General features: G+C 34.7%; 5 protein-coding genes across 5 annotated transcripts in view; all 5 read right to left on the reverse strand.

The window, feature by feature from the left end:
* The window catches only part of LOC136801875 (probable tubulin polyglutamylase TTLL9), a 3,749-nt gene extending 2,908 nt beyond the window's left edge, over positions 1-841 (reverse strand). The window contains exon 1 of the mRNA XM_067058538.1: positions 272-841. Within this exon, the coding sequence (XP_066914639.1) occupies positions 272-465 (194 nt within the window). The 5' untranslated portion in view covers positions 466-841. The remainder of the gene's footprint in view (positions 1-271) is intronic.
* Positions 842-13,256: 12,415 nt separating this feature from the next.
* On the reverse strand, positions 13,257-14,080 carry LOC136801963 (protein dj-1beta-like). The gene has a single exon (XM_067058661.1). It carries the CDS (start codon positions 13,918-13,920, stop codon positions 13,369-13,371), a length of 552 nt encoding a protein of 183 aa, XP_066914762.1. The 5' UTR covers positions 13,921-14,080; the 3' UTR covers positions 13,257-13,368.
* Positions 14,081-20,395: 6,315 nt separating this feature from the next.
* Positions 20,396-47,618, reverse strand: LOC136801876 (U3 small nucleolar RNA-associated protein 6 homolog). The gene is made up of 23 exons (XM_067058539.1): positions 47,474-47,618; positions 41,542-41,626; positions 40,298-40,339; positions 40,036-40,104; positions 39,827-39,847; positions 39,536-39,583; positions 39,188-39,251; positions 35,148-35,208; positions 34,911-34,968; positions 33,254-33,286; positions 32,924-32,971; positions 32,328-32,421; positions 31,742-31,826; positions 31,307-31,395; positions 30,999-31,073; positions 30,650-30,726; positions 30,009-30,207; positions 29,581-29,636; positions 28,121-28,198; positions 27,011-27,120; positions 25,643-25,706; positions 24,699-24,771; positions 20,396-21,075 (listed from the first exon to the last, which is right to left on the reverse strand). The coding sequence occupies exons 1-23, from the start codon at positions 47,563-47,565 to the stop codon at positions 20,912-20,914; spliced, it is 1,785 nt and encodes a 594-aa protein (XP_066914640.1). The 5' UTR covers positions 47,566-47,618; the 3' UTR covers positions 20,396-20,911.
* A 6,269-nt stretch (positions 47,619-53,887) lies between these two features.
* Positions 53,888-55,801, reverse strand: LOC136801877 (receptor-interacting serine/threonine-protein kinase 1-like). The gene is made up of 3 exons (XM_067058540.1): positions 55,532-55,801; positions 55,040-55,291; positions 53,888-54,048 (listed from the first exon to the last, which is right to left on the reverse strand). The coding sequence occupies exons 1-3, from the start codon at positions 55,785-55,787 to the stop codon at positions 53,996-53,998; spliced, it is 561 nt and encodes a 186-aa protein (XP_066914641.1). The 5' UTR covers positions 55,788-55,801; the 3' UTR covers positions 53,888-53,995.
* A 1,136-nt stretch (positions 55,802-56,937) lies between these two features.
* Positions 56,938-59,139, reverse strand: LOC136801857 (uncharacterized). Its single transcript, XM_067058520.1, has 4 exons — positions 58,861-59,139; positions 58,396-58,614; positions 57,455-57,869; positions 56,938-57,241 (listed from the first exon to the last, which is right to left on the reverse strand). The coding sequence occupies exons 1-4, from the start codon at positions 59,072-59,074 to the stop codon at positions 56,938-56,940; spliced, it is 1,152 nt and encodes a 383-aa protein (XP_066914621.1). The 5' UTR covers positions 59,075-59,139.
* Between the last annotated feature and the right edge of the window lie 1,809 nt (positions 59,140-60,948).

A 60,948-nucleotide genomic window follows, 5' to 3' on the forward strand; every position in this document is an offset into this window, starting at 1 on the left:
ATTTTTGTTTTATTTCTTAAACCTTAATATCTGCACAAAATGTTTTTTATGATAGAACAAACTATACAAGAACATAAGGTTTCAATGGTCAAAAACTTTTAAGGCTTAACAAACTCTAAAACACCCGATTTCTTAGGACATTGCACAAGAATACTCACAAAACGGTACAATAAAAACATTTAAAGAACATTTTTTAGCTTGAAACTCAAAAATTTGAGAACATCTGAATGCTTCAGAAATTTCGCATGCTCTAATGTAAAAAAATGTGTACCTGTCACTCCATATGAAGTCCCAGTCCCCATCTACTGATGCTTCCACCCATCCTGTTCGATTCTTCAGCACATCCAAGATAGTGTTCTGCAATCCACACCGAAACCTTATGGGTCGTCCATCAATGATCTTACCAAATCTCTGTGTAGATTTCAATGGCGGAATGGGTGGTTTGGTTACTTCTCTTCGTGCCATTTAGTCAATATTCTGTATATTGCCTGATTTAATCCTAAGGGAACTGATTTTGACAATTTAGTGTGTTTTACCAAAACTTAGGAAATTCAGCTCTTGCCAAAATTCAATCTTTTCAAATTAAAAACTTGGAGGAAATCATCGAGATATTAGGGTTAGCCTTTAATGGTAGGAGAAATTTTTTGATTTATTTCTTAATCTTTGGATGTCAACATTGCTAAAATTTGACCATTTTTGCATCATAAATTAGTTGGCAGCGCTGAAGCTATGGTAAATGTAGTCTCATAACAGATCATCCATTCTGTGCATACCACGCTCTGCTCTAATGGGATATGATGGTGAATGTGACGATCTGACCTGTTTGTTCAACAAACAAAAAACATTCTTTTACTTTAGCGAATCAACCTGCTCAATTCATCCCAAATCTGGATAAAAAAGTTCAAAGTGGCTATTTTGAAAAATCTTAAATTTTAATTTTCAACCCTATTACAAAGACTCTTTTTCCTTTGCGTAGCTAATGTGAATTAAATCAACTGCTTTGTGGCACAATAGATTCACTAGAAAACTGCTAAAAAATCTGCTAAAAATCAAAAAGATTTCCCTATGTCAAAAAATAACCAGAATCTCTACAGATCTCTGCTATATCAGCAGCAAACCTTAATCCCCAACTGGTAAATCTTGCAGCTGGTTCACTTCTACACTAGTATCCTTTCATTGCACTTTACGCTGACCTGTTTTTTCCAGTAATTTTCCGGAAACAAAATTGTTTTTTTACTTTGTGTTCCTATTCACTGTAGGATTTGATCTAGTTTGACCAATAATCTCAAGTTAAGCCGAATAGATATAGATTATTCAAGATTTTTAAAATTTGAAGACATTAGAAATAATTCCTTTCAAGAAGTCAGTCTAACAAAAGGAACATAATTTACAAAAAGCTGTGTTTTGGTCAAGAGAAATAACTCGCTTTACTGAAAACCAGTATGACTGCAATCTTCTCCCAATTTATATATGAGACACTTCACAGTTCTCTGCCCTTGGACTCAACACTGATAGTGGAGTCTGGGGTACAGATTTTTATCTTGCAAAATATTTAGAATTCTACTGTCTCAAGATATTTGTTGGGGTATTGTAGTTTAACAAAAGGGGGTTTATATTATGTTAATATTTCGTCATTTATTTCATTGGTGGTCTACCAGTATCATGTTATCTTTTTAAGTAAAGTTAGTTTATTATTTTTAGTAAAGTTATTTATTTTATTTTCAGCTTAAAATATTGAAAATGACAAACAGGCCTTGCATAACCGGTTTATCTTCGTTTGGCTGCATAGGTATCTTATTACTTCTAGTTGCAGGGACTAGCTATCGTCCCAATTCTGAGTCAATCTTCTAGATATAATTACCAATACTCTACTTCTTCTTACCAAATGCTAGCGTAGCCGGTCAGAGCATCTCACTAGTATACATAATAATTTTATAAATATAATATTTTTCTAGACTTTGCACATATATAATATATAATATTTTTTAGCCGAAGAGCTAAATGTAAATTTTAGAGAATGAAATATACCATAACATACCATTTACAGATGAAAATCGCATTCATAATGGTATAACAGATTAACAATAGAAGATTGGAAGTTAAGCAAAAATTTTGCTCCTATATATAGAAAAATAGTGGAGAAGTTTCTTTGATGAGAATAGTTTTTGATTAAAAACCATCTGGCTATAACCAAATGACCTTGATTTTAAAAGGCAAAAAAAGAGAGAGAGCGCACAAGTTATTTGCAGTACCAATTTCTCAGGGATTGCTATCTATTGTAGAAGGGAAGCTAGGGAAATATTATGCAGGAGATGTGCAAGGAGTCTTTTTTTCTTGCCTGAAAACTTGGTGTTGCTCAAAAACCAAATAGGTATTTTTTTCATAACACAGAAATTCAGGAGATGTATACAGTACATGAGAAAATTCTGGATGAATGTGGGAAATTCATGAGAGATCATTTTGCTTTGATATGGGGGAAATGTATATCATGCATATACCATGAGAGCTTCGGGTGTTCCCCTCAGGCAAGATTGTTGATTCTATAGAGGTCACGAAAATACTGAGTGCAGACGTTGGAAAAAAAATCAAAATTCAAAATAATCTAGAAGGGCAAAAACACGCTGCACTATGGACTATGTGATCCATAATCATGGTTGGAGTGATTAGAAGCGTGGTCATACTTCATATGATTTTTTCTTGTGTTTTGATTTTGCAAAGTGTAATAAATTTGACCACATTTCAATGGTTTGATTTTTTCAAAGCGGGGATTTCTGTAGAACTATAAAAAATGACTTGGCTGGAATCGACACCAGAACACCAGTGAGAAGTGTGACACAAAAAGCAATAATTATAGTCTGGCACATACTTACAATTGTATGTGAGGCTGTGCAAAAAGACAATCAAATCAGTAACTTCATTTCTTCTGTAAAATAATCTTAAAACATTTGAGAAAAATTAACCTAGACCAGCGCCCCAGATTCAGAAAAGGCCTTAAAACAGGTCTTTGTAGAGCACCCCTTTTTAGATTCAGGGGCAAATTTTTAATATTACGCTCTTAATACCGTAAATCACCGATTAAGCGCCCGGGCGCTTATTTAATTTTTCAGGCTCTGAGAGGGGCGCTTATTCAAGCGGGGCGCTTATTTTTTTATTTCAGAAATTCGTATATCAACAAATTCGGAATCTGCTTAAACTTCAAAAAAGGATAAATAAAAGAAAAATCCAATAAGAAAAAAAGAAAGCTAAAAGACCTTGATTTATTTTTATTTTTGTTCCAATTTTTTTCGACTGTTAATCATCTGAAGAGAAATTCTTATCCCGGAAATTAGCCTAGGCCACCAATTCGAATAAGCGCCCCTCCCTGGAGGGGGGTGCTTATTCAAAGGGGGGCGCTTATTTGAGCGGGGCGCTTATAAAATTATTTTAACTAAATGGGGGGCGCTTATTCGAGCGGGCGCTTAATCGGTGATTTACGGTACGTGACAAACAAAATTTGCTTCTAGAATATCAGTTTTAGAAATCACAATCACAATCAGTTTTAGAAATCAATAGAAACGAATATGGGTTTTTTATTAAGTTTCGACCACCTGGTCCAGACGAATGACATTTTTAAGACAAAAAATCATTTTGGGCATTTTCCGATGAAAACATAAAGATTTTCTTGGAAACATTTTCTGAAAAAATATTCTCCAGCTAGATAGCCCTGAGTTAGTAGTATCCAAAAAATGATATGGTTTCGAAAGTTTCAGTGCCTAGATGATCACAAAATAATTTTTTAAGGTGGATAAATATGCTGAAAGACTGCTGACTCAGCAAAAAATATCGATAATTTTTAATATTTAAATCTAATATCTTGAGATTTAACATTGTTTGTGATTTTCCATGTTCTCATTTCCCTGCCAGTCTAGACTTAAACTCCTATACAGTATGTGGCCCCCAAAACGGCGATCAAATTTGAAATTTCTCTCAAATCTAGAGGAAAAGAGATTTTACAAAGATTTTTGCTGCATGAAAACCTTTAACATCTCTACTTTATTTCCTGGAAGTTCTTTTTCAAAATTTTCAATTTCAACAATATTTTTCAATCGCTTAAAGATAGGTAGCTTTTTTCTAATGGCCCCCAAAACGGAGGTTTGAAATTTTAGCGATTTCTCGAGATATCTTTAAGATATGAATACACAATTTTGACCATAGTTTTGAAATATGATTTAGAGGGTTTTGGGCATAAATTTATTTGATAAAATTTTTACAGTATACCCCTGGTTGTCAAAATGCAGGTTTGGGGCCCCCAAAACGGAGGTGTAGTTAAAATCAAATTATTAAGCCCAGTGGTAATAGGGGGGGAAACTATAAACATATTTGTGTTTTCCCTTAAATTTACCACCCGATGGATTTAAAATTTATGATTTTTATGAAATATTTCAAGATTTTCGATATTGCAAAGTCCAAACTGAAAAATTAGAAATTTTCAAAATGACAATTTTGATTTAACAACGTCTTAATTAAGTTTTTGAAAACAAATCTCTTTTCAAAATAGTTCCATTCATGTATGGAATAAGCTGTGAAAATTTTAGAAAAAAAGCTTAACTGAAACTGAAAATATTAAGCTTTAAAGATATTTTTCTCCTATATTTTGCAAAAAAGACAGACAGAAGAATTTGCCGTTTTTGCTGATTCAGCGAAAAACTTTATATATAATGTTAATTTTTTGTTATAAACTATTAACTCAAGGTGATAGGAATAGAATTCCAAGATTTTTTGCTTTTTCTCATATTTAGAATTTTCGGTTTTGTCAATGCTGATTCTGGCTCCAAAATACTGGTTGACCTTCAAGATGCTATATCTTTTACCCAGCCTCTAAAGTCACAGATGTATTTGCATTTTCTGAATGGCATTAGGTGTAGAAAGTTTCCTATACCCCGTTTTCATAACTTATTTTCAATATCCAAGGTGCTAGAGTGAGTTATATGCAATTTTTATCTAATTTTGGTGTTAAAATATTTCCTTTAGACGCAAATATGTTATTTTGAATCTGTCTCAAACCATCAAAAACATGCTCATTTTTTAGTATAACCATCATTCTTTCTAAATAAATAAAAATCGTTTAATTCTGATAAATCTACAAGTCAGAATCTTCATTTTAATGAAAACCTCCGTTTTGGGGGCCGTCTCCGTTTTGGGGGCCATATACTGTATCAGGATAAGAAGCTAGGCTAGTCTTACCTCTTTTATCTTTCCCTTTGCAACAATACAATGCTGACAAGTTACACATTGACAAGTTATCCATGTGAGAAATTTATATCCAAATCTGCAACAAAAATGAAAGTGGTCTCTTCTACTGATTGCTTCGAAGAGCTCCTTTGCGGACTGTTTGTTAAATTTCCACCAGATTACCATATTTCATGCGGCCATTCTTTTTGGCACCTGCTGTGACCTCTCACTGCCTTGCATGACGGACAGCTTTAAAATCTCACCCTTCATCACATCAGTGCGTCACAAAGAGCCCCCAATGGATAAGAGACATTTGGCTGACTGAAAAAAATTCATCATCATCAATTTTGTCAATTGTCAGAATCGTTTACTCAATGGAAGTACGCAACTTTCGGAAGTTTAATTTTTTGCGGTTGTGCTTCACTTTGAAAATAACGAAGATGAAAAGTTACCATTGATCCCGCGAGTAAAAAGAGGTATTTCGGCTAGTCTATGAAAATGTGCTCGCACGCAGCAAATAGAATATCTCGCAAATTAATATGTGCATAAAACTGACAAATTCCTTTCTTTTTTATTCTTAGGTGACGTCATTATCGATCCTGACTTGACAGTAACAACCAAATTTGGCAATGCATTATTATTACGAACAGCCGAGAAAATTTGTGTGACGCAAAAATTGTGCGATAAATGAAGCGCTAGGAAAACGCCCACTGAAAATTGAAACTAGGAATTATTGAATATTTCACTAATGAAGCATCAAACGTTTTGTTTTTTCTAGGTAAATTCATAGTTTGTGAATACTATTTTTTGAAAGTCAAAGGACAACTAAAGTGAATTAAGATAATTGGGTGGATATTGGGCGGACGGGCGTTTTGCACGTTCCGAGATCGGAAATCAGACGAGACGAAAAGACAGGGGCGTTTTAGTATGTAATATCAATTTCATCATTTTGTTATTTTTATTTTTCGCAAATGTATATAATGTAATATATTATATTTGATTGTCAACGCCAAAAGATATTTCTTTACTTAAAGAATAACCTGCTGTGTTGTTTCGACACTTACCCCGGATGGATTGATTTAGTAGGCACTTGAGTCATGTGACTAAACACCGCGTATATGTTGAACCCGACTGACCAAAAGAGTAATAAACATAAATTATTGTGGAAGTGAACGCTTGAAATGGAAATAAAAAAGAGAACTTCGTTTTGTAAGCAGTAAGGATGTTGAGTTTTGTGTACCTATATCCCACTTTGTGATGCACCGCGATATTTCGAGAGCACGGAAGCGCGTCAAAACACCAGCTTTTTTACACTTTTGTCTCGTTTACCCAAACGCTGCAATCCTGCGTAGGCTTTGGGCTCAAGACTAGAACCCCCAATACGAGACATTGGCCTGACCGAAAAAAAATCATCATCATCAATTTTGTTAATTGTCAGAGTCGTTTACTCACTGGAAATACGCAACTTTCTGAAGTTTCGTTTTTTTTCGGTTGTGCTTCATTTTAAAAATAACGAAGATGAAAAGTTACCATCAATCCCGCGAGTAAAAGAAAGTACTCCGACTAGTCTACGAAAAGTGCGCTCGCGCGGCGAATAGAATATCTCGCAAATTAATATATGCATAAAACTGAAGAAATCCTTTCTTTTTTATGCTTAGGTGACGTCACCATCGATCCTGACTCGACAATGGAGAACCAAATTTGGCAATGTATAATTATTACGAGCGGCCGAGAAAGTTTGTGTCACGCAAAAATTGCGCGATAAACGAAGCCCTAGAAGAACGCCCACTGAAAATTGAAACCAGGAATTTATTGAATATTTCACTAATGAAGTATCAAACTTTTGTTTTTTGTAATTATTATAATTCATAATTTTAAATACTATTTTTTGATGTCACGGACAATTAAAGTGAATTTAAGTGATTTGTGGATATTGGGCGGACGGGCGTTTTGCACGTGCCGAGATGGAAATTAAATGAGAGTAAAAGACGGGGGCGTCTTAGTATGTAATTTAATTCATTTTTTCTTTTATTTTTTTTCGCGAATGAAAATGAATTTTTTTTTTTGAATTAAGGAAATCTAGTCTAATATTTATTTGATTGTCAATGCCAAAAGATACTTACGAATAATCTGCTGTGTTGCTCGCTATTTACCCCGGATTGTTTTAGAAGACTTCGGTCACGTAATAAAAACACGTGTATATTTGAAGCCGACTGTGGCTGACCGCAATTGCAATTACATAAATTATTGTGGAGGAACGCTGAGACGAATTTTGGGAATCAAAAGACAACTTTTGTGAGAATGTTGAGTTTTTTATTGGCTGTTTGTGACGCACTGCAGACGGTTGTCAATCGAACAACTTCGAACGGAAATCGCAATCGAACCAATCGAACGCAATCGAACGCGATTCGAATGATTGCGATTCGATTGCCGAACGCAATCGAATCTCAATCGAACGGCCGATTCTTGGGTAATATTCGATTGTGTTCGATTGCGTTCAAGTAACGTTCGATTGGTTCGATTGATAGTCAACCTATCTTTAATTGGTTCGATTGATTGTAAATTACCTTCGATTGATCTTCGATTATGATATTTCGATAAGTTTGATTGCGATTAAATTAAATTTGATCACTCCTTTAAAGCTCTTTTTAGCGTGGACAGCTGAGTGCGTAAGTAACCGTACTAGAATGAATAAAATAGAATACAATTGAATCAATCGAACGCAATCGAACATAATCGAATACAATCGAACGTAATCGAAGCAATCGAACGGCAACGATTGCGTTCGACAATCGAATCGCAATTATTCGATTGTGTTCGATTGCGTTCAATTGATTCGGCATTCGATTCGTTCGATTGACACCGTCTGGTAATATATGTCTACTGGAATATGATGCATCCTGTTTATAAAACATAAACCATAAAACTACCATACTGTAGAGTAAGATTTTAAAATCATCCCAATGTATCGAGACTGGAAGATTTATCATGACTAGAACGTTTGAAAAAGAATACAAACAAAATTTACAAAAACTCTTACACCTCGTCGCTGCTCCGGACGCCATGTTTGCATTCCATTGCACATAGCCAAGCGCCAAAATCACTTTTTCTCAATTTTTGATTTACACAATTTCCATGACAACCTGATCCCGCGCGCCTTATTTCCCCTTTTCTCCGCTTTTAATTTACTCACTGCTACTGCGCGACCCGAGTTCAAAAAAGTCTCTCTAAGGGTCACCTTTTCAGCAAAAATCAAAACTGTGGGGGTATAGGCATGCATACGACTACGACGGGCTAGTAACACTATTTTTTATTAACACTGTGACAAAGGTAAGGTACATATGAAAAATACTTAACCTTTGATGTGACGATGGGAAGCTACGACGGAGCCGAATTATGCGAACTCGCAGGCATCTTCATCCGCGATGATGGCCTGATATGCTAATCCGTTCATCAACCAGCAAACGACTGATCGAAAAGATGAAACAATCAATTATCAACACCTTCAAAGACATAGGTTTCGATTAGTCCGGGAGCCAAACCCAAAAAATGGCATTTTGCTTAACCCAAGATTCTACAGGATAAACTATACATTTTTGGAATCCTCAACCATCCTAGTTTTGGAAATGGTCGGTCCCCAAAGCTAACTCCTGGTCAATTTTTCATACTAGGCCCGAGTTTAGGGGGTACTTTTTATCCTTTGTAAGGATTTGTTAAGGAAAATGCCATTCCAGGGATGATATAATTTGCTGTATCTAGTCAATCAGTTGACCAATTGCTTTGAAACTTTGCAAAAAGTTTCAAGGTAGGCTGATGATTATTTTCGGCAAAAGATTTTTGTGAAAAATTATTTTTATAGGTTTGCCTGGGGAAAAAAAAAAAAAAAGGGAAAAATTTGGGATTTAACTAAATTTTGACCTTTTTTAAGTCTGGGACCTACCCAAACAACTTTAATGAGACACAAACTAGGTGGTGTTATGATAGAGACTTTGATTGAAATACATCAGAAAAAATTTCAAACAAACAGTATTTAGTATTATTTCAGGGCTTGCAGGGGGTTAAAAATTGCCCATTTTTATGGGTTTTTACCTTATTTGAGCAATTTTCACCACTAATCTTGGTTAAAACGTCATCAAAAATAGTTTTAACTTGATTTTCGTGTAATATATCCTGAAAGATTACAATGCTGACTTAAAACTAACAAAACCAGGGTGCAAATGGACAAACCAGGGGGTAAAAATGCCCATTTTAGGCGATTTTTATCGTTTTTGGACCTATTTCACCCATAAAGCGGTTTTATGGTGTACCAATTTTATTTCTGACCACTCATTTTGTAGTAGGAGCAATGGGAAAGTTATTTGTGGTTTTCATTGTCTGTAATCAGGGTCACTTTGGGCAAACCAGGGGGCAAATACACCACTTCTTGGTAGTTGTTGCCTGAATTTGGATGTTTTTATTGTATGGTAGCCTCAAATTTATGAAATTTTGAGATGGAAACCAGTTATATACCCTTCAGTCATTTCTTAGTACTTTTGTTGACAACTACACAAAATAATGACGGATTTAAAACTTAAGTTATGGCCAAATTATAACATTTTTTTGACGTAATTTTGTCAGTTTTTGCTTTGAAATTCCACTATATTGCTATTCAGAGCTTCCCAAAATGGTCCCAGTCAGTAAAACGGCAAAAATGATCAGTCAAATTATGAGTATGTAGTACATTATGAGTATGCAGAGGACCGTTAGTTTTGTTTTCACAAAACGATTAGAAATTTTTCATCAAAACAGGCCTTAACAATGACACATCACTTTTATTTCTACCCAAGTTAACAATATTTTACAAATTATTAGGCTCCAAATAACTATTCTACTTAAAAACCAGTACAGGGACCATTTTTGGAAGCTCTGAATAGCAATATAGTGGAATTTCAAAGCAAAAACTGACAAAATTACGTCAAAAAAATGTTATAATTTGGCCATAACTTAAGTTTTAAATCCGTCATTATTTTGTGTAGTTGTCAACAAAAGTACTAAGAAATGACTGAAGGGTATATAACTGGTTTCCATCTCAAAATTTCATAAATTTGAGGCTACCATACAATAAAAACATCCAAATTCAGGCAACAACTACCAAGAAGTGGTGTATTTGCCCCCTGGTTTGCCCACAGTGACCCTGATTACAGACAATGAAAACCACAAATAACTTTCCCATTGCTCCTACTACAAAATGAGTGGTCAGAAATAAAATTGGTACACCATAAAACCGCTTTATGGGTGAAATAGGTCCAAAAACGATAAAAATCGCCTAAAATGGGCATTTTTACCCCCTGGTTTGTCCATTTGCACCCTGGTTTTGTTAGTTTTAAGTCAGCATTGTAATCTTTCGGATCTATTACACGAAAATCAAGTTAAAAACTATTTTTTGATGACGTTTTAACCAAGATTAGTGGTGAAAATTGCTCAAATAAGGAAAAAACCCATAAAAATGGGCAATTTTACCCCCTGCAGCCCTGAAATAATACTAAATACTGTTTGTTTGAAATTTTTCTGATGTATTGCATCAAAGTCTATCATAACACCTAGTTTGTGTCTCATTAAAAGTTGTTTGGGTAGGTCCCAGACTTAAAAAGGGTCAAAATTAAGTTAAAATACCCAAATTTTCCCTCTTTTTCCCCAGGCAAACCTATGAAAATAATTTTTCACAAAAATTTTTTGCCGAAAATAATCATCAGCCTACCTTGAAACTTTTTGCAAAGTTTCAAAGCAATTGGTCAACTGATTGACTATATACAGCAAATTATATCATCCCTGGAATGGCATTTTCCTTAACAAATCCTTACAAAGGGTAAAAAGTGCCCCCTAAACTCGGGCCTAGTATGAAAAATTGACCAGGAGTTAGCTTTAGGGACCGACCATTTCTTAAACTAGGATAGTTGAGGATTCCAAAAATATATAGTTTATCCTGTAGAATCTTGGGTTAAGTAAAAGTGCTTATTTAAGGAGATATAGGATTTGGCTCCCGGACTAGATATCGATATTTTAACTAACCTAAAAGTGGTAAACTTTCTAGACCTAACACTTGACCTTTATCAATGGCACCCACCGACCTTACAAAAAACCAAACGACAGACTCCTTTACGTAAACACATCATCCAACCACCCATCTGATATCCTGGAGCAGTTACCGACTTCAATAAATAATAGACTGTCAACAAACTCTTCAAACGAAACTATTTTAACGAAGCTAAGACTGAATACGAAAACGCACTCAAGAATAGCGGTTACAAAGACTTCAAACTCAAATTTAGCAAACCGAAAACACACACCAAAAATCGCAGACGTAATATACTCGGGTACTTAATAGCCGTCCCTCCCCCTCGCTAATTAATTTTTCGAACATTTTCCACCCAGGACATTCTTATTCCATCCCCCCCCCCCGCTTATTAATTTTTGGGAAAATGTTTTTGAAAGCTCCCTTTTTTGTCCTAATTCAGCTGTATTAGTCTCCTTTTCAAAAATTTTCCACCCGGGACATTTTTATTCCAACCCCCCCGCTTATTAAGTTTTGAGATTTTGAGAGCCAAATCATTTCTCCGCCTAATCGATAAACATTTTACCGACGAAAACGGCCTTCGAAAAATTCACAACAAAAAACTTTTGTCACGGATTAACAACACAGACGAGCCGTGTAATTGTACAATAAAAGATGATTGCCCCCTCGAAGGAAATTGCCAGATCTCATCGGTCATTTACAAATGTGAAGTTACCGGGGAAAACGCACCCAAAAAGGTTCACTTAGGATTAACAGAAAGGACATTCAAAGTACGTTACAATGACACAAATCATCATTTAATAATGAGCGCTACAAAAATAGCACTACACTCTCGAAACACATCTGGGATATGAAATCAAAAGGCGTGATTCCCACATTAAAATGGTCAATTGTTTCCCAAGAGAAGGCATACAATAACATTTCCAAAACATGCCAATTATGCCTGAATGAAAAACTCGAAATTTTAAGCTATAAAAATAAAAAGGAACTCTTTAGCATGGCAAATTATAAATCAAAAGACTAACTTTTTATTTCCCAATAGAATTTCTTTTTCAAATTTTACGACAAGTATTGATTCCCTTGTTAATTACTCTAATAATTGTACGATGTATGAATAGGAAGAGAATTTTGTTCAACATTTAGTTTACAACTGACGATTGGAAACATGAAACTTAAAGTATTGTAAAAAGCAAGTTTAGTTATTTTTCTTTTCTTGATATGAAAAACACTTATAATTTAATGACTGGGTCATTATTTCTACACACTTTTGGCTGGTTAAAGCCGAAGAAAATTCGTAAACGAGGGTATTTTAGCCGAAAAGAGTTTACACAGCCGGTAGAGTTTACCCGCCAATTTTTTTCCCGTATACCATACCACCATAACGGCTGTAAATTCTGAACGCATATATTTTCCCGCCTGTAACGGACGATAACATCGTCTAGTCTGGTCTGGAACACAGATCTGTAAAGCCCGAAGGGCTAGATTTGCGGCTTTTATCAAAAAGTGAAGCCTAGATTTGGAAGGATTTCCTAACAAAGTCACGTGACTAAAATATGCAATTTCACCGGTTTGAGAGATGTGAAATAGCGTTTGCCGCCTACTTTTTTTGATCGCGCTCCGAAAACAATGCTAGATCCTATCCATCGGCACGAAATTTAAAAAGTCAAATTTTTGCTTCACTTTTTTTTGCTGGAGAAAGCTTAAATTGCCTATCACGCCCTTCGGGCTTTACAGATATCTGTGGTCTGGAAGCCTTGTTGTTCCATCCTGTTGTTTCTAACTTAAAGCTGCGTTGGGAAATTACTTTGTTTTGCTCACTTTTTATCATGTAATGAAATGTTGAGCTAATCTCAAGAGAAGTACATATTTGAGCAAATCGATTTTCATCTTCGTTATTGACAAAGGAAACAAATAGGTGTTCAGATCAGGGTTTCTTTCCTTATTATATAGACTAAGGTATGGCCTGGATGAGAGGTAATGAATAAAAAAGAACTTTGACAATAACGATTTTGTATTCCATCTTATTCTGAAAAATATCAAAATAAACAAATTAAATCATGCGAAAATTGATAAAGTTTTGTATAAAGTGCTTACAAAAATTTGTTTTATACTAATAGCATGTCACTTTTTAATTGGTGTACGCAAGCTGCTCCTTTTAAGGCGTCAACAATTTCCAAGGCGAATTCGAACGACGTTCCAGGGCCACGGCTCGTGATTATATTCCCGTCACGAACGACCCGTTTTGTCGAATACGCGTAATCAATATCAAGTTTACGTTGAACGGACGGGTACGACGTAACACGTTTTCCTTTAGCGATATTATGTGCTTGAAGAACTAACGGCGCGGCACATATTGCGCCTATAATGTTCCCTGCTTTATGGTGCATGTTCAAGATCTGCTTGACATCGTCAGACCTGCACATAGCCTCAGCACCTTTAAGACCACCAGGAAGAATAACAGCATCGTAAAAAAGGTTTTTAACATGTTGGATAGGACAATCTGGACTTATAACGACGTCGCGACTGCACTTGACGGAATCAGAAAGTCCAGCTACGGTAACGTCAATATCAGCTCGTCGTAAAACATCGATTGACGTCACAGCTTCTATTTCTTCAGAACCATCAGCGATCAAGACAAGCGCTCTTTTGACGACCATATTGTAAGGTTTTACGTAATTATATATCCCTGTACAAATATTCAATATACGCTGTTTCTAATTCTAAAACTACAAACAGCACACAGTGATACGTCAAATTACTTCTTGTCTTATAAGGTTTGATCTTTTAACGTCGAACTGTACTCTTAAACTCACAAAAGTTAAACATTTTTGTTTTGACAGATTTATAGAAGGACTGAACATTTTAAGACGTCTGTTAGTGCACAGATTTTTAAAGTATTTAAAACCAATTTAAAAAGTAACATTGATTCTCTAAACCGTTTTCGTGCGGAACTCACTCTGGCTTGAAATGTCCACGATATAAACGAATATCAAAACATATCGCATAAGAAGCAAAAACTAAAATATAAAAGAGCTCAAAATAAGATCATCTTTTCACAGCTATCTAACCAAAAGGCCTTTTTGGAAAATTGCCGAGTTTTTTATATCCCTAAAATTCTAGGTTCAATTGTTAAGTTTTTTGGACAAACGAGTTGCATTAGGGAAAAAAGTGTTATACATTTCAGCCGGGATAAGCTACTTCCGGTCTTACTCCCGAGCTCCATAAAAATCTAACTTTAGCATTTGGATGATCTGAGTGTTTCAGTACACCCCTGTCTCATATACTTCCTTAATTTCTAACTTTTCATTCGGTCAGTCAGTTTTCACAGGGTTTTATAGCCTAAGTTGATGTACCTAAGGCAAAGTCCATTGCCCTAGCGTCAAGCGTCAAAACCATTAAATCTTTTAATCATCATATCAACTCTATACAGACAGGGAAGATAATCTGTTCTGACTAAACTCTGAACTAAATATTGATTCACAACTTCAATCATCTTACATCACGAAAGATATTCGCTTTCGTGGGATGGCGGCAAAGTGGATCAATCGAAAGTTGTGAATACGAGATAGAGATTGTGTATGATAAAGAGAATTACGAGGAAGAACAGTCAAAGTAAATGCTCAAATACTACCATCATCCAAACCTAGTCTTTAAACTGCTTAGTTCACACCTATCAAGCCAACGCCACATGCTTCGTACCCGTCCGTTCAACGTAAACTTGATATTGATTACTATTATGGCGGAGGTATACTCCCTAAGACAAATCTAAGTGCTTAGTTTTGACCCTTACTTCTAAGAAAACAGGGTCAACTGCGACATAGAAATCGAAAAGACGGAAAGCAAACTGAATGAAAAAAGTATGAAAGAAAAGTGTGTTTAGATGAAATCGTAAAATACTACTAAATCATAATACTAGTATGAAGTAGCAAATTCAAATTTGTTCAAAAACTTTGGAAGTCGAAAAAGGTTGCTCAAGATAACCGTTAGCTCTATTCATATTCCTAATTTACTTACAAAACGGCACGCAAAAGGTCAAGCAATCGTGAGAAGTTTTGGCAAAAATACCAAAATAATTGGTAACTCTCCTTGGATTTTTCCAAGAATAAAGTAGAATTTACCAAATTTACATTTAAGTCGCTAAATCTTGCTAATTTTCCGCGCTTAGATGATTTAATAGTCAGGACCGATTTCATGAGTAATAAGGAAGGCTTTACGTGCCCGCCTGGTAAAACCCCTGTATATTTCTTTGAAAAAGGCGAAGATAAGCGCCATGTAGCACGGCCCCTTAACTTTAGTCATGGGCATTCATGCAATGCCATTAATATCGGTACTTTTAAATAATTAATATCAAAACGTATGCATAATTACTCAATCACGTAATATAAAACTGATAAAAAAAGATTATGCTAATTTATGCCAAAACGATCATCGACATATGATTGGTTGTCATAATTATGATGATTAATGCAAAAAAAAAAAGACAATTTCTTTTGTGTTTGATGACAGGATAAAATACCACGCGTCTTAGAGATACTTCAGTAAAGAAAACAATTGGTCATAGGAAAGAGTTATAAGAGAAGGTTCAGAGAATACTGAAGGATCATTAAGGAACTGTAAACGCGTTGAGGAGAGAGGATATCGGAAAGTATAACTGTCAACTGATCCATCAACGTACAAGAAGCCATTTGAAATATTTCACGACAAGGATATTGAGAAATACATACATATTTTTGGATTAGACATTATTTGATTTTTTGGTTTTCAACGCGATAGAAGAAGTTTCATCATGAGAATGAGCAGTTCTGATCATACTTGTCAATTACAAGCTAAAAACGATAAAAACAATAACAATATCGTTGTCGAGGAAGTTGAATCCAGATTATGTGCCATGTGTGTACATACTAAGAGTCTAGATGAAGGAGACTCCATGTTAAGGGTTAGGAGAAGGAGCAAGGGTGGTAAGCAGTTAGACCGTGCCTTGACCATCAATATCCCATGCTTGACCGAGAAGCCACCGAAAGTTAAACGAGCATCATCGTCGGTTATTCGTCGTTCACCGAATAATAAAGTATTATACCGAACATTGACGCCGTCTTGTTGTCCCGATTCACGTAAGCCGTTATCGTGTCGTCCACCGACGCCGTTCTTTAATGAAGAAACGCAATCAAAACGTCGTTCGAAACAATTTTCATTTGAGGATGAAGTCGAAGATGATGTGGAATCAGAGAACGATTGTGAAGACACCAAATTGTGAAGAAATTGATACTGAAGCTGAAGTTGAAGAGAAGATTGTCGTTGTTGCTCAGGTAGATTTAAGCCAAGGGACAAAATACTACGAAAAAGCATTTTTCAAATATGAACAATCTATTGGTGAATGGTAAAATGCTACTGTTGCAGATTGTGAATGTACCTTGTGAACCACCAAGAACAACAGCCGAAGGAACCGGAAAAACATTTCACACGAATATCTTATAGACAATTTAATTGAAACTATAATGTGCACTTCACGATTTATGCTTGGGTTCCAAGCTTCCACACCTATCAAATATATACATTGCCCGAATCTAAATACTCAAGTGAAAATGTTGGCAGGAACAAAAAATGAGATGGATTTTTATTTATGTTCCAGATTTATTTAGGTTACCATTAAATGAATATGTTTTGACAACAGTTTTTATATGAAACAGAGATTTTAAAAATTATTGTAAATACCTGTAAATGAGATACCCCAACTTTAAGTTTATATTATTATTTTTTGTTATGATAATTCCGTTATCCCCAATTAAGAACTCCTTTGAAAATTATCTTGTAAATAATGTTCAAAAATCTTTTTGTTATTTTTGTGAAATTTCTGATGAAATAATTTGATTTTTTTTTAATTGCATGAAAAAATAATTTCCTCTGATGAAAATCAAATTATTGCAAATTTCTTTTGATTTGTTTTGTGTAACATTTAAGCAAATTACTCCTAGATGATTTAGAATGAATGAATCCGACATGGAATTCCTAATCGTCTTGTTTTGATTGCTGATGCGATTGATGAATTCAACTCCAATCTTGTCGAAAAATGACGTAATGTTATAAATTTATCAATGCCTTAGTTATTTTCGGACCAATGTTTTCAATCAAAATATTTAGAAAGATATATTTCAAGAAAATGTATCACTGCTAATGAATTTGGCTAAATTTCGGTATTTTTATACAAAAATAGGAGAAAATAATCTTGCTATTCTCTTTGAAGTTTTACTAATAATAAAATAATGTATTTTGACAGGACTCAAATTTTGACAGTTTAATTAATAAGAATGCCACCAATCCAACTCTACCTAATCATACAAGGATTTTTTAGGATTTTGGAAAGAAAAAACTCCTTTGATTTCTTATTGGCTTATAGTCGGAATACAGTATGTACAAAGTAGTCCTAACTGACGTCTCCGGTCATCCATCTGTCATAAATGTTGCATCACCGGTTAGCTGACAGATATAGTTTGGGTGGTTTACTGTATTATGGCTTGGTATGTCAGGAAGATGACATTTGTTAAGTGATACAGGAAGCATGACTCGAATTTAATAAAACCAAAAAGATACAAACTTTTTATTGGAACAATTATCGCATTGGTTATATTGTGCTATGATGAGACAAAGTTTTGAAGGACATGTGCTTTTAGTGGAAATGTAGACAACATAACAAAAAAGTAACAGACCAAATATCATTGAAAAAGGAGATAAACCTTGAATCACAAAGTGTGAAAAAACGATTAGTAACATTATACTGCAGTGAGTATAACTTGACATCACAAAAGCCAGGAAGACCGATAAAAAGAAAGAATCATAGCAAAGGTCATAATAATATCATCTGAGAGGTTATATGACGTAATCTCTAAGTGTAAGCTAAAATATACTATTTAATTTGTTCATTGAAGTATTTCGTAGGCGAAGCAGCCAGTCTACATAAACAAACCGCTGGAAATAGAAACAGTAACAACATTAAACACTCAATTTCATACATAAGATAAGACCGTAAGATAAGATCTTATGAGGTCATAAGAAGCCAGGAAGCATTGATAAAACTCAAAAAAAGTCATCTAAAACACTCATCATTAAATGAGAAGTAAAGATATGTTAAGGTTAGTCAGTCAAAGAAAACAAACTTTAAGTCGAGCAAAGGCGACTATAGTAAGAGGGTTAAGTGACTGTGCATCTAAAATGGTAGAGCCAGGAAGGATGATAAAATCTCAATAAAATTCATCAGAGGATTATAACATAAAATTCATGGAGGAGATATAAGATCAGGTAGGCGGTCGATGAAATAGGTCAGTCAGTCAGTCTACGATGTAAAAAAAAACAAGGCTATATAAAGTGATATGATAGGACGATTATCTAAGATTATGTGACGTCAGTATAGTAAACGTTATCTGTTTAGTGTTTTTGTTGTTTGAAAACACGTTCTAGTCATACTTCGGCGAACGCAATGCATATGATTTCAAAAATGTTAGGTATGCATGGCACTCTTGTGTGTGAGAGAGTGTGGAAAGGAGGAGAAAGAATTTAGTCAATTCTTTGATGGTTTGTTTACATAAAATATCGTCACTTTTTAGTGAAGAAGTACGGTATACTAAAATGCTGACGGATTATCTGTTCATGACAGATGTCGAACCAAATCCAGATTGATAGCTAGTTCGAATAAAAGAAAGATTTTGATTAAAGAGTAAATAGATGTAAATAGGTTACTGCACCTCTAGATCATGAAAGTACTCAGGGTAGGGCTTTTGTTGTAAAACCAAATCTTACAATAAGATGCCGTGAAATACGTTTTAGCATAAGTGAAGTGACAAGGGACTGTTTAACATTCTACATTGTGTAAGTTTGTTTGTGTACTTAAGAGCACAACCGCATCAGTCACGCTTACAGTGACATGCCATGGAAATGGTGACGTCAGAAATTGGGTGAGGAAAGCACGACCTTTGATTTCTGAAAGCTCAAGTTTAAGTGAGTATGGGCTATTTGACCCGTAACGCTTTTCTGTTGATAGGACAGGTGGGAACACGCGGGTAACATGTGCTCAAAATAAGGAGATTTGAAAAAGAAAATCGAACATATATGAAGGTGTAAGATAGAGTGTTCGACCCACCAATTCTGGTGCAGAATTGAAAATGAAGAATGTCATACAAAGGGTATAATTTGACAAACCAGGGGTGATATGTTGAGAACATGACATTTTCCTCAACAGAGAGAGCAGACATGGGGGCAAAAAAGATGTCAGTGTGACGGGTAATTTTAAGTTACATGTTATCATTGGGAAATAGGTCCTGAGATTCGTGTCAAAGATGTATGCACCTCAGAAAAGCGAAACGTGAAAATATATAAAGAGAATATACTGCTGGGGGATGTCATATTAATGATGGTAACGGTTGACGTAAAACATTGAAAGATTCGAGCAATGGTACCAATGGTCATGAAGTTCATTAAAGGAGAAAAGAGAACAGGTTTAAATGAATTATTGAGATCAATGGGAAAAAGGATCGATTATTTATCGAATACCTATCATGTCATATGCCAAAATATGCATTCCATCTGCGTCCAAAAGAAAAATTATTATTATTGATTTATTTATCGAAGTCGGTTAAATCATCTTAATCATAATATTTGACATATCCGATTGGAAGGATTCTATTTTAATGGATTTAAGTCTAAAGATTTTTCGATATAGGCTTAAAGGATTGCAAAAACGATATTAAAGCTTATACGTGATGCAAGAAAAAGTACATTGCAATAACAGAAGTAAAAACAAGGTCTTTACCCTAATAAGGTAGTTTAATACAGGTTTTGAGCTTGGATGCAAATTAAAATTCTGCAATCTTCAGAATGGCTTACATGCAAATTGCGACTTAAAAGATCAATACCGGACCTAATAGGGTTGCTTAGACTTTAAGCTCTATCCTCAAATATATGTGAAAATGAATTTTTCTTTCAGATTTCGAAAAAGCAGCCATTTATTTTTCAAAACATTTTTACAGGCTTTTTTAAAGCTAGATAGAGGAGGGGGGGTGGAGAAAAACCTTTTAGACTTTCAGCTAGAATAATCGATCAAAACTAGACTTTCAGTTAGAGTAAAGTACAGTGAATCATGTATAAAGAATGCCAATTGAAAATCAACAACAAAATACATTTTGGCAATTTAACATTATTTATGACTGTCATTTAAAAAAAGGTTTATAATAGATCCATTAAAAAAACTAATTTAGCTAGCTTCTACTGATGGCGGGGAGTAATTAAATTCTAAAATTACACCCGTTTAAACAAATTAGAGGCTGTGTGAAGGGGAAGATGAATAATTCAAATAATGTCAGTTTTCTTTTTAGTGTTGAAATCCAGACATCATTCACCCTGTAACCGCATCCTCATAAATGTCATTAGTTGAAACCACATAAAAGGGTGGGTCTGAACAATGGCAATTAGGGTTTTGGTATTTCTCCATTTTCTCCAATAATTCTGGTAGTCTAGTAAAGATATGTATACTATTACTCAACCAAAATCAATGTAAAGGTGAAAATAGCCAGTCTCATACCTCACATTCGATGTACTTTTTATTTGAATGATTCAATGAGTCTCCTCGTCAAGAATTTGTTTCTGAACTTTCTGAATCACTTACGATCGCCTTGTTTCTCTCAAAAGTTCCGCGTGTTTGACTAAGAATTCCTCGTTCAAATTACCCTTCAATGAGTTTTTGGCTCTCATAAAGAGACGACTTGCTGACTCGATGTCGGTACCATTGTGCTTCTTTTCACACCTAATATACTCAATCCACAAATCTGTAAAAAGAAAAAGTACATTTGACTCTCTCTAATTCTAGTTTCAAGAGACCAAGAATTTTCTTCGAATTAGAGAAAAATTCGAATTACAAAAAGTATTTTATACTAATCTCTAGCTGAGGGGACAAACATTTTAGTTAGAATTATAGCAAGATTCGAAAAGTAGAGGTTCGAATTAGAAAGAGTTGACTGTCGGTTGAAGATGTGAAAACATTTATATGATTACAATCAAAGGAAACATTAAATGATGGAGGCGATTACACTCTGACGAGGTTCGAAGAAACCGATTTATAACACTAACCAGGCCGAGGGAGGATTATCTTTTCAGTGTACACTCCCCCCCCCCCCAATAATTTAATAAACCGAGGAAAGAGGATAGAATTGAAGGAGGTCCGAAAAAACAGATATGCTAGTTCTACAAAAAGCCGAAGAAAGTAGAATGGAGAAAGTCCCGGATTCAAAAATGGACTAGAATAGGCATGAAAATTCTGTCCAAAATCTATTTAAAAAAAGGTTTTTTATGAGGAAAAACTCACTGACCAAGTTCCAACGAGAATGTGATAAAATTGATTTGATTGGCTTTCTCAGAAATGTTTTGATCAGGAAATCAGACAAACGTCAATGGAAAGATAACGGTTCGGTCGTTAAAAAAAGGAAGAATAGAATTTCGCAATATCTAAATGATTCTGTGTGATATCACCAGCCAAAGTGAAACCACAAGTGGGACGAAATGAGTTCAAATCATTCGCATTGGAAAAAGAAAGAAATTAAAAGAAGATAATGTTGTAGGGAACTAATTATTTAGCATTTTACTGGCATTACACCTTTTCACCTTAAGCGGCTCATCATACACCTACTCTAAACGGCCGTTAGAATTAACCTTGGACGATTTTTATCACTCATTTTTTAAAACAGACATATAGGTCATTTCACGCTCGCAAAGCATAATGGGTAATCAGTATCACTAAGCGCTAATGACGACTTACTAAGTTTTGAAAAATTTTGAAGATTTTTGCGCCTAGCCAATGGGAAGCCGTTATGGGGGCGCAATCAGTCCTGATTACCCATGATTCATTTTGACTGTGAAATGGCCTATTGATAGACATAGCCGATATTTAACGTTGATATCCATGTAATCTAGGGCCTTTAGATAGTTTTCGAATGTTTTCACGGGGATCTGAACAGAATATTGGAAGAAGCCCCTGGCACTGACGCTTTGACCACTCGACCATGGCTCACATTGAGCTTTTAGATTTACACCATTGAAATGGTATGAGGATTTTGATTAACCTTGCTCTTGACGGGCTAAAAATATATCGCAGTAAAAAATCATAATGTAAGCTGACGTAATGGCCAAGTAAATCTGACGTAATGTTTCAAAACATAGAGCGACGCCAGAAAGCGGAAAGAGGGTTACTTAGAAATGAAAGGGATATTGTATCACGAAAATGCACTCAAGTACAAGTTTCGAAATTACATACGTCTCGTATTATTGTCTATTGTCCTGTACGATAAACGTTTCTTTATAAAGAACATCGAAAGCCTATGGATGTTCTTAATTTTTGAAGTTTTAAGCCTAAAAATGTTCTTAACATGTTCTTATTTTCAACATATGTTTTTGTTCGATTTTCCTTTAAGAAATTGGATGTCTCAGAGTTCACAAAGCCTTAAAATGTTCCTAACTTGTTCTCGATATTTTGGTCATCGAAGCCTTAGTTTATTCTTATGAAAAACATGTAGTGCTTTTTTGATACAAGAAAGACAATACGTCTACACGTCTCCTTTCTGAAGTACCGGTTTCGGAAAGTGTGACCGCAGAGTAATTCATCCTTGACGTTTTGTATACCATGATGGTATTCTTGGAATCTTTTGAAAGGACTTTTGTTGGTAAGACATGACACACAAAATGGTCCCCATTACCATTTCGGCCTATCAAACTTGCGAATTTATCCTTCACGTTATGTATCATATGATTGTGTTATTGGAATCTTTTGAAAGGACTTTATTAGAATGACATGTTACACAAAATGGTCCCCATTACCATTTCGGCCTATCAATCTCGCAAAATTTCGCATTTTCATTAGATTAAATAGACATTTCAGAAAGGATGCCCCTTGAGGCAATATTCTTCATAAACATTTATATTTTTACCAAGTCATAGTTTATATAATATTGTTAAACTTCATTGGAAAGAGTGCTTGATGACTAGGTGAAGCGAATTCGTAAAGTTATTTCAAAATTTTCAAGTTAAAAAAGTACATTACTTCAAGTTTCATGCTTTACGGCAATCATTAGACGTGCATGTCATGGTATAGTTATCAATTGTTTGCTTAATGTCTATCAATTACGTTATTCTTACGAGAGAGATATCATTAGCAGTGTTTACAAACAAGTGATAAAATCAACTCTTCTTTGATATCAGAAAAATATCGAAATGATCATTATACAGGAGTTTTAAAGGGTTCTGAAAACTTTTTAAATTTCGCCATTCAATTTAGTTTATTACATGACTTTTGTTAAATTTTTGCATGGGATGATCATTCAATTTTCCTATTAGAAACTGTTCAGTTTTCTTTATCAACTCAAAAAAAAGGCATGGTCATGGCCTTTTATTTTTAGAAATAAATCTTCTTAATTGACTTGAAATTAAATCTGACAAGTTCACCTCTTTGTAAAGCCCATTATAATTTCAGGGATTTTTGAAAATACTTCTTGTACCTCCCTCTTCAAACTTTCGATCGATTTAGGTTTTGACGATGTAGAAATCTTGTTTACAGGGGTTTGTATACTTCAAATTGACTTTATCAAATAATGCCCAAATTAAGGTGCAAATCGCCTGCGGTTTCTTTCCTTGTGGTTATACCAGACCAATTTGGTAATCAGTGTGCGTAGAGCTTACAATACCATGCTATTAGCTGGTTGAATAACTCCGTGAGGAAGTAATAGCAACCCACCACCAGGAAAAACAAATAAAATAATAGGAAAGTTGATTGAAAAAAACCCACTCTTGTTTTACCGAGCATAAGTTATCGCTCACCAAATCGAATTTTGCAAATAATCTATTTTAATAACCCACTTGAAATTTTGTGAGACTCTAAACCAAAGAGGGAGAAACAGGAATAAGAAACATTCTCATAGAAACTGTTCTAGTTTACTGTGCATTCACAATGACAAGGCAACTAAACGTTTTTTTAAGAACAAACTATATGAGAACATAAGGCTTCGATTGCCAAAATATTAAGAACAAGCTAAGAACATTTTAAGGCTTTGGATGGCTTATTTCTTATGATAATAGACAATAACACTCACATAATGGAGAAAATAGGAACATGTTAAGAACATTTTTAGGCTTAAAACTCGAAAAGTTAGGAACACCCGAAGGCTTCAAAAATTTTGGATGTTCTTATAAAAAGAAAAACGTGTAGTAATTTCGAAGAATTTTGCTTTAACTTTCGGTAAGAAAACAAATAACGTCCTGAATGTCCTCCCGACAAAGTAATTGAAAGCTCTTAACAATTATTCACATCAAACTTGGTGTATGGAAAATATGTTTTGAGGGAATTCCTAAAAATGAGCAATACTCTCTTGTAGCAATAATCTGAGAACAAAAAAGTTTTTTTCACCTGGATTTTCGGTGCCGTGATAATCGACCAATTTCTCGTGAAGATGACGTAACCTTTTAAGATCAATCTTCTCCTAAACAAAAAGGAGGGTTGGAATTTTGAAATCATTATGGTAAATGGGATATAGCAAGTAGCACTTCTGGGACACATCTCGTAGGCAGTTTGCCGCCTCTTTCAAGGGGAAACCCAATTTTAGTGTCGTAAAGATGAAAGTCTTTAACAAAAACAAATCTTCATTCGCTGAATCCGACATTTTACGCCCTACTTCGTAAAACTCATCGAATTAATTTTAGGATACACAGAGAGCAGCGAAGGTAATATTAAAATTTAAAGCGATTTTTCTTCAATACAAGACATATTCGGTACCAAAAAGCACGGAGAAGTATGCATATGTTTTCTTCCAGGCTGCACAGAAGTATGAGCTCAGAACTAATAGACAATCCCAGGGCAAAGAATTCTATTTCCAGCACCTCGATATAGTCTGAACCACCTGAGAATTTTAGCTAAAGAACAATCGTAATCAGGACTCAGTCAAGGAAATGATATTATATAATCAGTTGGGGCCGCTGTAAAAGAATCAATACTAGACGTATATTATCACGTGCTCTTTCGATGAAATTTGAAATAGGACCGTTTTTTGAAGAAGCAGCGCTTTGTCAATTGAAGTTCATTTTGAAAGAAGTGGCGCTTTGTAGCGATCAGTACAGATAATGAATAACCAATTGTACATTCGACTATCCCAATGCTGCAGGGCCTTCATGCAAGTTCGGCTTCTTGACTCATCTTGAATAGATTTCTTTTTTTTTGCGTATTATAGCCGAGCCGGCTGACCGTGAACCCGTAAGACAATCGAAAGACTGTCTAATAGTCGTAGATTGCTGAGGCTATGCACGTAAAATATCGAATCTATCTGTCTTATATATATATAAAGATCTCAAATATACCTGTATGCTTTCAACTTGGACGCAGTTTTGTAAGAATTCTATCGGCATCCTCTCAGTAAACAACCTTAAAATGAAAGTGAATAAAACTATACATCTATAATTCGCCAATCACATGACTATTAGTGCCTTAAAAAAAGTTATATGTAGTTACACTGTGACTTTTAACTTTGATATTGGGATTTGTGAGATTTGTGCTCACGCCGGGGAATCTTATTTGTTCGAATTACAGAGAGATTTGAATTATAGGAATTATCTTAAGAAGGTTTCTCCCTGACGGGGACCGAAAAGAAGTTCGAATTATAGAAGGATTCGAATAACAGAAGTTTGAATAAGCAAGAGTTAAAGAAAGATAATCAATTTTTTTCATACGACAAAAAGTCCAATCTCACAAAAAGAATGAAAGTGCAAGATTTTTCAAATTCACTATAAGACACTTATTTTGAGATTGCACCTTCAGTTGAGTGAACGACGACTTGTTGTGCAGAGAAAGTTGAAGTCTTCCTATCTTATCTGGAGTAAATAATCCCTTGAAAGGAAAATCTTTCGCTAAAAACTGATACACTTTCAAGACTATGCGTATTCTAGGGTTTATGCAGGGAGGGGAAATGCTTAACGGAAAAAATATAATTTAGATGAGGCAGACTTTTGATCTCATCAAAAAATAATTAAAAGTTAATTAGCCGTTCGAATGACGTGGATGGAAAACCTGTTCTGTCGACGTCGGTGAAGAAATACTATTCTCTCCTTGTTGAAAGAAATTTATAATTAAGCTTAATAACTTATTCGATATTGTGAAAACATTTGACGAGATTAAATTAGGTAGGAATGGAAAAATGGGAATGAAAACAACAATAGATGACAACAGAGAGTTTTATTAGAATACAGTAGACTCTCGCTAATTCGAACTTCCATCATTCGAGTCAAGCTATAATTCATACTAATTCTCAGTCCCCGTCGATAGGGAACCCTCGTAAAAAACTCTTTATAATTCGAAACTCTTTTCGTTGAAGTTCTAATGTAGACAAATTGCTTATCATATAAATTATCATTTTATTTTCTCAAATCACAGTATAGCGACCAAAAAAGTGAATCGACGATAGAGTAAGGTCTTGAAATACAGGTTTTTCATATCTTGTTAAGTTACATAATTTCCACCATTCCGTTCGATTTGCGTAAGGGATCGCCTCTGCAAATCCAAACGTTTGCTCCATAATGGCGAAAATTAGGCAACTTTAAGCAACACTAAATAAAACATGAAAAACATCAATCCAACGCTTCACATTAACAGATTCCCCTTTTCGTCAAGCAAAAGTTTGGCTCGTAGAGGAATAAATCTAGGAAGGGCAATAAGCCTTTGCCAAAACAAACCTTTGATAAAGTTGGCGCGTGTCATCCAGACCTTTGGATTCATAAAGCCAAATCAGATACTTGCTGGCAAACTGGTAGCGAACATCCTTTCGTGATGAGAAACATGCTTCCTAAAAAAACAAGAGAAAAATAAAAATGTTTAGTGAATGACTCGAGGTCTTATCATTATACTCTCAAATCCTTTTCCTTTGAAATGAATTTAGTAGGCGCTCAGTAAAAATAGGGTAAAAATTTCAAGGAAAAAGCTTTTGTTTATATTCATGATTTTCACCATTATTGCAATGTCTTCCACGGACCCAACAGCTGATTGGTTGAAGGTGACGTATTGACTGATTTTACGTCGATTACAACAAATCACCTATTGAGTCCGTGATGAAATGTCAGAAGTCATTACAATGGTGAATACCATGAATATAAAACTAAGAGAGAGCTGGTATTATCTTTCCAAAAAAAATTCAAATTACAGTAAAATAATAGAATATATATCTTCCAATACAATATTTGCGTCTTGGACCAATCGACCAAACCCACCTTCACATCATTACCGATAAAAGTGCAATTAAAATTAAACCGAGGAAACTTATAAATCAGATTTTTTTCTTTCGTTTTTGGCAAAGTATAACGACATGCGTGGTGTATGAATGAGGGATAGAGTTATGTCAAGAATTTTTGTGGGCAAAATGAATACCTTTTCAAATTTTGAAAGCAGTTATACAAAAGTTTAAAATCAATTAAATGCTGATGTACGCTTTAATCATTTGAGACATAATTACTTGGAAATAATTGATTCAAATACCACTACAATGAAAAATTTTGAGATATTTTTTTTCATTGAAATCAGATCAGATAATCAGTGTTAAAATTTTACTTCACATTTAAAAGATATGATCCAATAATCTAAAAGAACGTCAGTTTTCTCTGTGTTTTCTCAGCGTAGAGAGTCTACCGTTTCGGTCGGACGCACGCACGCAACAAGGAAAGAGGGGAAGTTTGACTCAGGATCTGGTTTGTGACTACTTGGACATCAACTTTTGGCAAGAATTACTCTAAGAAGACCATCCCATTAGAACCACTACACAAAGTAACCGGTAGACGATCAATAAACGATACCTCAAAAACATTTTGGCATTGATCGAATTCCATCGTGGCAGCCAGGTCGAGATATAATTGCCAAATCGCCAAATCACCCTTGGGAGGAAAAACAGATTAATTAGAAAACACAAAATATCTGATTGAGAAAAACACAAAACAGTGTTGCAACAACCCATTATTATAATATTGCAACGCAGTAATTACATTGTTTATATGATATCAAACTTGTAGTGATGGAGTAGTAAGTAAGTATATTCACCAGGTGGCTGTCGGCGGAGCCGAAAGTGAGGGAGTCTAATCCCCTTTTCTATTTGCGCTAGACCTGGGAGGTCGAATGCTGAGGTGGAGCGCCTACTCTCAGCTCCAAGTAAGTTACCGCTTAGATCATTGGCGTTGACCGGAAATCGAACCAACAACCCTTGGATTGTAAGGCAAATGCTCTACTGACTGAGCTACCCGGTCACAATGGAACCGTATTAGGCTGTATGGAGCTCTTAAGATAATTCATTTGTAACAAACAGAACTCTTAGTTTTACTAATAAAGCCAAAGCCAAACCCAAAGAAATCTGGCAGGTCCTCGTGAAAAATTATATGAGAGTTTCAGAGTAAATCTGTCTTATTAGCCACATTTTGTAATTTTCCACGGGATAAAAACAACGCATAAATTATTCTGTGAAATTAAGCATCATTTAATGACGCAAACGAATAATCAACTAATTCATTCCGAGACATAATTTAGACCACAATGTGCGCATTAAGATTTCTTGCATCACCAGGTAGTGCATATTCAGATCAAATTAAAGTCATTATTATCATTTCGCGGTCTGAATTAGGAAAAAATTAGAATTTATCTACAATCAGCATACTTTCGATGAGTAACTTTTCCACAAATAGAAAAGATTACATCAATACACGTTTTTTTATAAGAATAAACTATATAAGAGCATGAGGCTTCAAAGGCCAAACAATTATATATTATTTTTAAATCTTTGGTAACTCTAAATCACTAAATTTCTTAAAAAATTGCACACAAAAAAACTGGTGAAAATAAGAGCATTTTCAGTTCTAAAATTCAAAAAGTTGAGAACATCCAAAGGATTCAAAAATTTTGGATGTTCTTGTAAAAAAACGTGTAAGATATATATAAAAACGTAGGCCAAACTATTGATATCATTTCAACGCTTTATTGACACTACCCAATTTTTTGATTGCACAAAAAAATGGAGAATAAAAGATCACTTTTTGGCTTAGAACTCAAACATTTGAGAACTTCCAAAGGCTTCAAAGATTTTGAACATTCTTATAAAAAAATGTAAGATGTAAGATGTAAAATGTAATATGCATACAAAAGACAGAGTGAGAGTCCTTAGTCCCTAACAACCATCTTCTTGCTGCATTATATCATTTCTGACACAAGGGCGAAATAATTGATTAAACTTGTGGAGAATGTACAAGTACTTCGAAATCTTAATGTATACCTTTTTGAAGGTCCTCAGAGTCCTCTGGAACAGCTTTTTCAACTCTTCCCAATCGTCTGATGAAAGTAAACAGAAAAATATTTAACAAATTAGATATCTAAAAGTGTTTAGAAATCAAGCCGCCCCCTAGTGACAATAAAGCCTACTTTTTATCGTGCCTGATTAAAAAAAAATCTAAAATCTTTGCTTTCAACGAGCACAATTTGTAAAACGAATTCATGATGATATTCACGACGTAATGCTTTCTACAGAAACACCCCGGTTTTGTCAGTAGTGGCAGATTTCACCCACTTTTCTCATCTTAAATTTACCACTACTGGCAAAATCCGGGCTGTTTCCATAGAAACGTCAGGAATGAATAAGCTAAGATAGAATAAAATATTTGGAAATTAGAAGCCGTGAACTTCAAAATTAGCTATAAATCCTACCAGTGACTTCAGCTTTAGCTGCCAAAAACTTGAGAGCAATCTGTGGTTCGTGAGGAAATATATCAACATATTTCTGAATGATTGGCAATGGGTTTTCTTCAACGTCGACAACCAAATCCAACCAAAAGCAAGCCATAGAACATGACAACACACCATGGGCTGAAGCATCACTCATCAATTCTTCAATATACTTTACTCTCTGCAAAAAAAATTCAACAGGTCCAGTCATTGGGCTATTCCAGAAAAAATTTGTACCCTCTATGTTGAGGAGATCTTTTTTGGTAAAGGTGACACCCTGGATGTTTTTTTTTTTAACTTTTCAGGATCCCCTCGACCTCGTTGCACTGACCATCCTGGATTTCAATGTCATTTTACACTAAAAAAAACAGACCCTCTTAAATATTTTATTTTTCAGACCACCTCATTTTACCCGATGTTTTACGAACTAGTTATCACAATAAAACTATTGCTATACAGACTTATTTTGACACGATTTTATTCGATCAACATTCAATTCTCGAATAGTTGCACAAAAAAACCCATCACACTTCTTAAGACTCTTAAGGTTTTCACTAAGAAATCCGTCATTTGGATACTTCAAATAGCTGAGATCTGGCTTTTAATTACTACACCAGTCTTACCCGATTCGTCTGAGTTGATGTTGCACTCAATTTCAAAAGTTCACCCAATATATTCAAAAAATTTTCCCACATCGTACCTACAAATAAATATCAAAAGGAAAAAAAGGTCCATACAAATATAAGATTTTGAAGGTTAAGAGATTGTTTGGAAGAATATGAATTGACCCGGAAGCATCAAAAAATATAATGACAGGAACAGACATGGAGGAAAAATATTGCAGATAAAAATTGGCTTATCAAAAATATTTTTATTTTCGCGAAAATGTTAAAAATTAGCAAACTTCAAATTGCAAGACTTGCAAGAACTAACTTAATTAAAGTAACCCATTTTTAATGAGCTGGATCTTACAATTTGATTTATGCTGCGTTAGAATTTCACGTGATGTTTGTAATATATTTGCTTCTCTTTCCAACCATACATCATCTAAGAGAGTGAAGAAAAACATTCAGGCGGTGGACTATATTGAAAAGAACACGCGATGTTCCATTCACTGACAGAGCACAAAGTGAGTCAAGACTGATTTCAAAATGTTAAGGTTTTTATTTAGGATTTCAAGTAAGATCATCATTCAGCTCTCTCTAGGTTTTTGGTAAGTTAGTTTTTCAGGGGGTATAGCTTTTAGCAAAAAAGGAGAAAAAATACTCATTGAAATTAACCTGGAATTATTTTCTTATTGTTTTGAAGTATGTTTTTCTTTAAGATGATTTCGAAGATATTCTCTGTCGTTCTGAAGTCTTCCTCAGTGCTGGAAAAGAATGAGAAAAACGAATAATCACCACCATAGTCAAGAAACACTTTGGGTCTTAGGCAATGGTATAACACTGTATGTGGAAAGAAATCTCAGACGCTAAAAGAACTGGCAACTAAAGAACTGGCAACTAAAGAACTTAAAGGAGACGACAATTAATTTGTGTTAAACATCTTACTTGCCGTATAATTAATAATACTAAGCCCATTTTCTTTGCCAGAAAATAATGCTTCTTTATTTAAAAAAATCAAAATTTGGCCAACCCTTAGTAAATTGTCATGATGATGTAAAAAAGAAGATGCCAACAAGGGTTATTTTTATAGGGTAATAAAAATAATGATACTTCGTTAAGATGTTCGTTATGAGGTTGTCTGTGTCATCAAATTCCAAACAAACTTCCAAGAACAGCATTCTGAACTTGAAATCACCTAAAATAGCGTAAAAATTAAATACAATTAAAATTGAATAGATTTCACCAAGACAAATCTTATTGTCTACAAAAAAATGTGTCTGGTGATAGGGGAATGGATTATTGTATCTTTGTAATAGTGTCATCTACAATCAGTGACAAAATACTTGGCACAGAAGGGAAATTCCGCACAAAATCTTATAACCACAAACAATTTGGAAGCGCTCTAAATTAGGTTGGAAGGGTAGAGTTTTAACGCTGGACCTAAGACTTAGGATCCTAAAGTTCAAAAATGGTCTGGTACGGCTTGAAATATAGCCTAGAAACCAATAAATCCCTCCAAGATCGAAATATTCGATGAAATCAAGTTGAAAGCCCGAAAATGACATTCTCGCTCGAACTTCAATTTTTGAAAAATGGTAAAATAGCCAAAATTGCCAATATGTTATTGTAGTATATGTTTGTTAGTGAACTTGTAATTTTCTAGCAAAAAAAAAATCAGAGAACAAGGTTTTATTACCAGGTATTTTCTTGATGGCATTTTTGTAAACAATTTCAGCCGTTTTATTTTGTAAAAATATTTCGATCTCTTTTGGTTCACCCTCTTCTGTCTCCTGTAACAAATGAGAAAAAAAGGAAAAAAGATTTATTATCCTAATCTAAAGGCTTGGGGACACACAAAGTTTTTTTCGCGCGTTGGTGCAATGCAACATGCTCCATCCCACCAACACAAGAAAAAAAGTGTGTGTCTCATGGTTTATTTTTTGTTTCATTGGACAAAAATTGAGGGAAATACCCAAAACGCACGCTGATTTTGTCCCTGGGACAATGGAGCAAAATTGATTTTCATGTCCCCGAGCCTTAAGGCCTTTTATGATGTTTATTTACACATTCTTCAGGAAAAGTCGACCCTTTTTTTGGAGAATAAGCATATTGCTTATTGTATGTTTTATCTTAGTCTATATTTAATACTAGAATTAATAATGAAACTTCCTAGAAGAAGCGGAAAATGAGAGATGTATGTAAGAATGTTGGTAGCCCAATCTGCCCCCCCCCTCCATGAATATACACAATGATTGGTAGGAATTACTTTTTACAAATAAAAATATGTCTCACCTTCAGGTATATGCCTCCAATACCAAGAGCTTCCTTTCGTTTTTTAATCTAGAAACATAAAGAAATATCGAAAAAGAATAGTTTGAAATTTGAAAGATCACAAAAAGAAAATTTGAAGATTTTGTTCTCAGAAGTGAAAGAAATCATTTAAATTTTGTTGTTACGTCCCAATTCATAAGAACAATATACAGGAATAATTAAATCAAAGAAAATCCCATAACAGTAGTACCATCGAAAGCCTCATTTCATCATGTATGAAGAAAAATGAGGTTTCTTTATTTCTCTTACACCATTTGCAAAGAAAAAGAATATTAAGAAAAACCAATTTACTTTTCGAACGTGAAGCAATTCCATTTTGAAATACTGAAAAAAAATAAACAAGTGATACTTTTATGGACCTACCTGGTTATGCATATAACACATATATATAATGGATATCTACGTGAGAGTGACCATTAAACAATCATTTAGAACACTAATAGTGACGATCTATTAAAATTAGTTGTTTGTTTCTTATAAAATAACACGTTTAGAAACCAAAATTTCATGCTCTTGAAATATTCTTTCATATTCGAGAGCAAAAAAACATTATCTCATCAAAAAATTCAGTAATTTTTAAGAACATTGATGATGATGTATGCTTATTAATAGTGATTCTTATAGGTAAACATGCGTTTTTTGAGCCAACAAAATTTTTTTGCAAAAATCTGTTTGAACCATCTTTTACCTATGATGGTTACTTTAACTTTCCTGCAAAAAAATCAGAAAAAATTAATGATTCAATTTTTCACAAAGTCCTAAAAACACATTTTTTAGCCGTTTTTTTGGCCCAAATTTGCCCAAAAATTATTTTCCAAAAATCGGGCTCCGTCACATTCGAGGGTTTATAGTTATGCATCTTTGTGCAAAAAATCGTAAAGAATGAAAGAGCCAATCTCGAGAAAAGCTAATACCTAAGTAATTGATAATGTGCTTATAATAAAATATCGAATTTGGCCAGTTTTTCTATAAAAACACGCCAAGCAACCAAAATTTCATGTCGAAACACACATATTCTTTAAAAGTAAGCCCTCCTGAGAAAAAAAACATCTATATCATAAAAAAATTGAGTTATTTGACTAAGAACATTGATGTATGCTTATTAATAGTGATTCTTATAGATAAACATGCGTTTTTTGAGCCAACAAAATTTTTTTGCAAAAATCTGCTTAAACCAATTTTTACCTACGATGGTACCCTACTTTCATGCAAAAAATCAGAAAAAAATAACGACCTAATTTTTCACAAAGTCCAAAAAACCCGTTTTTTAGCCGTTTTTTGGCCCAAATTTGCCCCAAATTTTTTTTTTTTGAAAATCGGGCTCCGTCACATTCGAGGGTTTATAGTTATGCATCTTTGTGCAAAAAATCAGAAAAAACTAACGAGCCAATCATGAGGAAAGCTAATAACTAACGAACAGACGAACGGACGAACGGACACAGGTTAATTTATAGGACCTCCACCGGGGTAGGTCCAAAAAATAAAGTTAACATAGTCAAAACAAATAGAGGTAAGAAATGATGGCAATAAAATACCTCCGTTCGGATTCTTTTTACTGTACGCTGACACGTATACACTATAAATCCCATGGCTTAGTAAGAGAATCTCCAGTTGGCACAACGCTTTGATGTTTTTCAACTATATTTTGGATGAATATTAAATGAGCTTTTAAGCTCAGAGATTGGCTAAAGCAAAACAATTGCACCAAAACAGACGCTTCTGAGTTTTGTTGAATGTTTTTGCCGAAACAACAAGGTGATACCGTCACATTCGCCGTATCCATTTAGAAAAGAGTGTGATATGCGCAGAATGGGTGATCTATTATGAGATTGAGTACCTTACAACGATAACCTGTTTTAAAAATCAGTAATAAGTAAATCGATAAATCTTAGAAAAACAAACAAATTTAAGAGATTTTATTTTAAGAGATTCAAAAAAATTCACAAACCTCAAGCCACAAAATAGAAGATTCGTTATTTTGACGAAGACCTTTTTGAAGTATTGACCTGTAATCAAAATAAAGAGAAAATATTCTGCTGATTTACTTGGTTTTCAAAGAGAACTTTTTGAACTTCAGAGTGCCAAAGACCTTTTCTTTTAAAAATTGTACCAATTTAAATTGCTTTTCTTATTTTATGTAGCACAAAATTCTTTGTTAAACAGTTTTGAAATTAATGCCGAATACCTTGCATTGTCAACATTCTTTTGATCTTCAATTTCATACTTGGCAGCTAGCAACCAAACATCTAGAAAAGGTAAAATTATTTCTTGAAACTAGAAACATTGAGACTGTATTGGTTGTTATAGCCCTGGAATACAACTGTCAATCATTTTTAAGAAAACTGATTGGATGATTAATGTCACGTGGCCGGTCAATATTTCCCCATAGTGACCAGTTATGAAATTGACATCATTAAAATGTCAATTTTTACGATGTAAAACAATAGAATACACTTGTTAATTACTTTTATTACTTTATTTTTGCAGGGCTATAAATGGATTATTAATGGATTAATCCATAAAAAGGCCATAAAAGAAGACTCCGAAAAGACTTGAGCTAATTGCCCCCGCAACGAGCGTAGCGAGTGAGGAGGCCTTCATAGCTTCACGCAAGGATATTGGACAGGAATCTCGAATCTTTGCGCGCGTTTGTTCGTATTTCTGTTCCGGCCAATTAAGTGTTCCGCAAAAATATGGCGGTAAATTATACAGCGGTAAATGTTATACACATTTTCATATTACGTTATATGCTATTACCATTATTATATATTGCATTTCATTAGTTTTGATTTAGGATTGAAAAGCTGAAGCGAGTGTTATAAATGCAAATTATAGAAAAAGTATATAACATCACCATAACAAGGATTACAATATTACTTTTGCAAATCAAAACAAACAAAATGGCAGACTGGTTATGATGATGAGCTGATTCGATTCATTGAATGGAAAAAGTGTTTTGTATGTCTAATTTTGTTTCTTGTCTTTAAAACTGAATAAATACTGTAATTTAGTCAGAAGTTCATTTCAGCAATGATTTCAATTCTTTTTCGGGAATCTTTAAAGAAATTTGCTCAAGTTTTCAAATGTACATTTTGTTGATATTTTTGTTCAAACTTATCAAACTGTAATTTATATTGTCTGTTATTTTATTAATAACTACCTTTATTATTTATAGAGCTTCTTAAGCTTTAAAGACCATTATATGGTCGTAACTCGGGAATATCTTTCTTAACTCGTTAAAACAAGATACCGGCAAAGTACAAAAAAGTAGAATGTAGCATATGAATCCAAAATTTAATGTGAATCGATCTAAACAAACTTTTTTTTTGGTCTTCAAAATAGATTTACCTCACTTAGAGTGTTTTCACTGTTTGTTCAGTGTGGTAAATCTATTTGGAAAACCTTAAAAAAGTTTGTATAGGCGCATACATTCAACTTTTTCAGTTGTGATAGCCTACGTAATAACTTGCGCTCCAGTAGTTTGGTGAAATAGCTCCAATTCTGGCTTTCCAAGTTAGGAGGGACCTTCCCGAAGACATTTAACGGTGGTTAGACTAGGCACACAGACAGTCATACAGAAACGGTAAAACAAGATACCGGCAAAGTACAAAAAAGTAGAATGTAGCATATGAATCCAAAATTGAATGTGAATCGATGTAAACAAACTTTTTTTTCGGTCTTCAAAATAGATTTACCTCACTTAGAGTGTTTTCACTGTTTGTTCAGTGTGGTAAATCTATTTGGAAAACCTGAAAAAAGTTTGTATAGGCGCATACATTCAACTTTTTCAGTTGTGATAGCCTACGTAATAACTTGCGCTCCAGTAGTTTGGTGAAATGAAATAGCTCCAATTCTGGCTTTCCAAGTTAGGAGGGACCTTCCCGAAGGCATTTAACGGTGGTTAGACTAGGCACACAGACAGTCATACAGAAACACCATAAAGTGAAAGCATATAGCTATAAACTCAAAAAGTCTAGCTTCCTGAAGGCACATCTCTTCATTGTCTGCGCTGTGATCATCTTAATGGATTCAATCAGCTTTTAGTTTGGAGAAAAGATTGCATCATGAAAAAGTACTATGCACTTTAAAAAAAATTAGGCGCATTTCAACTTTTCTCGACTGTACGTCTGAATGGACCACAATGGCATATCTTTATTTTTCTTTTGACCAACAACATAAAAGATTTTGCTTGAGAAGTACAATCAAAGCGTAGGCGAGTGGAGTCCGGGCCTTAGCTAGGATTGGTTTCTATTTCGCCCTATTTAAGATGGCGCAGAACTTTTTGATAAATTTTATCCGCAGTATCCTCTTGACTATTGTTTATTAGGCAAAGTAGCAATAGAGAATCAATCAATCAATCAGTAATTAAATCAATCAATAATCAAATCAATTAATTATTCCTGATTATTTTTTATGTTTCAATCTTTAAAGCATTAAAAGCTTATCTCGTCAACCTGTTCCGACAAGCTCGTTTCTTGAACCCGTCTTACATTTAAAATCTATTCCATGTAAATTGGAAGTTTGTTTTGCTACCATGTACAAACCACTCTCAAGGAAGATACTCTCGGGTATCTAATAAACGTACATGTACGTTTATTAATTTTAACAAAAATTTTCCTCAATTTCAAGTGCCTACTTTTGTTTCTAATGATAAATATCCATCTTTGACTTTTGAGGTTTGTTCTACTCGTCAAAAGAAAGCAAATTACCCAATATTTACCCCCTAACCTCATTAAAAAGATCCTTCAATTAGGTTTGCATGCCTCCATTTTCGACCCTGTACGTTTATTCGCTACTGTACGTTTATTAGGTACTCGAGTAGTCTAATTACTCTGATATGGTTTCCACATGATAGCAAAAATGAATGCCAATTTAAGTGGAATAAACTTTAGCTTGCAAAACATAAGAGTCATTTCTTTTCAATTAGATTTTTTCATGTCTTCGTCGAAACCTTAATTATAACTAAAGTCTGTCCAGATATAATTGGCAGTGGAAACAAGAATGCCTGTAACTTTTGATAGTCAAATATAATTATGGAAATTTTTTTTGCTTGTTTTAGAGAATCAAAAGTGCTATATTTGAATGTATTTTTGGTTCAAAAATTCGCGATTTTTAGCGGTTAAATTTGCGATTGTAAAAATTGAGCTTTTGTTCTACTTATGTTATAACGTTCATTTTTACACCAGTGGTAGTTCAACCTTAGGTTAAGAAGTTTGTTAAATTTCAAGGCAAACAAAAAAGTTCTTCGGAAGATATGGGACCCGAAATACCCCTTGGTAGCACTTTTCTGTGAAATATCAAATCTCCAACTTATTACTAAAAACGGGGGCTATGTTATCTTTTTTGAACAGTGCAATTAAAAGTTGGAAAATGTTAAGTGTTGGTGCTTTGGTATTATTGGTATCATTGATTATTTCGAAACGAAGTGAAATCGCAGTATAATTGTTTTGATTGAAAAGATAAGCATGAACTTATATTGCCTTTGTTATTTTTAAGTCATTAAAGAACTTTGCTAATTCCCAAAACACTAAACACAGTTTGATTATGAGGTCATTAAAGAGATCGTAAAATGTGTTATGATCGAAAAACTGTTTTATCAATCATATCACTACCCCCGTTTTTAGTAATAAGTTGGAGATTTGATATTTCACAAAAAATGCTACCAAGGGGTATTTCGGGTCCCATATCTTTCGAAGGACTCTTTTGTTTACCTTGAAATTTAACAAACTTTTTAACCTAAGGTTGAACTACAACTGGTGTAAAAATGAACGTTATAGTATAAGTAGAAAAAAAGCTCAATTTTTGCAATCGCATATTTTACCACTAAAAATCGTGAATTTTTCAACCAAAAATACATTCAAATATAGCGCTTTTGATTCTCTAAAACAAGCAAAAAAAATTTCCATAATTATATTTGACTATCAAAAGTTACAAGCATTCTTGTTTCCACTGCCAATTATATCTGGACAGACTTTAGGCCATCGTTTTTATTTATTTAGATGGAGTGTTATTGTTATTATTTTCAGGAAAAAAGAAAATCTTTTATTTCTTCGTTTAACCAAACGTGTAGTTACTTACTATTTTTTTGTCCCCATGCATTTCTTATAATCTTGCAATTGACATTGTTATGATTATACAATTTATTATAGAATTTTTTAAATATTATATTGCTGCGGTGGCATGTTAGTGTAAGCTATGTACTAGTTTAATAATAAAGACACAAACCTGGATTATGTGGATGTTTTTGAAGTAATTTTGCAAACACCTTGGCTAACGATTTCTTGGCTTTCTGTAATTGAAGGGAAGGGGAATCTCAGAATCCTGAACAACTTGAGTCTAGGTTCATATAATCATTAAGTGAATCCATCAAGAGGAACGATTTATTGTTTGTCCTGGTGAAGGGTATGCTGAATTCTATTATAATTGTTTTTGTCTCTTTTTATTGCAAATGACAAATTTTAAAATTTGTCCTGGCTGTTTCAGTATATTTCTTGGATAATTCAGGATTTCAATAAAGCAAATGCGTTGAAATTGTGGAGGAGATACATAAAGGAATTATTGAAGACAACTTACAGCACGCTTACAAAAGTTGATGTATTGTGTCCAAATATTGAGGTCATCCTTAAATGAAATTGATATTTATTCATATTCATTTATTAATATCATATTAATATTATTTTTAATACTTATATATCTGAAAAAGTTAATTAAAATACAGAAACAACGCATGTCAAGCTAAAAGTCAAAAACATTCAATTAAAGCATTTACTAATATAAACTTTTTACAGCAATAGATGAATGATTGAAACAAGATATAAAAAAATAAAACTGAAAATAAACAAGGTGCAGATACAAATCACTTACCCCAAATTTCATCAGTACTTTCTAGAAAAGAATCCAAAAAGTGTATAAACCCTTTATTATTTAAATAAATCAATTTTATCAATTTAAATTTAATTGTTTCTAAATGTAAAGACAGCAGCATTTTTTTTACGAAAACACTATATAAATTAGGGTCTAGGTTTGTTTGTTTAGCTGAAATTATTAGTAGAAAATTTAATCTGGTAACTCACATCAAACAATGAGTGTATTCTTCTTTGGAGATTGATAGTTGCGGGAGAAAAGGGATGAAGTTTTAAACGCTGTAAACCGAGAAAATAATTTGAATATATGAGTTCTAATTGACCATTCAATGTCTGATAAATTAACCAGATTTTAAATCATTCATTATGCAAAACTTATGAGTGAGAGACTTATATGATGTGTACTATTTGTTAATTATTAACATAATTATCGAACAATTGAGAATTCTTCAAAGGAAAAAGTTATATATACCTTCATTCTTTTGCTCATCAGCTTTTCAAATTTCATTTCATACTATTGAAAATAAATATATAGAACATATTGTGTTGAAAATTATGGTATTATAACTATAGTTGATAACACCTCTTAGCATTGTAATAGATTTATAACCTTTGCCCTTATCCAAAAAAATAAACTAGAACAGTGCTCACATCACTGGATAACGACCGCCTTAAATTTGATGAAGAATTCATCGGTTTAGACAATGATCCACTTCGACACTCTCGTTTGCGTGATTTGACTTGAAAATATGGATATTGAAACTAATTACTTAGGTATCAAGGCCTGTTTCCATCGATCGGGCGAGCGTGCACGCTAGGGCAAAATTCTCAAAATGTATTTAGGCGCTAACTCTGCGCGATCAGTGTTTGATTTCCATCAAAATGGAGATGTTTTGAAACTGCCAGTTGATAGATCTCCAAACTTCTTCATTTTTGTCTTCAAAATAAGTGGATTTGTATCCAGCGGTCGGCACGAGGAGGATACAAGTATTCCCCACCGTTTCTTATGCTGGACCTTTTCTCAAAGCATGAACTTGGCAGTGTTTGAAGCACTACTCGTTTAGCTAAACCACTGTGGCAGTTCTGCTATGTTGCTTGTCCAGATTAGTGATTTTGGTGGGGTAGTATATTTTGAGTTGTTTAATCACTTGTGGTTTGAATCAGAAGCTGATAAATACTTAAAGTTTCTTTATTTACTTAACATTTATCTCCCTAGCGGGGCGCCACAGCATGTTTTTCATCTATTCATGATTAACATCGTTATCTCCGAAAAAATGCTTTTTCTATCTCCGTAGTAAAACGCCACACATTTCAGAAAACCAGCGATTCTACAAATATCTCAAATTTGTCTCAGCTGCTCAAACCTTTAACCGACAAAATTCTGCAAAACGTGCAGAATAGGCATGAATGGGCGAGTCAAATTTTAAAATATTCAAAAGGATAGCGCAGTTGTGACAAATTTTGAATCCAACTTTTTTACCCGTATACAGCTCGGAAAATTAACCGCCTTCGGCGGTCGATAAAGAATAATAATCAATTCCAATCAGATTCCCATAATTAAGACATTTCGTAATAAATGGATTTAATCTGGTTTGATTTGAAAACATCACTGAAATTGGATCCCATTGATACATGAACAGAACAATCCTTTTCCCATTGAAGGTCACATTTGACAAAAGAAAATGAGTCTTCAAATTGAATGAAGAAAATACTCACTTCAATATAATTCAAAGCATCTTGTTTCTTCATGACCTTCTTTTGTAATTTGTATTCAAAGTCCGTTCTTCTCTTTGTAGCAATCCTAAAGTATAACATATTTACTGTTTTATAGTGATTGTTTGTGGAAAGAAGATTTATTTTTATTGAGTGATGATCCAGCAGAATGCCACCTTCCAGCATGGAAACAGTCATCTGCTCCTTGGCAACTATCAAGCGATTGCATAGGCATCAATTTTGCCATTCAGCTTTCATGCAAACTAAGTCAATCACCCATTGCCAACCTGTTATTTCCTGACCACGCATTCACTTATCCGGCCCAGCGGTTCACTTATCCGGCCCTTTTTTGGTTTTGAGTTATTGACCAAAAGGAAAAGACCTTTCTCCACATTGTTCTGTATTTTCATGTAATGCTGTCATACCATGTCTAACTCTGCTGCCATAGCAACTATCTGGTCTTTTTAAGGCTGTTTAAAAAATTACTCCAACTACTTTCAGTTAGTCACACTAGCCTCCCGCTGAAATGCGTATCAAAGATTAATGTTGCGAAAGCGCTGTATTGTTTACTTGACTCGCAAGCAAAAAAATGCACTGCAAAACTTCCAAAATGATTCATGAAAAAATAACCTGGCGCTTTTTAATGAAATTAACATTTTCAAAAACAATGAGAAATTGCCTAAAATTTGAGCCATAGATGAAAAAGTTTGAGCCAAGCCAACCTTGAAAACTAATTTGAAGATAAACTTCCCAAGAAAAAGACCTAAGGGGGAGACGAAACCCACCTAGATCTGCGCACTGCTATTTCCCGGAAATTTTGCCGGACCTCAAACACTGACCCATTTACATGTGCGAAATTATTTTTACTTTAGCGTATAAACAAGGCCTTAAAAATCAAAGCGCTGTCTCGGGGAATTGAATGACAAATTTTGGTTGGTTGATACACATATCATTTTAAATTTACAAGTTTTTATTAATTGTCTTGGGAACTTAAACTTGATTCAGGTAATTCTAAACCTTGTTGTTGCAAATACATCCTGTAGATGACTGATGTTGTTTTTCCTGAAAGGTTGATTTCCTAGTGTGACTAACTGACTTTGCAAATAGTTGATATGACGGAATTAGACAAGGTATATCAGCATTACACAAAGCTACGGTATAGTGTTGATTCCAGCCAAGCCATTTTTTACCATTCTACAGAAATCCCACTTGAATAATTAAAACATTGACAACCGGTCAAATTTACTTCTTGCACAAAGAACAAAAACTTCCACAAGGTAAAACACAGGAAAATATCATATGAAGTATGACCAAGGCTCCCCATTAACTCTGACCATGATTTTGATCAAGTAATGCAGTGTGATGTTTTGACATTTCTAACCAATAAAATTGTTTGTTTATGCAGCACTAAAGGCCTTTCTAGATTACAGTGCAAGAGCCAGGGGTAAACATGAACTTTAGAGCCCCTAGTGGCAAAGGGAATATTTAAATGATCTTATTGAGCAGCAGGATAACCCCTTACAAAAAAAAGTAGATTACTCTAAATACAATGGGGAACCTAGAAGAAACTGAAAAATTGTTACAGGATTAAAAAAAAAATGAATAAACGATTATCATAATATTAATAAGTAACAACAATAATAATGAATATAATAAATATTTTTACTTTTATTTTATGACAATTTCTTTAAGTAGTTTTTTTTTTGAAAAGTTCTTCCAGTTACACCACCCACCCCCTCCCATCCCGGGCAAACACACAAACTTCACGTACACATATTCGCACAGAAACACACACGCACACACACACAAACATTATTCATCTTCAGCTTTGTATTTGTCTAAATAGAATTTTGTAGCTAAAGATTTTAGTTCATCAGTATCAAAGTTGTGAAAATCAGTGCCAGGATGATTTATTAGTAACTCATTCCATTGTTTTGATGAAAGACAAGAGAAAGAGTTAACTCCAAAATTTGGGGTTTTGACCGTTGAAAGTTTTAGTAGTTTAATAGTGATCAATTTCATCAAAATTAAGTGTTGATAGGACATCAGAAGAAAGATTTCCTTGGAGGTATTTTTGAATAAATTCATTACTTTCATCTGATCAAAGATTTTGAGTAATTTAAGCACAGCAAACAGGGGAGTGGCAGAAGTTCTTGGCTCACTAAAGGTCATAAGTCTTAGTGCAGTGTTTTGAAGAGTAAGAATTCTATGTGTGACAGTATTGTCACACAGTCCCCGGAGTTGACTAGCATAGCGAACATGAGAGGCAAAAATTGCATGATAAATGTTTAGAAGGATGTGAATTGGAACATAGTGACGTAGTTTGGATATTGCCCCATTTGCCCTTCTCAATTTAGCAGCAACGAAAGAAGTATGAACCTTCCAGTTTAGATGATTGGCAAGGTGAACACCCAAATACTTCATATTACTTGGTGATAGGATTTTCCCGCAAAGCTTAATTCTTGGAATACAATCCATCTGTCTCCAAGGGGAACGAAAAATAACAAACTCAGTTTTGCTAGCATTCAATGAAATTTTGTTGGCATTAAGCCAACTGACTAAGACTCTGAGATCAGCATTAACCCTCCCACAAAGGTTCCATACAGTTTTTGAAAAGTTTAGTAAATGAGTATCATCAGCAAAATGATGTTTCAGAGGTTCTTATACAGCGGTGAAGATCGTTTATATACAACAGGAACAGCAGAGGACCCAAGACTGAACCCTGAGGAACTCCATGATTAATAGGTTTTAAAAGGGAATTTGAGCCTGCAAGAGAAACATACTGGGAGCAGTTAGTGAGGTAAGATCGGAACCAGTCGTTGACAATGCCTCTGACTAGCCGTAGTGATCAAGTTTTTCAAGTAAAATTTTGTGATCAACTGTATCGAAAGCTCTTTGTAGATCGACAAATACACCACAGGCAAACCCACCATTGTCAAGATAGTTTCGGATACGTTTGACAATATTAATGAGTGTATGCTCAGTAGAGTGAGCCTTACGAAAACCAAATTGTTGAGAGTAGATTTGATTATGATGTTCAAGAAAGTCAGAGAGCCGTGAATACATCACTTTCTCAAAAGATTTTTCAATGTTAGATAAAAGTGAAATTGGCCTATAATTAGAGACTTCAAGGGGAGAGCCTTTGTGTTTGAAGACAGGCACAACTTTAGATATTTTGAGAGTAGAAGGAAAAATACCACTGCAAAAGGAGTAGTTTATTAACGCCAATATTGGCACAGAAATATCAAGTCTTAAAAGTTTTAAGGACTACATAATTATTCAACAGGACTCCTCTTTGAAAAAAGGTCTATGGTCATCACGCCTTTAGAGCAGAATGGATGATCGCGATGATCGGCAATGATGTAGTAATGCCCGAAAGGCTAGATGGCGTGCTTTTGCTGAAAAGTGTGTCGAAGTTAGATAGAAAATCCTAAGTCACGTGACATTATAATAGAATTTCAGCTCTTGACCAATCAGAAGCTTTGCGGATTTTCGGAAACAATAGCAGAAAATTTTTTTCTGATGTTCACTTTTTTTTTGCTTCATCTAGCCCTTCTGGCTTTACAGAAATTTGTGATCGGATGCGCATGTGCATGTATTTACCGCGCGCTATACAAACGTAAAGCCCGGGGGGCCACTCGATTTCGAAACGACGGTATGTGCCGCGTAAAATCTGCTTTTCAAAATCGTACCATTACAGTGCAGTTCAATATGTCTGAAAAGGTATATACCCTTTCAGTGCATTTTCTCTTGATTTACCCAACCCTTATAGTGCACTATATTTCTCAGCTATAAATCTGCGTGAAAGAAGAAGCTTGGGAAATTTTCTGTTTCAAAGAAAAACTGAGAAAATTATTCTTGTCAGCCGTAATTATCAGACAATAGAAATTTTTTCAAACAAACAAGAAGTAAGAACCTTTCTTTTTAACAATTATTTTGAATTTGTTTTAAAATTTACCCTGCAGTGCAATCTCATAGAAACACCCTTACGGCATTTGGGATGCGAAAACCCCCACCCTCACAGCACATGACAAAGGCCCGGATATGAGAGCCCCCCCCCCCGGACAAGGCCCTTCCCGTGAGAGGTCCTAAAGCCGACACGCCCAGCTTCCGACCCCCCCCTAACTGTTATGAACAAAAAATTCTATGTTCCCCCATTCCCTCTCCAAGTTGCCCTTAAACTATGCTTAGAACTTTCGAACAAACATCTAACAAATAGCTGTAATGTCAAGATTTCCATTAATTAATTAAAAAGTCGAGTGTAAAAATCTTACCTTTTCTGGATCATTTTCTTTTAAACGATAACATTTTTGTATAAAGTGACTTGTGCGGAAAAAATACTAAACAACTGGACTGGTTTCCTCAAAAAACCTCTAATTTTAAAAGGCTCGAAGTTGAAAAAGGGGGATGCGTGGTCACTAATTTATCCCCAAACATCGATCAATGGGCGGCACTATCAACGCCCTCTTTACCACCTATAAGTCAGGATGTTTATTTACGGAAGGCCCGCAATCGGACCTCTTCATTTAAGTTACTCTTTGACGCCATATATTATCTTTAATGAATAGAGCAAGGGCATGTAATATAATCTTGTAATATACGTCTCTATTGTATTCTTATCAGTAATATTCATAATGTACTTATACGGTCTATATGTTCTTACACACAGTCGTGGCCCTGCAATCAAGCCCGTGCCATTAAAGTAATAGAAACCAGGCTTGATTCGTAACGTTTCAAATGAGCAAGCTCGTACACAGACCTCTTTTATTTTCGTTGTTTGGAAAATCAAAACATTCTCTTACTTTTTGATGCTGTTCTACGTATACTGTTGTCATTTATGCGTTGTCATATTGCATAAAAAAATAGTTTGTTAAAAGCAATTATTGTTTTTGGTTCAATTGGTTCAATGTATCAATCTCTCAGTTAGTTGACACTTTGTATCTTCGGCGTCACGCGAAGGTTTTTTTTATTTTAGTTTGTATCTTTGAAAGACCCCATCGGCTTTAGGCTGGGCTGTCGGCTTTAGGACCTCTCACGGTATTCACTTTTGAGTAATCAACATTAGCAGGTAATCGAGACAGAGTATCAAAATAAAAGATGGTAGGAAGGAAAAAGGTTGAAAACTTTCAATCAGCCAATTGCCCTTCAATTTTTTTCGTTCTTTCAGCCGTGGTAATTTTCCGGGGGTCCAGATTCGATTACAGTTAGGTCAGGTTGCTAGTAAGGCTTGTCACTGTGCCGGGTGCATACTCGGCGCCTTCCCGCAGGGTTGCTAGTAAGGCTCGAATTTCAGTCAGGTTTAAAAAAGGGGGTACTTTTACCCATATTAATACACTACCCCCGTCTTTGCCAGTTTGGTATAATATGTAGAATTGCGTGATTTGGGCTGTGCGACGATAGCTCAAGGTAAGGCGTGGGTTGGAAACCACGAGCTTGCATTTGGTGGTTCGAACCGAGGTGTGGGAGTATAGTTAGAATTAGCAAAATAACTTCAAATAGTCAAATTCAGAAAAAAATGGTATCAAAAAAAAAAGTTGGTGTCGAAAAAAAAGTTGGTGTTGAAAAAAAAAGTTGTTGTCGAAAAAAAAAGTTGGTGTTGAAAAAAAAGTTGGTAATAAAAAGTAATTCGGCGCGCCATAGTCCAGGAATTTCAATTGCTTTTGTTGGAAATCCAGGAATTTCAAAAACATATTTTGCTTCAGAATTCCGCTGTCGTTCACCCCCTGTAACGAACTTTAACTGGAAGTGCCCGCCATTGCACCAGCCAGATAGTCTAAACTCAATTTTGGACATGGAACCTCTCTGCTGATCCATTTTTTTTTGGTCAGTGTGGTGTGGATCAAAAGATTCTTGCCAGAGCTATATGCTCAAAGACATAACTGCAAAACACCAAAAAAGTAAAAGTAACCAAAGGTAATAATAAATTCCTTTTTACCTCAGCTCTTCTTTTGTGAAGACTTCTTGTTTTTCCAACTCCTGGAGTTCAGGAAGTATCTGTTCCAGATTTCGATACACAACTTCTGCCATTTTTCTAACTTAATTTTGGTTACTTAAATTCAAATCTTTGCTACCATTTTATTATCAGAAATTGTAACTTTTGCTAAGTCAGCATTTTCTATAATTGCCCCCGCAGGAGCGTAGCGACGAGGAGGCACTCATAGCTTCACGCATAGATATTGGACTGGAATCTCGAAATTTTGTTGTTTGTTGTCGCGCAAGCATCCCCGTAGTTAGTCTCTTCCGTAAATGTTCGGTTTTTTTTCGGGACGGCAGTATTATATTTTCATATTACGTTATATGCTATTACCATTATTACATATTACGTATTATATTTTATTAGTTTTGATTTAGCATTGAAAAGCTGAAGCGAGTGTTATAAATGCAAATTATAGAAAAAGTATAGTGATTACATCATAACACGAATTACAATATTACTTGTGCAAATCAAAACAAACAAAATGGCAGACTGGTTATGATGATGAGTTGATTCATTGACTGGAAAAAGGTTTTTGTATGTCAAATTTTGTTTCTTGTCTTTGAAACTGAATATTAAATACTGTAATTTAGTCAGAAGTTCACTTCAGCAATGATTTCAATTTTTTTTCCGGAATCTTTAAAGAAATTTGCTCAAGTTTTCAAATGTACATTTGATATTTTTGTTCAAACTGTAATTTATCTTTGTCTGTTATTTTAATAACTACCTTTATTGTTCATAGAGCTTCTTGAGCTTTAAGGACCATCATATGGTCGTAACTCGGGAAGGTCTTTCTTAACTTGGTAAAACAAGATACCAGCAAAGTACAAAAAAGTAGAATGTACGCATATGAATCCAAAATTGAATGTCAATCAATGTAAACAAACTTTTTTTTTTGGTCTTCAAAATAGATTTACCTCACTTAGAGTTTTTTCATTGTTTGTTCAGTGTGGTAAATCTATTTTAAAAACCTGAAAAAAGTTTGTTTACGTTCGTTTAACTTTATAGGCACACATTAAACTTTGACTTTTTCATACAGTTGTGATAGCCTACGTAATAACTTACGCTCCAGTGGTTTGGTGAAATAGCCCCAATTCTGGCTTTCCAAGTTAGGAGGGACCTTCCTGAAGGCATTTAACGGTGGTTAGACTAGGCACACAGACAGTCATATAGAAACATTATAAAGTGAAAGTATATAGCTGTAAACTCAAAAAGTCTAGCTTCCCGAAGGCACGTCTCTTCATTGTCTGTGCTGCGAACATCTTAATGGCTTCAATCCCTTCAGCTTGGAGAAAAGATTGCATCATGAAAAAGTTCTATGCTATGCATTTGAAAAACAATTTAGGCTTTTCTCGACTGTACACGTCTGAATGGACCACAATGGCATTCCTTTATTTTTGTTTTGACCAACAACATAGAAGATTTTGCTTGAGAAGTGCAATCACAGCGTAGGCAAGTGGACCCGGGCCTTAACTAGGATTGGTTTCTATTTCACCCTATTTAAGATGGCGCAGAACTTTTTCATAAATTTTAAAATACACAGTATCCTCTTGACTATTGTTTATTAGGCAAAGTAGCAATAGAGAATTGTTGCAATATAGCAGCCAATGAAAAAAACAAGCTATTTCTGATTGGTTACCTTGTTGATTTATTCACCGCTATATATTTTGCCTACAATCTAAGATGTCTGCGGCATTATCGGAAAAGGTCTATTGTGAATGATCATGACATATATTGTTGTAAGAAAGAAACTAGGAGAAAAAAAAACAAACAAGGAGATTTGAAATTCAGTAAGATAATGATACCATAATATTTGAATTATGTTTTTGAAAAGCTTTTCCAGTATTTCCTTAAATTTAAACAAATTATCAAGCTGCATGAATTCTTCAAGCATTTTGTTAATGGAATATGATTATTTTTTCAAGCAATTGCCTCAATCAATCAAACAAACAATCAATCAATAATTAAATCAATTAATTATTCCTGATTGTTTTTATGCTTCAATCTTTAAAGTATTAAAAGCTTTATAAGTGCATGACATGACCTTTCAGTGGGGGCATTTAGGATAGTGAAAGCTATGACTAGTTTATTTAGGTTCCCAAAAACGGGGCCTGGAATTCCCGAGTTATTTTTTCCCGAGTTATTTTTTCCGAGTTATTTTTCCGAGTTACTTTGCATGTGACGTCTTAATTTCAATTTTTATGACGTCACCACAAAAATGGTAACTCGAGTTTTTTTCGGGCTTTTAACTTTTCGAGTTATTTGATAAATTTTAACTCGATTTTTTTTCGTGCCTTTAACTTTTCGAGTTATTTGGTATTTTTTTACTCGGGTTTTTTTCATGCATTTAGCTTTTCGAAAAGAAATAGGACCCTCCGCAAGACTAACAAATTGTTGTTGTACCCCTGCAAGAAAAACCACATGGTGTTGAACCCTCTACAAGACTAACAAATTGTTATTCTTGCGGAAGATAGCAAAATAGGCCCCTCCGCAAGACTAACAACTCGGTGTTGAACCCTCTGCAAGACTAACAAATTATTGTTGTACCCTCCGCAAGACTAACAAATCGTTATTTTTGTGGAAGATAGCAAATAGTACCCTCCGCAAGACTAACAACTCGGTGTTGAACCCTCTGCAAGACTAACAAATTATTGTTGTACCCTCCGCAAGACTAACAAATCGTTATTTTTGTGGAAGATAGCAAATAGGCCCCTCCGCAAGACTAACAACTCGGTGTTGAACCCTCTGCAAGACTAACAAATTATTGTTGTACCCTCCGCAAGACTAACAAATCGTTATTTTTGTGGAAGATAGCAAATAGTACCCTCCGCAAGACTAACAACTCGGGGTTGTAGCCTCTGCAAGACTAGCAAATCGTTATTCTTGTGGAAGATAGCAAAATCGAGCCCTCTGCAAGACTAACAAATTGTTTTTCTAACCTCCACAAGGCTAACAAATTGTTATTCATGTGGAAGATAACAAAATAGTACCGTCCACAAGACTAACAACTCGGCGTTGTATCCTGTGCAAGACTAATAAATCATTATATTTGTTGAAAATAAAGCAAAATGAGACCCTCCGCAATGACTAACAGCTAGGTTTTGAACCTTCCGCAAGACTAACAACTCGGAGTTGAACCCTCCACAAGACTAACAACTAGGAGTTGAACCCTCCGCAACACTAACGACTGGGTGTTGGACCCTCTGCAAGGCTAACAACTCGGCGTTGTGTATCCTCCGCAAGACTAACAACTTAGCGTTGTACCCTCTGCAAGACTAACAACTCGGCGTTGTATCCTCCACAAGACTAATAAATCATTATTTTTGCGGAAGATAGCAAATTAGAACCTAGGCTACGTCATATCTGCCTTCGTTTCGAGCGTAAAACTCCTACTCTTCGGGCTATGAGCACTGCTCTTGTTTTGAATATTGAAATTCTCCAGATAAATCGCATGCGCACTGAGGTTTTAATGAAACAATAGATAGTTTCGAAACCTAAGCCAATCAGCTGTGTTTTAAACATTCTTTTATTTAAAATCTCTATTGATAAACATCTTTTGTGAATGTTGTCTATTATGTTTAAACCTATTGATGAGCAATTCCCGGTGGGGGTCACTAGTGGCCGCCTATAGCAGTGCCTATAGACCAAGAGTAAGGCCTAAAAGCCTGGATCTGTCTATTGTGTAGACTAATTAGAACCCTCCGCAAGACTAACAAATTATTGTTGTAACAAATTATTGCAGTACCCTCCGCAAGGCTAGCAAATCGTTATTCATGTGGAAGATAACAAAATAAGACCCCCCTTCTTTATGCACCACCAATGCACTAACATGTTGAGAGCAGCTCTAAAGAAATCTAATTCTGCTCACGATAAGTGTGAACTTAATAAGAATTGCATAGATCGAAGAGCACACCCTCTTCTCACAGACCCACTGGAAGAATTGGCCAAAATACCCCGGTGGAAAACTATCTTCAAATTTTGTCCCCACTGAAAATAATCAAATAAATAAATCCTCACTGCAAAATATTATGCTAATTTCCAATCCTCACTAAATTTTCGGACTTGAGAACAAAAGAATTGAAATCCCCACCCATAACAGATATGGGAACATCAATCACTATCGAGTTTCAGTCCGTTACTTTTACCCCCACTGGCTGAAAGAATCCGACTGGGTCTGTGAGAAAGGGGTGTAAGAGTGAGCCTAATTATTCTTAATTTTTCGTTGCATTTTAATCCAACTTTATAAGGGCATTTAGGATCAAATTAGCAAAGATCGAGTTGAAAGTCTAAAGTATCTCATCTACCCTAGAAATAAGAGCAAGATAAGAACAATTTAAAGGTTCAAGGTTCCAAATGTTGTTAACTTTAAAACTAAAGCCGATATTTCGGCAGATTTTATTTTCCAGTGGATAAGAGATCTGAGTCAATATCACACCCCTGTTTCAATTGAAATCTCAATGGGGATAAATTCTATTGTTCCAAGGTTAAAAAGTCCAGTGGGGTTGGTTTTGGAGTGCAATCTCGTCTAAACAATCCCTGGTAAAAATTCTTGATAAGATCTGAAAAGATCGTTAAAGATCTTTAAAGATCTTTAACAAGTAAGAATCTTAAGAGATCTTTGTAAGATCTTACAAAGATTCTTATGCAATCTTGAAAATTTCTTATTACAAAAAGATCTTTAAAGATCGTGTCAAGAAATTGTTAAGAATTGTCAAGATTCTTCGCACACATTCATAGTAAGAAAATTTAGGTTTCTTATTAAGTTCTTAAGAAGAATCTTATGAAATCTTATGAAATCTTGCAACCATAAAATAGTTTAAGATTCTTTGTGTTTCTTATCAAGTTCTTATAAAGAGACTTTCCAAATCTTAATTGACAAATATGCAAAGAAAGTTTAAGATTCTTAGCGTTTCTTATCAAGTTCTTATAAAGAGACTTTCCAAATCTTAATTGACAAATATGCAAAGAAACTTTAAGATTCTTAGTGTTTCTTATAAAGTTCGGGTTAAGAATCTTGTTGAATAAACACAATAACACGTAAATTTGTGGTTATGATAAAATCTTCGATTTTGACTTTTTTTAAAGAATTTAAATATCAAATTTAAATACAACCATACAAATAGGGTATATAGGGTAGAATTATTATTCTACAAAGTATGTAGATTTCATATTTCTACAGACATCTGTAGAATTACGGCAAATTAGTAGATTGCTACACAACAGAGTCTATATTGTATACACCACAATGAGTAATTTAGCGCTGACAAGTAAGGGCGAAGAATACATTGGATGGAGTATAATACCTGATAAATAGCGATTTAGCCAGTTAGCCTAACTCGTCAGTTAGACTGATTTGAAGTTAAAAAATCTCATGTGTATCTGTTTTGAGATCTTGTAATCGTCAAAGTCGAGGCAAAGATTCTAAAATTTAGGAACCATTAATATTCAGGTCTAAGAATCTTATGATTTCTTTATTAGTTGAAAGGAGAAAATTTAGCAGATTTATCTTTTGGGTGTGTATATTTTTGAATACGATTCTTGAAAGATCTTAAACCTTCAAGAATCCTTAAAGATCTTTAAAGATCCTAAACGATCGTGTCAAGATCTTGTCAAGATCTTTAAAGTTCTTTGCACAGATCTTGAGAAGAAACCTACAAAGTTCTTGCCAAGTTTCTTTAAAAGATCTTGGTAAGATCTTATCAAGATTTTCTACCAGGGATGAATTTCGAATCGGGGTGAAATCAAAGTCAATTTTTCAATGGGCTGAAAGTCTAGGGTATTTTGACGAAATGTTTGCCAAATTTTCCAGTGGGGCAGGGGCCCGAGCGGATCTGTGACACAGGGGTGTAATATCACTACGTTGTTGTTAAAAATGTGGATACGGTATAGTGAGTTGAAATGAAAGGGACGCAGAAGGAAATAACAACAAACTATTTCTTTTTGACCATCGAAATCATTTTGGTCATTTTCATTTTATTTTCGTTTTTCATTATCTCCAAATTTCTTGGCAATGTTATAATTTTACAAAAATCTTTAAAAGTGTTAAATGAAGGTTAGAAAGATTCAAAAATGCTGGAAAAGTGAGAAATAGACCTGACATTAGTTCTAAAAGTTATTAGTACTGAAGATGAAAAATATCCTGAAGAATATACAGTTAGAACAATTTGCAAAGAAATTCACAGTCAAAATCTTAATTAAAGTTTAAGTTTAAGAAAAAAAATTCCATTTCGCTCTTGATTTCAACAAAAAGATCTATTTAACTGAAAAAGAAGGTTTTTACATTTAGAGAACCTCTTGACGGACATCAACCTACAAAAATCCCGGATACTACTTTAGTTTTAAGTCACCGAACAAAATCAAATTACCTTCCTCCAACAGGGATTTTCAAGTAGTTTTAATGCCTGTCATAAAGGCCCTCTAAATACAGTCACAAAAATATTAACATTTTATATACAAAATATTCTCTACAAAAGGGTTTTAATGTTAGGTAGTCGTCATGACAACCTGTGAGGCTTGGAAACGAATCACGTGAGAACCTGTAAAACCAGATAAAAATATATACAAATTAATTAAAATTTTTCTATAAAATGTAATTTGTGTATCTTTCTGCAGTTACATTATATAGCATAGTCTAGATCAACAAGATCGAAGAAAATAAAAAGCTTTTTCTTTGAGATTTGAAATCTCGGTTACGGACCAGCCGCGACCCAAATACGAAAAAATACTGAAAGTAAAGCTATAAATGCTGTTGCAGGAGATACATCCAAAATATACTGCCCAAAATACTACCAATATACTTGACGTATCTAAGAGTGCCGAACTAATTGAATAAAAACTCGCTTGATAAGTCCAGAAACCTTCTTTAAAAAGTTCACACACAAATGTATAAAAGTTGAAACATCAGACCAGCCGTTCTTCAAAACCAAAAGTGTATACAAAATTACCTTTCCTTACTACTGCAGAACCGTCACTAGCTAAGTGTAATTAATGGAATATGATAATTGATTAGCTAACATTGAAGATTGTAAGAATCGAGTAGTGATAAAAGAAGATAATCTGGCCTTGTATATTTCAAAACTTAAAACTGAGAGCAGTGTTTCAACTTTAAGGTTTTAGCATAAGAGACATTTCTCTGTAGGTAAATTAAAATGATGAAGCAAGCAAGCAAATGACTCTTGTCTAAAAACAAAACCTTTAATTTTGATCGAACTGAGAACTTAAACTACCTTATCGGCCAAAACTTAGTCGGCTTAATTTTAGTCAACCTTAATTATTATTCGGCCCTAATTTTAGTCATCTCGTCAAAATTTAGTCACTAAGGTCCGACTTATAATCAAGTTTTGGCTATTTCTGAAATTTTAGTCGGCCCAAATTTTCAGTCGGCCCTAATTTTAGTCACCAGGCCAAAATTTAGTCACTTAGGGCCGACAAGTTTTGGCCGATAAGGTACAAGATGCACCAGTCACCTCAAAAAACGCTTAGCAGTATATTTCAAATTACATAAATCTAAAACGGTAAACAACCTACCCCTGTTAAAATCATCCGGAAACCTTTCACGCCATTCTAAAAGCATTTGAAAGGCTTTCTCTCGTTCCGTATTCTGTCCTGTCCGTAAGTCTATCTCATTTAATGATGATTCCGTAATGTTTAGTTTTCGACCGACGTGACGCCATGATCGAGATATCTGTTCTGCAATATCGTCTAGTTCATTTTCTTCTATAGGACGTGTGTCTTTTAAAAATGCTTGGTCGAAAGTTCGTTTAGTCTGTTTTTGAATACCTAAAAAGTAACAATGGATAGAACGCAACCTCTCGCGATTTTAATCACATGACTTACTAATTTGTGACGTAATGTTTGATACGGAAGCACTTAAAAACGACCGGGCTTCCGTATAATACATTACGTCGTGAATACCATAAAAGTATATTTTGATGGAGGAAACTTAAATATAAAAATTTAAAAGCAGTCAGTTGATAAGACAAAAGAATACACCGGAACAACCTCTCCCTCATTTCATACCGGTATTTAAATGCTGGCTCTCCATTACTTCGCTACCATTTTGAAGTTTAAAGAAGCCAGCAACAGTTGCCATAGAATCAAAGAACTCAATACGGTTTCCATGACGATTTGAGGTGTAGTCCAAAAAGAGGTCAACAACAGGGTCCGTGGAGTGTTGGAATTTCGTTTGCGCTTCGTTTGGTAAATAACCAAGACTGATCGCCAGTTTGATCCATAGAAATGATTCGGTGCTTAAAAGATCTAGAAATTCGAGCATAGAACTCCTTGAAATACTTGGATTGATTTAGCTTTCTCCAGGGAGAGGTAGAATCTAGTATTATCAGTTTTTGGGTAATGTCATCAAATTCTTTAAGTCTGTTTAGTAAAAATTGTATAACCAATTCCCATGATCATAGCTCTTCTAGATAGAAAATAATCGACGGTGTTAGATTCCTACCCCCCCCCCCTCTTCTGGGGATACAGGAGTCAAAAACGCTTAGGATTTATAGGGTTAAAGTATAGTTTGGAGTATCTTTCTGCCTGATAAAAGTTTTTTCTTGTTCCTTCTGAAAGTTATCCTGTATCCCCCAGGGGGAGGGCAGATTGCAGCGGAGGATTTTGGGACTAGAGCATATTTTCTGGGGTGTACGAAAACGTTTACTTTTGAACATTTTGTCCTTAATATCCCTTAAGAAATTTCCACTCACCGGCCAGTTGTTTCGATTCAACATCTTTCCAAATTGTATTATTTGTGACATTTGTTGGTTTTGTATTCTTCTAGAAAATTCACGAGGAGAGTACACGCTCTTTTTATAAGAATGGTGTGAATCCATTTCATTATGGATATTCTTAACTTTTTTGGGAAAATCATCCTAAAATATTCTTACAGTACATTCTTAGGTTAGGATCCTAATTCGTACTAGATTTAACATTTAGTACATACGTCGCAAGCATAAAATGGCATTTTTGTGAAAGGAGTGATCCTTACTTGGGGTAATTGACAATTTACAATTGAAAATGCTCTAAAAATGGCATTCTTAGCTTGAGTAGCAAAATTCCATGATGATATTCTTAGCATTATTCTTAATTTGTTGGCCATTTTCATCATGGACATTCTTATAAAGTGTATTCTTATCTAAAAAAAGCGTGTATTCAAGAACAATCGAAAATGATAAATTAGCTCGAAAACATAAATCTCAGGTAAATTTAAATGTTCTTGAAATTGACACTGGAAATAAAGGGAAGCAGATGTTTTATCCCTCCCTCAGTGGGAGAAACTGCGCCCTTGAAAACGAGTAGCGCGCCGTGTTGCTTACTTACAAACTCGGACCCAGTTCCTTAAGTTTCCTTATTGTGATTATGGTAGTGCTAACGATTGTATCACGACCCAGCTAGCACACAACGTTATTTCAACGTTTATCTAATGTTCATAACGACCATATAGCGTTAGGTGAACGTTGAAACAACGTTGTGTACCAGCTGGGTACGAGATTGAGGCTACTTACAGATTTGATGAGGTTGAATGAAAATTCATTTTCAGCATTTCCATCTTCACTTAGTTGTGATATGAACACTTTCCCAAACATCTCGAGATCAAGAACCTTTTGAGATGTTGCTGACGTCAGCACACATGAGAACTGAGCATCTATATCATGTCCATTGAAGTCGATGTCTTTTGTGAGGTTTTCTTCGCCAAGTTGTTGATCAGCAGTGAATAATTCGGATTTCAATCTGCAGTGTTATATATGTGATGAAATTTGAAACTTCATTTTGAAATGAAACAATCAAATTCAGGCAAAAGTGACCCTGCGATAATGCAACGTCAATAAACTTTTTTTTCTCCGTTCTTTCTTGGATTTTACATTAACAATCAAACATTGTAGCAACTCGGCTGACAAGATTTCTAGATTCCGTCTAATTTTGAAAAATTGATAAAATTCTTACCTAATCCTCAACTTTCCGGTCTGTATTTTCTTTGCTTTACAAGAACCAACTTGTAGTGGATACTGTTGTTTCATTTCAGAATCGCCACTTTCACGGCATCCAATAATACACAAGGCAAACTGATTGCTATGGTTACAATCCGTCATACGTGCCTCGAAGTTCGTCTTGAAACTAAAACCGCTTAGCGTGCTTGAAGCATGCAGCTTGATAGTCTCTGGTAAGGTGCTGTCAACATAACTCCATAAGACCTTGTATACACTGAAGTGAGGAACTTCGAACGTAATGCAACGAGTACCGTTGTGTGCTTGTTTGATTTCATAGTGTGAATAGAGCCTTGACCATCGAGGTGGGTCACCGGGAAGAGTTTGGCTGACCATTATGAGAAGTTTGCATTGTTTCGATTTCGAAGGCAATTCTAAAAGACCAAGATACTTTATAACACTCTCGGCTATAACAATATACAGTTTACGTCTGTCTATGAAAATCGAAATAAGAAACAGCTAAAGCATAATTTTACAAACCACTTCCACAACAACATGTTATATTGTTGGCGTACTAGCATGAAGAAATAATGGATTAGAGTTCAAATGGCTTTACTGATGCAATACCAGGTTTATTTTTAGCAAGACTAGAGAGCGTCTGCCTTTCCTTGAACACAGAAACACGAGAATAGTGTTTCCAACGAGATCTTATAAGAAAGATAAATTACCGCAGGACAGTGGTATGGAAAGCCGAAATATAAACATGACCTTTTAGATCTAGTCGTTATATTCAGCAAACATAGTGAGCACAAAAGTTTACTAGTCTAATCTCAAATAATCAAATCAGGAAAGACAACGCCTGACAACGAAGGAAATCTAAAATACGGTTAAAAAAATTATTGTTCTAAGGTGGATGGACTACTTGGTTCCAATCCAAACAGAGTGAAAAAAATGTCAAACCTTCTATTAAGGGTAGAGTCACTTTGACGTGTCTGTTGAAAACTGTTCCACATGGACCCAAACATATTATTGGCGTCGCTAGTTTCGTCTTATTGGAGCCGGTATCGTAATGGTACAAAGATTCATCTTTGATAACGGATAGCGAAGCGTTAAGATGGTTAGTGTTGACTGCGTTTGGTGGAAACTTGACGTGAATGTTCTCGGAGTGTCGAAGGTGACCTATAGAAAATATCCAATCGCACTCCTGTCTCAAAAAAACCTAACAGTCTGTTTTAATGTGACTTGTGCCAAAGGACTCGTAAAAACCGTGTCGGTGGACTGTTTTAGGGTGTATTTAGAGTGTATATGGTAATAGACATTATCATATTTTCAGGGGTTTCCATTTACCTTCAAAAAATGTTCGGCTGTTTCCTGACTATGAAGTTTTATTTTCAAATCTATTGAGTATGTATAAAGTCGACCTACCTCCAGTCTCTCTTGGTATCTTCATTTTGATTACTTCACTCAATGTTGGTGTGTTTGTTGATATGACATTGTGTAACTGTAAGATGGTTGATGTATAGATACGACACATCAAACCTAACAACGTCACGGTTTGCTGGTCGCCATGGTGATATGTTTGATGCGATGTCGCCATGAAGTCAATATTCGTCACGTGATTTTCTCTAATATTCTTCATAAATCTTAAATTTGCTTTTTGAGTCAACAAGAATGCATATTCATAACGTTGTGAAAAAATACTGAGCTTCCCACATATGATATTGTAATAACCGGCCAAATATTGGGAATTTTGGCCATTTCGTACCCAAAGCCAATTGTGTAGACTGGCACGCCAGTCGGGCTGGAACGGTATCACGCGGGAAAAGTGAGCGTAGGAAGAAATTTTGTCGGCGGCAAGGGCTGAAAGCAGCCTCTCACTAACTTTTGCTCGTTCTCCTACGCAGCTCCTATTCTAACAAACGCCCGCCGCCTTTATGTTTCTGCCCTCTGACATGATTAATTAACAGACTAGTTTGCTAGTCTAACACTTATGCCACTTTTTGATTTCTCATGGACTTGATACAAGGGTGTAAAACCTTTAAGATTCTATTATACTTTCTAACTCTACCTTAAAGGCCCTAATCACTCCAAATCGAAGTAGAACACCTTGATGAATGGGTCACTAAAAATGAGCTGCGCCGAAATCCGGCCAAAACCCTAGGAAAATGAAAGTAAGGTGAAAAGAAGAGGCTTTGCAACTTAGTAACTTAGTTCACCAAAACTACTTCCCGCCAAAATTAAATTTTTGGATTCTATTTGATCCAATTTGGTCCAAATTTACCCTAAAAACATCCTTATTTGTCTTTTTTCAGCTATAAGGCTAACAAAATAAAGAGTTATTCGCCAAAAGTAACTCTGTCTTGGATGGAGAAAATTCTTAATTAACCTCAGAAAATTTCAATAAATTGAAGGAAAATTGCAAAACATTTTCAGTACAAACACAAAAATCATATCTGGGCGTTGAATTTTTGGTCAATGCTTCTTTTCGGAAATTTTTCAGCTTAATTGTCCCCAAATTTGCAAGGTTTTCTGCTGGTACAATTTCCTGGCAGGGGCAATGTCATAAGTTGCTCAGTAAGATTTACATTTTCTGACAAAGCTCAAAAGATGGGCCTTACAAGCACATTAGCTGAAAATGGTACGATTTATAGAGTTGCAACGGCTCAGATCACGATGATTCCATTAGCTTTCGAGCCATAAAATTCAGTAGAGATGGAAGAAATAACAAAATATTTTGTCTTATAATTTCTTTGTTTAAAATTTTGGTTATCTGATTATTTTTGGCAGGGACAAAAATTAGAGTATAATTACCACTGGGAAGGTCCCAGTTGGTTTGTGAAAAGCGTGTAATTGCCCCCGCAACGAGCGTAGCGAGTGAGGAGGCCTTCATAGCTTCACGCAAGGATATTGGACAGGAATCTCGAATCTTTGCGCGCGCGTTTGTTCGTATTGTATGTTCCGGCCAATTAAGTGTTCCGCAAAAATATGGCGGTAAATTATACAGCGGTAAATGTTATACACATTTTCATATTACGTTATATGCTATTACCATTATTATATATTGCATTTCATTAGTTTTGATTTAGGATTGAAAAGCTGAAGCGAGTGTTATAAATGCAAATTATAGAAAAAGTATATAATTACACCATAACAAGGATTACAATATTACTTTTGCAAATCAAAACAAACAAAATGGCAGACTGGTTATGATGATGAGCTGATTCGATTCATTGAATGGAAAAAGTGTTTTGTATGTCTAATTTTGTTTCCTGTCTTTAAAACTGAATAAATACTGTAATTTAGTCAGAAGTTCATTTCAGCAATGATTTCAATTCTTTTTCGGGAATCTTTAAAGAAATTTGCTCAAGTTTTCAAATGTACATTTTGTTGATATTTTTGTTCAAACTTATCAAACTGTAATGTATATTGTCTGTTATTTTATTAATAACTACCTTTATTGTTTATAGAGCTTCTTAAGCTTTAAAGACCATTATATGGTCGTAACTCGGGAAT

The sequence above is a fragment of the Clytia hemisphaerica genome, unplaced genomic scaffold (genome assembly GCF_902728285.1).
Source record: "Clytia hemisphaerica strain Z4C2 unplaced genomic scaffold, Clytia hemisphaerica genome assembly, whole genome shotgun sequence".
Classification (NCBI taxonomy): Eukaryota; Metazoa; Cnidaria; class Hydrozoa; order Leptothecata; family Clytiidae; genus Clytia; species Clytia hemisphaerica.

Bases quoted from the DNA above. Each gene is read 5' to 3' on its own strand.
- LOC136801963 (XM_067058661.1), bottom strand. From the start codon at position 13,920: ATGGTCGTCAAAAGAGCGCTTGTCTTGATCGCTGATGGTTCTGAAGAA.
- LOC136801876 (XM_067058539.1), bottom strand. From the start codon at position 47,565: ATGGCAGAAGTTGTGTATCGAAATCTGGAACAGATACTTCCTGAACTC. The intron at 34,969-35,147 runs GTATTCGGCATT...TTTTGATTACAG, and splicing joins AAGAATGTTGACAATGCAAG to GTCAATACTTCAAAAAGGTC. The intron at 30,208-30,649 runs GTAAGACTGGTG...TTTTTTTTGCAG, and splicing joins CATCAACTCAGACGAATCGG to AGAGTAAAGTATATTGAAGA.
- LOC136801877 (XM_067058540.1), bottom strand. From the start codon at position 55,787: ATGCTCGAATTTCTAGATCTTTTAAGCACCGAATCATTTCTATGGATC. The intron at 55,292-55,531 runs GTATGAAATGAG...GTTACTTTTTAG, and splicing joins GAGCCAGCATTTAAATACCG to GTATTCAAAAACAGACTAAA. The intron at 54,049-55,039 runs GTAGGTTGTTTA...CTGGTTTTACAG, and splicing joins TCCGGATGATTTTAACAGGG to GTTCTCACGTGATTCGTTTC.
- LOC136801857 (XM_067058520.1), bottom strand. From the start codon at position 59,074: ATGAAGAATATTAGAGAAAATCACGTGACGAATATTGACTTCATGGCG. The intron at 58,615-58,860 runs GTAGGTCGACTT...TATTTTCTATAG, and splicing joins GATACCAAGAGAGACTGGAG to GTCACCTTCGACACTCCGAG. The intron at 57,242-57,454 runs GTAAGAATTTTA...ATAACACTGCAG, and splicing joins ACCGGAAAGTTGAGGATTAG to ATTGAAATCCGAATTATTCA.